Consider the following 72,089-nt stretch of genomic DNA (forward strand, 5'->3'; position numbering starts at 1 on the left):
AAGGCTAATCAACGCTGTAGCAAACCACCCAGAGCTGTATGACACCAGCTGCTTTCTGAGAGACAGGAATAAAAAGGACCTAGCTTGGAGGAACATATGTGAAGAGATCGGGCAACCTGGTAAGTTCATTCATTTCTCTTTTGAAATTTTTGACTGACCCGGGAAAGCCGCGCAAAAGCTAGCAAGCCCACCTACTGTCCCGCTATTTTCCCACTGATGTAGAAATACCTTTCCGCTAACAAGATAATGTGTTTATTCAGAGGACATCTGCAGGGGAAAGTGGAAGAGCCTCAGGGACACATACAACAAAGAGAAGAGGAGGAGAAGGAGAAGAGGAGTGGGTCTGCAGCAGGATCAGGGAGGAGATGGAAGTTCTTCGCGGTCATGGGGTTTCTGGACCCTTTCCTCACCCCACGGGAGACTAGCGGCAATATGGTGGGGACCGTGGAGAACATCCCCTCCGAGGACCAGGGACAGTCCGAAGAGGCAGCAGGGGAGTCCCAGTCAGAAGGTATGTTTACAATGAATTAATGTAGGCAGTTAATTTATGTATGTTGTCATACAGAAATATATGTTATTGTTTATTAATAAACCGCACACAGTGGTCCCGCTGTTCATCCGTCACTGACTCGCTTTGTCGCAGATTTTTTTATTGCACAGTACAACTTTCTAGTGATGTGTCGGTCGCGCTCTTAGAGCCGGGTCTTTGAAGTGAATGACACGAGCCGTGTTTTTTTTTTCTTCTTTCTCTCACCCTCTCTATCGCACTTTTTTCCCGCTTCACTGCGCACGCAAGCCTTGTGCTTTGTGCTGGGAAGAGGGGGGAGGGGCGGTAGTTACACTCGCACAGGAACAGAGCCGGAGGGAAAGAGGGAGAAAGAGAGCCAGGGACAACAACGTCACATTAGAAAGGTATAGTGATCATACACAACTATTTTCAGTTGCGGATGATAAAGGATTCAGAAAGTTTATTCATGCAGGCCCATATGACAGAGAATGTGCATCTTCCTTTTGTTTTCATATTTATATTTAATTGTGTTGTGGTTTGCAGTGCTTTGTGTTGTTTCACTTTAAAATTGTTTAAAAGGAAAAAGCAGAAAATTTAAATAGTTAAAAGCTGAAATGTGAATAGTTGGTTTTTGTATTATATAATTTATTTATTACATTTTATGTGGAGTGAATAAATAAAAGTATATTTACGGTGGCCCCAAGAGACAAAGCACGTACAAACTCCAAAACACATACAAACTCCAAAACACATACAAACTCCAATACACGTACAAACTCCAAAGACTGCCATTAGTGGCTAATGCTAATTTTAGGTGAATAGGAATTGGCAGCTAATATTAGTTAATACCATATTTTCTTGCTTTATAACAATGTGAACAGCTAATGCTAAGTAGGTTGCCGTTTTTAGCTAATACTACTTTGAGGTGAATTACCATTATCCGCTTATGCTAACAATGTTTTTTTCTTACTTTTTAACGATATGAGTAGCTAATGCTAACACTATTTTTCATTCAATATTAACTTTTCCCCTGCGATGTGAAGAGTTAATGCTAAGTAGAACGTCATTAGTGGCTAATTCTAATTTTAGATGAATAAGCATTAGCCGCTAATGCTCATACCGTTTTCCTTTGCTTTGTAAGAATGACAGCAGCTAATGATACGAAGTCTACCGTTATTAACTAATGCTAATTTGATGTGAATTCGCATTACTTACTTTTTGACAATGATAGTAGCTAATGCTAATACTCTCTTCCCTTTTTGTTAAGGCCTGATCCGTGTGAGAGAAAGCCCCAACCATCAGACAATCCACTGTGAGCAGAACTTGGTGATGGTGGGTAGTGATGGTGACCCAGATAGCAAAACGACATTGAATTGATGTTGATTTTTCATCCGATCCGTCGTTATGGTCAGGGTTGAAATGCCAATGTTGTAACAACATTGAAATACTGTGGTAAACCGACGGTCTTACTATGGGGACGTTGTAACTGTATAAATGTGTTCAATGACTTTGTTACTTTTAATGATTGGAGAGCACCCGCTTCAATTCGCACTCAATTCAAACTTTACGTTGCACGCTCACCTAACTTTACGTTGCACGCTCACCTAACTTTACGCTGCACGCTCTTGGGGAGGCACGCTCACCTAACTTTACGTTGCACGCTCACCTAACTTTACGTTGCACGCTCACCTAGCTTGCGTTTGCACCTTTTGTCCACACGTAAACTGCGTTTTCGTTAACTGAAAACTGAGATTTTTAAAGACGCCTGCCAGGGTGGATATTTTCGAAAACTCAGTTTTAGCATTTACATGTGGACGAGGAAAACGGAGAAAACGCAGCGTATAAGGTGTGCGCCTATTTTGACGTCACACTGTGCACCACGTTTTTGTCTCGGTGCCATGAATTCCTACAATGGCAGACTTAGACAAAATGCTGTTAATTTTATTATCTTCAGTGCTTAAATGCTTACATATACACACGCAGTTACTGTCCCTTCACACATAGGACTCGGTTAATCTTCTATGAGCCGTCTTTGTATCTAGTTTTCCCTCTTTATTGACATTGGGCACTATTTTTCCTCCTTTTTTCAGATCTGATTTGGTAACTACCATCCACTTAAAAAAATTAACTTTTTCTAAACAGCCCTCACCACTCCACAGTCTTCCCCCCAGCCCACTGACAGCGGGCATCATAATGCCCCGCCCAGCTTCCGGCACCTTTCGCCACTCCGGCAGAACACACAAAACGACACAGCTTTGCGATCTCCCCAGCATGCAGAGTCTGATGTCGAAAAAAACTAGCAAACACTTTTAGCAGTTAGAACAACTTACGGTGCATTCACACCGAATGCGATAGAGGCGGCCAGAGCGTCAGGTTCACATGTAAAGTCAATGGAAAGAGCGTGATGACACGCAATTGCGCGTCCGGCGAAAATGCGGAAGCATATTTGCGTCGCGAAAACGCCAAAACGTGTGAAACGCACGTCACAGCAGGGCATCTGGAGCGTTTGACTCGCGAAGAAAACCACGCGTGTCAGATTTTGTGTTGCATTTTGTGCACACGCGTGTATCGCGCCAAACGCTCGAGTTGGAAAATCTGAACTCCGGCTTCAAATTGTGCCGCAACAACCAATCAGGAGCCTGGTGACATGGCTATAACTAGGTCAAAGGGGCAGATCCAGCCAAAGCCCTTCATTCGTCATTCAGCATGGAGGAAAAGCTCATCAGTGCCGTGGCTAATCAGCCAGAGCTAAATGATGCTAGCTGCTACTTCTACCGAGACAGGAATAAAAAGGACCTAGCTTGGAGGCACATTAGTGAGGAGATTGGGCAACCTGGTAAGTTCATTCATTCTGCTTTTTAATTTTCAGACTGACCCGATGAAACCGTGCAAAAGCTAGCAAGCCTGCCTACTGTCCCGCTATTTTCCCACTGATGTACAAATACCTTTCCGCTAACAAGATAATGTGTTTATTCAGAGGACATCTGCAGCACAACACATCTGGCACAACTTCCTCCCACATTTCCGGTCCACGCGCGTGGAAAGATGCAATTTTGAGGCGCGATGGATTTTTCTTTGTCACGCGTTGAGGTGCGAATGTGCACGCGTCAAATTAGGGGCGTTTGGGGCGTTTTCGCCCGCGCCTATCGCGTTCGGTGTGAACGGACCCTTATACAAAATGTTACACCGTCACTTATGGATATATTAGTTTTTCGCCTCTCACTGCTTAAGCCATTAATCTTTCTAGAATTGTTCTTTGAAACAGATGCGACCTCACAAAAGATATTATCGATGCTGTCAGACCTGACCAGAGCAGTTAACGAACTCCGCCATCCCTGCTGCAATGAATCGGTAGATGCTGGGGTACTGCTTCTGGATTTGCCCTTGCACAAGATTGAGGAGCTAAACAATGCAGAGGCAGCTCTTCAATCACAAGAGGCAAATAAGGCAATGGTGAGTATATAAAGGTTATGTACATTTTGTAACTATAAAGTGTAATAGCTGTCAGATGTGATTTAAATACATAACGACGGCATGTTGATTGAACACACACGCACTTGCATACACATTTAAGACATGAGACACGCTAATTCCATCTCTTAAAATGTGTCTATAGGTGAGCCGCTTTGCCTTGATTGGAGGGACCACACTGGAGTCCGCCGTGTAATGGCTTATGCCATTACAAACGAGCTGGCCTCGGTACTCAACTGGGCAGGGAAAAAAACCAAGGACCAGACAAAGCAAAAGAGGGCATTTAAAGAGACAGCGCTGTGCAGATGCATATTTGGTAAGTTTTACCGTTTATTGTAGTTTTATGAGCCTAAAGTGAACAATAAAGGGATCAATTGATCTCCTGGGTGTGTTTCACATTTCCTATGTCCGGTTTTTGCTATATTACTTTGTCTTTCTTAATAACAAGACTTTCATGTCCGGTTAATCTGGAGATGGAGTATTTGGTCTTCAGCTTGTTTAGTCCTCGGGTTGTAGTTTGTACAGCCCGAGGACCCCATGTTTATTTTGTTTTAAAGGAGACACGGCACACTATGCTAAGACTTATCACTTTTTCCGCTCATAGCTCTTTGGGAATCAAATGCGGCAGTTTGCTGATTTCCGCCTGGTGACTTTCATGTTTATCAGCCTAGGAGTTTACATACTTTCTCCCCGCTGAAGACCGTTAACAAGAGCTTATTCATGTGCTCTAATTCACTTTTTTTGTTTGTGTGTGTGTATTTTTGTCCTAGATGGCCTGACACAGCAGTTAGGGGCAAACTCTATGTCCGAGTTTGTCTGTGCACAAGCAGTCCAGAAATGGCTCCGATGGCTCCAGATCGTATGGGTGGCGCAGGACGCACATCATCCATCCTCATCCCGGAGTAAAAATTACAAACTCATGTGAAACATATAAATGTAAATAGGAAACTGTCTTTTAATAAAGTATTTAGCAAACGAAACATGTCTATTGACCTTTTTTTGTTTAGTTTTTTTTCTCTGTTACATCACATGCAATGCTTTCTTATTTTAGGATATTAATATTGACATGATACATTGTGAGACATTTTTAATAAAAAGCAACTGTGCGAACGAGGTGGAAAATCAACACCATAGCTCAACAGTGTTTCAATGTCAGAATCTGACATTGTTTCAATGTCAACAGTATTAGAAAATACAACGTCGAATCAATGTCAGGTTTCAACATTGATTCAACATCAAAACCTAACGTTGTTTCAACATTAAAAAAGGGTGCAAGAGTGACGTTAGGTCAACGTCACACCTCAACGTTGATTCAATGACATCGCCTGATATTGAGTCAACATTGTTTCAATGTTTCCTTGCTATCTGGGGAGATGAAGCCTCATGATTAACTGAAGCTTTCCATCCAACTGGTCGACTCATGGTTCGAAGCATTGTGATGATTCATTTGCTCTTCTGCGCCATCAAGTGGACGATTCTAGTGAAACAGGCTCTGTGATTATAATGATGTGATGTGTAAACCTCTAAACTGAATAAATACATTGTTTTCATGGTTATTTATCCCAAATATTGTCTCACTATGTCTGATACAAAAGACAAAGTGGAAACTATCAGGACAGAGTTTTGGTATTATTGTGTAACTGTTAGGGCTGGGTTTTGCCACTGATTTCTAGAAACAATTCCGATTCATAAGGTCCCGAATCGATTCGATTCACGATTCGATTTGATACGGGGAAATTTTGCCTCAGACAGTCAGAAATATTATAATTCAGATCATGCATCAGTACATTTCCATATTTTTATATCTATAAAAAGGAAGCTGACACTTGCGAGACTTTATCAAAGGTGTAAGCATCACAGCAGATGCCTTTGTGTCAAAGTAGCTGAGGATAAAACACAAAAACGATGTTATATAAATATTCTTCAGTAGATCAAAAACGAAAGAAAACCATTAATCAACATATGAACATTACATGATGCTGCTGAAGTGAAGCATAGCAAAGTTACAGAGGTTTGATTAGAGACACAGCTGAGCGTTTTGCAATAATTTTAAAAAGTTTGAATTTGTTCAGTAGCCTATTGAACAGCAGAAATGAGGTTTTCTTTTCGAAAGTAAGTAAAAGGAAAAAAACAGGCCGACAGCGCTGTAAACAAAGGTAGACTTGTGCACAAGCGAATAATGAAGAAAACAGATTTTTAGACGGGAAACTGTTCTTGAAGTGTACTGAGAGAGAGAGAGAGAGAGAGAGAGAGAGCTGTGCATGAAGTGTGATTTTATCGTGGTGGAAGCAAAACAGCAAAAGTCAGAGGGAATTCATGACGATGTTTATGTGAAGCGTAGTTTGGATCTTCTTTTGCAGCTGGTTCAGTCAATATTGTTTGGAGAGAGATCAAACCTGCAGCTTCAGAATCAGCGCAAAAAGGACGTAAATACAAAGCGCAGACCTGCCGAAACATTAGAATCAGCGAGCTGTCGGCTTTCAGCCCCGGCCGTATCCGTGCAGTCGGGTGAGAAAGGCGACATCTACTTGATTCTGATCCGTCGGCGGCTCCGCGCTTTGTGTTTACGTCTTTTTGCAGAATCCGTGTACCTGCTCTCATTTACTGTTTTAGCTGTTTGGTGGTTGTTGAAATTTTGTGAGGTTTAACCTGAGATTCTGGCGTTTCGGGCAAAATAAATTTATATTAAAAAAGTCGATTCAGGATTTTAATGAATTGATATCACGTTATCCAAGCTAGAATCGATTTTAATCGATAATCAAAACCCACCCCTAGGGTGGGTAACTGTGTAATCATGCTTATGTACATCTGGATAGGGAAGGGCTATGATAGCTGTGTGGCGCTTCACTTTTTAATAAACTAAAAGACATAAATCATGTTATAGTATCTATAGTGTTGTTTATTTATATTATGGTACTTATCGTTTGTGATATTTATTACTGTATGTGTTGGGTCTGTGTTTCCACATGCCCCGCTAGTTTAGAGACTTATTCCTCATGAAGAGCGGAAAACAAGACAGAACATCTTCAACCGGCTTTTTAACTCACTAACGAGGGAAGTTTGGGTCAGAACCAGCTCTTGGAGCTCACGCTCCTCACCTGACTCCAAACCCAAATGAGTAGCTGTCCTCGTAGCCTTTTTATTGACATGACAGTTACAATACACAATACAACACAAATGGTAAATGGCCTGCATTTGTATAGCGCTTTACTCAGTCCCTAAGGACCCCAAAGCGCTTTACACTACATTCAGTCATTCACCCATTCACACACTGGCAATGGCAAGCTACATTGTAGCCACAGCTGCCCTGGGGCGCACTGACAGAGGCGAGGCTGCCGGACACTGGCGCCACCGGGCCCTCTGACCACTACCAGTAGGCAAACATGGGGTTAGTATCTTGCCCAAGGATATTTGGCATGCAGCCAGTATCTTCAGTCTGAGGGTTTGAAGTTTCCATGTCTGTGTGATGTGTGGTGTGAAGGCTGCTGGTTAAACTGGGACTCACTGTTTAAAGCACTGAGTGCTCATAGAGAGATGCTCCATGAGTCCCAGTACAGACTACAAACATGGTGGAAACTTAGCTTTGATATCCACACACTCTGCACGTCTGTGAGTAACTGTGATGAAGATGTGCAGAGATCTGTGTACAAACAGGAGAAAGACTGTAAAGACTCTGTGCTTCTAACAGCCTCTGTTAACATATGTGAGGCTGTTTGTTGTTGTTGCCATGGAGCTTTTCACTGTTTGGGTCAGCAGGTCATGTGATCAGGTTTGTTCTGTGAAAGCTTGACGATGGTTCAGTGTCAGGGGCGATTCTAGGATCAGAGCTTTGGGGGTGCTGAGCACCCAGAGAGCTGCCCATCCAGGCAAGGTAAACTTTACTCGTCACGATGAGACTTCTTCCCTGTCTCTGTTAGTCCCTGCATCCTTAAATGTCTCCAGTTGTCCCGAGTTCTCTCTGACTGTCTCCTTGGTGCATTTAAACCCCTGTTCCTCCCTGTCCTCATCGTCTGTTGTCTTCATCTCCGCTATCAGTCATCATAATTTTACCCTCTCTGTGCAAGTCTGCAAATTTCTTTATTAAATCATAAGATTCTTAAATTCATCAAGTCTCTCTGTGCCTGGGTCCTCGTCACAAAACATGACATCACTGTTTTGTACATTTTAACACAATTTAATCCCCACATTTGTGAAAGAAAAGCAAAACACTTTTTTGAAAAGTTTGTAACAAAACCATCAAATCTGATAAAGGTTATTTAAATGCTGCTAAATACTACTACTGCCAAAGAAGAATGGATTGGAATTAAAAATATACATATCCTAACCCTAATTACTGCGGGAGAATAATGAATGATGCACATAGTGAGTAAAAAGTAAACTGAGTGCATTTTTTGGACAGAGATTCACTTTTAATGTGTATGTATAATACAATACAGATACATAAACATACACTCCAAAAATAGAAGAGTCCTTGAAATGTACAAAATATTATTAAAAAATTAGAAAAATGGAGACACCTTGGCCTATGGTACAATGTATACAATGTATGAAAAGATCCTTACTGCAGATACTACTATGGCCCTGCAGATTTTTTCTTTTCTTTTAACCTATGTCGCCTCACCTTGAGGTTGGTAAATCTGTCCATCACATTTTGGTGGTCAAGTCTCTCAAGCATCTCTTTCTCAACTGACATCACAGCCAGGTGCTGGAGTCTGCTTTGACTCATGGTCCTTCTCAGCCAGCTGACTCCAAGCACTAAAAGACCTTTCACAGCTACAGCTGCTAACTGGGTTTGTTAGGGCAACCTGAATAACAGTTTTCAGTTTGGGGAAGATCTGATTATCCAGAAGATTGTACAATGTTAACATATCTGGAATGGCACCAGCCTCACTCTTGAGCTTCAAAAAGTTTTTGGCAACCGTGACTTCCTCTGACTGAAGCTCAATATGATAATGCAGTGCCAGGCTGACAACCCAGTTTGCTTTGCAGATTCTGTACAGCAGCTTTAATATAGGGAGAACACAACTTCCAGATTGTATGAGTAAAACTAGTTGTTTTTTTTCTTTGCCAGTTTAACAGTTTCTGTTTTGCCTGTTAGTACTCCCTGCCTGTTCTTACCTGGTTCTTCCTGATCTTGTACTTTCTCCTCACGTTCCCCTCTTTCCTCTCTCCCTCTTTGGACTGACAATCATACACAAATAGATTGTATTCAATTAGATTTAAAAAAAAATATTATTAAGATCACTAATAAAAAAAAGTCCTCTCTCAGTGTACTTTCAACCAAAAGGCAAATAACCAAACCACATGTACATCTAATAAAGGATATAAATATTGAAACACTGATCCATCATTATCCTTTATTGATGGATCATTTGTTCTTACACTTTTACCTGAATGTGGCTCCTTTTTTTGAAAAAACTTCCTCATATCCATTATGAACCTGGCTGTCTGTCTGTACACAAACACACACACACACACACACACACACACACACACACACACACACAACAGGAGTTGTAAGGTTAATGGGCATCAGTCAGTTAGCTAGTTAGTACCTTGGGTTCAATATGCACGTATGATAAAATAACCAGTTTCTCTCATTGCATTTCAAACAGGACAGTGGTAACAACAGCAGACTACGGATAATGTTAACTTTTAGATTTGAAATAGGCTGTATACATTTCAATGTGAGCAACAGGACGGCCAAATATCGCTGAATTTACTACAGAGCAGGACGGATTGTAGGGTAGCAAACATAGTCGGGAAACACGCTTTCAACACAGCAGGTTACCTGGGTGTAATGTTTTTCAGCTAAAAACAAACATGGTCTGACTCCTACCTAACTATATGCATCCACAATAGGTTTCACAGTTATTTGCCGTGGGGAAGCATGAATAATGTGGGCCAGTGGCTGAATGTGAGCCCACACACTCACACATATGTACACGCACACAACACTCAGCTCAGTATCTTCAACACTGTGTCCATTCTCATATGCTCCTGTGCCTGAGCCGCTCTTCAGATAACAAGGAATTCCATTACATACAACATTAGACAACAAAAATCACATCTGACATCCACAAATAATTCATCAGACTCTGGAATAAGTGCACTTAGCACATGAGAGTCTTGGACTCCGCGATTATTAATGACCACCTCTGTCCCTCTATCTACCTTGTCTTTGTTTAATCTGCTATGGGTTATCCATACATGACACTTTCTTAGCCACAAACACAAACAAAGGCACAATATATTTCCCCTATTGTGGTGCGTCCGCTTCACGTAAAATTGGAAAACTTAATTTTCAATATACAATGGAGGGAATTTCCTGTTTGTTCCCACTGTACTACTCTCAAATATACATCTATCCTAGAACAGCAGCCTAAGAATATATTGTGGCAACCAGCAGCTGAAGGTTAAATGCAGCTAATATGTCCTGTTTTAAGACAGGCACTTATGCCTCCGCTCAGCTGCGTCTCAGGTGTCAGCCACTATAGCCAGAGAAGGAGGGAGGCAAGCTGGAACAAACAATTTTGGGAGGGGGGTACGGTTATCTATACTTTTGTTGTTAAAATGTTCCATCTCAATTAAGTACTGTATGCTTTTTATATTTTTAGTAGTGTGTCACACAAGCAGCAAATATTGTCAAAAAAAAGTAAGAAATCTTTGGGGGTGCTTTGATTCATTTTGGGGGTGCTGAAGCACCCCCAAAATGAGCTAAAATCACCCCTGGTTCAGTGTCAGGGTTTGTTTGCATTCATCAATAAATATCTAAATAAATCAAAGACTCCATGTTTTTTCTTTCATCATGTGACCTCTGCTCATCCATCTCTGTGTGTATCAGGATACATTTAGTTCATAATACACAGAAAAATCAGAGTTATTACCTGTAATAAATGTGAAAGATTCCTGCAGTGATAACCAGGCAGGACTGAAACACATCACAGCTGTCACCACGGTAACAGCACCGTCCATCCACAGGTGAGGGGAGGAGCAAAAAGAGGGACTTTCACCATTTTATACTAAAAACACTCGATTAATGTTTCTAATATGAAACAAATAAGCCCACATTAATGTGAGCATTTATTAAATAATAATAATAATGATTTCCTCCTGATCTCATTTCCATAGCAGAGAAAACTGTGGTGTATATTGAGGTGGAGGGTGTGGTCTATGGCTCAGGTGTAGAGTGAGGGTGGGGTGCACCACAGCAGCATGCTGGGACTGCTGAGGGTGGAGGAGGGAGTGATGATGACATCAGAGCTGCAGCAAAGCAGTCAGCAGCACAGAGACCAGTGAACACACAGTCTGTTCATCTTTGCATAGATACAATATATAGCACAATATTGAATGACAGAGACGCTGTGTGAGCTTCCACAGATACACTGACGTCAGCATCCAGAGTCCTCCTGCTGCTCCCCCCTCAGAGCCCCGTGATCAGCACCAACACATTCAGTTAGATGACAGAGTCCAGCTGCAGCTAGAATCAGCTCTGTGAACAACAGCACAGCGTCAGTGTTTCACACTCAGTGAAAGGAGGAAACAGCAGAAGAACACCATGTGTGCTACGTTTCCCAGGACACACTACAAACTGCACAAATACAGCACGTGGAAGGACCTGGAGCTGCATTTAAAGAGAAAAGACAGCGTGATGTCCTGTATGGACAGGTGGAAGGAACCAAGTCCTCAGCTGAAACACTCGTGTTTGTCCACAGACAGGAAACACAGCAGGAAACAAAGAAGCTGATGGATAACACACTTCCTGTCAGTCAGAATGAGGCTGGAGCCAAACACAGAAAGGTGTTTTTGTCCAGATGAGCCCAGAGAAGAAACACGAGTGTTCACAGACATCAGAAGCTCAGAGAGGTGAAACATGAGGTTGGAGTCCTCGTCAGCATCCAGAAGAGCTGCTGTGAAACCCTGAGTACTCATGACAGACTCTGATGGCACAAACACATCATGATTCAAACAGAAAGACAAACATGGAGCTCCTGATCCTCCTGCATGAGAACAAGCTGACATGAGCGCTGTGTCTGAGAGTGTCTCCCTGTCACAGTGACAAGAACACAGCTGCTGCTCACAGTCATTAAACTGACCTGAGGTCAGCTGCTAGGACGTCTCTGTGCTCCTTACATATGAACCATGTGACCTCACATCAGTGCTGTGGATGACTGTAGTCATAGAAGAGTAGAGCTGTAGCAGGTGGTGTGAGGAGGAGGAGGAGGTGGTGTATTCTAGTTAACGCAGTACTGAAACACTCCAGCAGAGGGCGCTGTTAAGTCCTTATTGTAACACAGTTACTGTGTGCAGTTATACTTCATACATAATCTGCACTTATTTCAATCAGACATGCTGTCAGTCAATGATTGGTTTCTATTGATTCTACTTCCTGTTGACTAGTTTGATGACAGTGAAACAATCACAGCTGATTGTGTGATGATGTAAACTGTCACTGTTACATTCAGTGTGTGTGACATCATGTTAGTGCAGCTGATAACAGCCTGGTTATGATGCTGTTAGAAACACATGAACGTGTCCATAGATCAGTGTGTGTTTAACATGAGAGCTTCAGCCCTGCTGATGTGTTCAATAAAGACATGCAGGAAAACTGATGAGACTCTGAAATAACTCTTTATATTTATAATGTAACTCTGCATCAAAAGAACAACAAAGGATCCCAGACAGGTTTATGTCAACAAAGACGATTCTGATGTTTCTGTGTTTCTAACAGTTTGACATTATTAGTAAACAGACTGCAGTGAACAGGATTTATAAAGAGCTTATATATAAAGATATGACAGCTGTTTGTTGATCACTCTGTGTTTGGACCTGATCAGTCCAGCTGTTTACTTGAAATATGTTCATTTACCTGTTCTGTTATATTTATGTTCTTGTCTCTGTTGAAAAACACATTTTAATGTCCCTCAGATTTTTCTCCCAGATGAATAAATATAAATGTCAGTTTTGGCTGGCGGTCATAGGTTCTGTCCAATAATATGACGCGAGACTGGAGTAAAAGACATCCATGGATTGGCACTTTATTAAAGAAGGATGATAACAGCACAAAACACTAACCACAACTAAACAAAATGGCTTCCTTTTATACTCTAGGTGAGCATCCGGAATAGTCCAAGTATGTGGGTTAACTAATCAAAATGAAAACATAACCCTCCACACAAACAAACATACAATAACATTAAAGCACATCACAAACATATACATATTTCCAACACATACTATAAACAAACCAATAACATAAGCTACACTGATTACTATATAAATTAAAACCCTCTAACCATACTCCCTAACCTGGCACACTGGTCTGCTCCAAGAGCTCTTAAACAGGTGATTGAGCCACTTTCACTCTTTTGCTCCACATCCTGCAAGAAGCAACCCGGACAGGTGAGTACCTTTATAAGTTCTCATTTCACATAGATTTAGGTTATTGTCAAATGATTAACTGTAAGCAGCTCTAACTTTGGCTCTTCTCTGACACAGGTAGGATGGCCAGTCCCCCTGTCTCTTCACCTTCACAAGCTGTCAATTTAATCATATGTCAAATAAACCTAATAAAGACTCCATAAGAACTAAAGTGTTTTTTATTTATTACAGTATTTTAAATACCCAATCCAACAATTAATCACTAACCACACCAACCAGGTAATGAACCCCTGGTCTGCATTACACTCATCATTGATGATTTCAGAGGTTTGGAGTGTGGCAGCATGGTGATGGTCTCCAAATTAAGCAGGAGGTCAGATGATGGGTGTGTTATCTTCTCCACTAAAGACACATGGTAGTTCATAAAACGGCAGTCTCTTTGTGGCATGTAATTATCTGTGCAGTCCAGCACTGATGGATCAGGTTTGGATCAGCAGTTCATGAAGATGGTGTTAAGATGGTGTTTCAGCTGGAGATGGTGAAGTTTGAAGGTTTTCCCACAAAGGAGCGTGTGCCCTGTCTGAAGAAAATACATCTACAAAACATAAAGTGCTTTTAACACCGCCCACCCAGATAAGCCCCAAGTGTTTATGTAATGCTGGTATGGGGTGTCAGTTACTAAATCTAATTAGTTTATCAGAAAGTATGGGCTACACCTAAAGCCCACACTTTCTGATGTCTTTTGTTTATTAGCAGCTGTTTCAAGCTGCTCAGAGAATTCTAACTTGGCCTTTATCCACCCAAACCCACCCAGATAAAGGCCAAGTCAGAAAATGGATGCAGAAACTTTACATTTACACCTAAATCAGTTTTTATACACAATCTGTTAGCTGTAAAAATGTTTTTCTCCACTAAATGTATTACTATCGAAATCTGTGGTAGCTTAAATACTAGTAAAATTAGTAATAGTTAACATACTTTAAAACTTTTGACATTTTTTACCTGTAAACATGATCAACAAAGTCTAATTGACCCAAAAACGTTTGATTCTATAAAATCTACTATAATCAAGAAAACATGATTGTCTGTATTTATTCATATGACCCATAATAAATATCTGAATTTATCAGGGATTTATTTATTTACTATTAAATATTTGGAAAGCCCTTCGAGGAGAAGCTCTCACTTTTTACAGTGTCGAGATACATACACAGTAAAATCAAGTATCAACAAAAAGAGATGACAGTTAAAAATCATGACAAATGCATTTTAAAATAGTAGAATTAGTAATCTAAAACATGAGAATAAAAAATAAATGATGTCAGTTTAATACTTTGTTGCAGCATATTTCAGATCTGAGGTGCATAACAGACAGCAGATCTTCCCTGCTCTGCGTGAAGATTAGTCATAATTTGGCAAATTCCAAAAAGAAAGGTTTGATAAATATTAAGGTAGCTTATGTGTAATGGTCTTCTTAGAGACAGAGCAGGGAAGCCAATTTTTGGGAAGCCATTCATTATAAATGAAAAATCTTGAGAAATAAAAATGAGGTCAAGCAGGGTGTTCTTGTGTGTAGTGGCAGAAGTGATCAGCTGTGAATACCCTCTCGACTGAAACTGCTCCAGAATCTGTTTTCTTCCACTCTGTAACTGGTTCTCATTAAAATCTCCACACACAATTATTGGGTGACAGTCCATTATTTCAAGTGAATCTAAAAGACTTACCAGGTTTTGTAAAACTGTAGTCAGGAGGTCTGTACACAACTGCAATGAGCACAGGGAATGGAGCCTGAACCTGAACTGCCTGAACTGTGAGAAATAAGCTAGGCAAAGAGTGATTCACTGCCTGTGACTCACTCTTTGCCTCTCTTCTTCTCTCCATCTCCTCATTTCATCTATCACTCTCCACTTGCTGTCCATCTGAGAACAAGGCACAGTTTGCTGTTGTATTGATGTGTTATTTAATTATCCACACTTAAAAACTGCTAATGCGGCTAATCCATAATAAATTAATGATATAAAAATGTTATAGAAGCAAAACATTGTGTTTATTAGAGTTTTTATACTTGAATACCTCCGCAATACAACAACTGGTACAGGTGTGCTCTTTGTAATCCAGCTACTGAGGGATCCACTGCCTCACACAGCTCCTTATGTCACTGTTTCCTTCTCTCCTTACAAGGCATGTCTGGACAATGTTATGTAAGAGTAATCCTGTCTCCCCACTCCAACCACTCCCAAGAAAGGCCAGCAACAAAGCAATTAAAGAGGCTAATCAGGAGTTTATTCTCTTCGGATGTGACCAATCCCAAAACAAAATGCAAAAAGGTTTCTAATGTTCCCTATCAGGAAGTCAAAGCAAAAAAAAAGACAATTTTCTAACCTAAGCTCCTATCCAAAAAACAAAAAGGGCTTCTCACTCCTACTGAACTGTTGCAGTGCTCAATATATACAGTGAATAAGAAATTACAAGGAACACTTACAACAAATATTTACATAAGTGCTCTTAGCTCAAACAACAACAACATATCTTAATTACAAATGGCTCACACGTTACAAAAAAAGACTACAGCTCAGGATTTTCACACACATGCTCAGAAGTACAAACAGCTAAGTCTTTGTTGGATGTAGAGGAGACAAGGAGAGTTAAGTGGCTGTGAGCTGGATGTTAAGAGGCTCCTGTCCATTCAATCATACAATCTGGAACTTGGTGCTGCTTTACCCTCTCCACAGCAGCACTACTGATGGTTAGTGGGGCGTGAAGGGTGTGAGTTCTCCTGAAGTCTGTTATGAGCTCCTTACTCTTCTCCACATTCAGGGACAGGTTGTTGTTGCTGCACCACTTGGCTAGATGTTTTGTAATCTCCTCTCTGGGTGGTGAAAACATTGTCCAAAATGTTGTTTCCCTGTGTGGGAAATTTAATGCCTTTGTGCAGTTTGGAAAGCACAGTCTTTGTTGTTGTCCTGCATTATTGAAATCACCCGCTAGGACGAGAGAAGCATCTAGGTGGGCCGTCTGCTGCTCACTGACATGCTGAAACAGTTCATTTAGTGCCTCACTCCTGATGTTGTTATTGGAGCAGGAAGGGAAATAAACAGCTACAAACATATGGCTGATTAAGATGGCAATATTTAGGTTTTTAAGAGCAACAGGCATTTATATTAGTGTAAAGGCATAAAAGCTGTTCAGATCCACACTCCAGTCCAGAAGGTGGCGGTAATGCAAGTTGTTTGCCAACTGCCAAAAGAAGATAGATGAAGAAGGACAAGGGCCAGCCCGGCCTTCAAATTTGGCCTCTGAAGGATGTGGCCTGTGATTGCAAAATGTCAATCAAGGAGGAGGAAGCAGGCCAGCAGCAGGAGTCATCCCAGTGGGTCCGATACAAGGAGGAGCCGTCCGAGGGGGGCCCGTACAAGGAGGAGCCGTCCGAGGGGGCCCGTCCCAGGAGGAACAGCAGGTGTAAGTCCATTCATTAAGGTTCCATGATGAATGTGCATTTGCGGCCTGTCTATTTACTGAATGCAACCCTGTGTTATACATTACTGTGTGTATGTTAGGATTAGAAGTACATGTAGTATTGCTTTGTTGCAAGAGAAAGTGGACATATTTCACTTTCTGTTCAGTCATCGTTTGCCTTTTTGACATTACTTAAAGCAGTTTGATGAAGCACGGGCCCACTTCATCCAAGGAGAGGCCTAGCCATGCGGCTGCATTGCAGATAGCAGGCTGCTAGTGAAAACTTGTTAAGGCCCCATGGGCTTTCTGAGTTTGCTGCTCAAAAATGACATGACATGATATATAATCGTAACAAAGAAAAATGGAAGATGCAATGGACAGGGCAGTGCAATAAAGTTTTCAAAGTCTTCTAAAAGCTTGTTAAAGCATGCTTAGAAAGCTTTGTGAACTTTCCCCGCAGGAAGAAGAGGCTGCGGAAGAGACGTGGTGGTCGCCACGTGAAAAAAAGAGCTCGCATTTCTGTAAGTAACATTTTAATTCAATTCAATTTATAAACTTTATTGATCCCAAAGGTTGGCCCCGAAGGAAATTGGGTAACATCCGTATGATGTTAAATGGCAGGCCCTCAAAGCCCTGAGGAAAGGTCAGGTATCAGGCTTAGGGGTTGACTCCTGTCATATTTTTGACCTTATGAAATCAGGATGCAGGGTCATTTTGTTTGACCACTGCAGCTTTGAGGGGTTGTACAGTGTTGTTTGAGACCATGCTGGAACAAAAGTTGTGGACAAGGTTGGGCGATATGTAAATGTACAACTGACAATCAGTCCAATAAATGACAACAGGCCCAGGGGATTCGTGTGTGTGTGTGTTTTGTTTAGAGGGAATATTTTTCTTTGTTTGTTTTGGTATTAGTATAGCTACTTTGTGGGTGGGTTTGTTTGTTTATTTGCGATGTGCCAAATTGCACAAAAGACAAAATGATATCAGATTGTTGTAGTGGTTTCATTGTGTGGTGTGTGTGTTGTTTTTTCTGTTTTGTTTTTTTTTTAAATATTCCCTGGAAGATGGATTTTGATTTAACTTTTTAATTTTGCATTTGTTGTTTGGTTGAGTGTGTCAGACAGGAACACTGGAAAGGCCTGTAAACACTGGTATAGTGGAAAAAAGAATCCAGTTTTTGTTTCCACATTTTTTTTTTTTTTTTATTTAAATTAAATATTTTGGGGTTTTTTTCTGTACAGGGGCTACTGCCTTTCTTTCTGTTAGGAGTTTGTGTAAATGAGTCACTGCATTTGGGCACACTCTGAGGAGGGTGCAGTTGTTCCGGATGCTTCGGATCGACCCCCTGATATGGTGCTTTTCAATGAGTTTTATTCTGGTTTTTGTTATATCCATGTCTCCTTGGTTATGCGTTTCATGTCTGTGTTGTGTTCATGTTGTCAGGCTTGTGTTATGTTTTCTCTGTTATCTCCTGTTTTTATTTTGAAAGTCTAGTTTCCATGTTCAGTCTGTTTTGTTTTACTTGGACTGACTTGGACAACTTGGACCTTCTGTGTGTTTTAGTCCTCTATTTTCGACTCTTCAGTCTTAGTCTTGTTTCACCTTTCTCCAGGTTTACTTCTTGTTTTCTGTTCAGATTCATGCTCATAGGTTTATGTTATTGTTTTTTGTCACTTTTCATACTTAACCTTAGTTTAGTAAAGCAAGTCCACCAACTTGACAATCCAATGGCTTGTGATCATGAATGGAATAATGTTGTGGGTCCTCAAACTTAAAAGGCTGTTGGCCAGTTCAACTGTTGTTGTCCTGAATCTACTGCGTTTGGTGTTTCAGGAGAATTCTAACAAGGACAGGCTAAGAAATTTCTAGTCATGATATATTTAAATACAAACAAAAATAAAGCCCAAGCTTGCTTTTTGTAGACCTGTACCAGATTGCGCTGAATGAGGGCTCAGGACTGGCTGTCACTGGACACCCTCTTGTTTCTGCTCTAAACCCCCGATGTTCTCTCGGCTTCTCTCTCCTTGGTGTGTCATTGTCTCTGGAATCTGATTTGTAGTGGGTGAGGTGACCTCTTGATGGTCACCTGAGGCAAATCCAGGGTACATGCAAGTACACACAAATTAACCATGGGAATAAGCTGAGCTTTGGTTTCCTTATTTACTATGCTGGGAATTGTTCAGATACAGAAACCTGGTGGAGTGTGTGATGTGCTCCTTATGATGTAGTCTGTGAAAGGTTGTAACAAAGCTGCTAGATGGTTGATAAATAAAGCTCCTTCCATAGAACTGCTGGAAAACTAATATCTTAGTAGTTGGGAATCCTCTGTCATTGGGGATTATCTGCGTTTGGCGGGGGGGGGAGAGAGACTGCCCCATTACTTTCGAAGTACAGAGATGTGACCAATGCTCTACTGCCAACTGACAGTGATGAACTTTGACCTGCATAAGATTGTTTATTTTGATATGTCACTCAGTGATAAATGATCACATGTCAAGTCAGTGGTCAACCCCTAAAAGTAAAGGATGGAGGTCACAGAGGGGAGAAACTGTCAAACATGCTATTACAGTGACTTGGTTTCAAGATATCTGTGCATGTGTTCTCCTTAATGATTTTAAAGCAATGTTCTATAGACAGCTGAACAGTGCAGGTCAAACTGATATGATGCTTAGCCTTTACTGTACATTAGCGCTGCATGATATGATGATGAGTATGGTTAGAATGACTTTTATTTTTACAGGATGAGGAATCTCGCTCTAGTGTGCCTCCACCAGGTAGGGCAGCTGCTCTTCCCCGTGAGTATACACTCTAGCTTTGTTCTAGAACAAAGTGAACATTGAAGGTTTGGAGAGTTTAAAATGATGTTTTTTCTTTTTTCTTGTACTGGAGGTACCTAACTGCAGATTCTTAAAACTAAACAAATTGATGCATTTCATTAGTCTTTCACAAAAAAAAAAAAACTGATTCCTTCCAAGTTCACGAAACATGATTGTTAATACTTTTCAACAACAATGTGAAACTGTAGCAGCAGTTTTGTGCTCCATCACAAAGATTATTCAAAGAGAAACACTATTTAATGGGATTTATTTTAAAAGTTTGGTAATCAAAGGATATAAGTTTTGTTTTTTTTCTATATGTTTAAAGATTTCACATTGTGCCCTCTGTGTTAATGTCTTCAAGGATGGGCAGAATGAATGGTAAGGGCATTTTGAGAACCTACTCAGCACTCCAGAACAGTTTTACATTTAGCTGGATGTCTGGTTTCATCTCTTGCATTGTCAGAGATGGACTGTGGGATTGGAGGTGATTTTGACAGGGAATGTGGGCCAAATGTAATGGGAATGTCTCACAGTAAGTTTTGAGACTCCTTTGAAAGAGGAAGGGGTCAGTATTTATAGGGTTTTGTTTGAAAGTGACTGATGCTTACTTCCACTCGTGCAATGCTGTTTTTTTTTTTGTTTTTTTTTTTGTTTTTTCCTCCCCCCCCGCCCCTCTTCTGTTTGCTCACTTTTATAGTAAGCTCCCATGGAGCCCACGAAATGGTGGTCATTTTGGAGGGAATAACGGCAATTCTTCGCAGCATGACGGCCCATCTAAAACGGATCTGCTCCTGCCGGGACTGCCTCCGCCCCCTCCCCCGAATAAATAAAAAAAAATAAAAAAAATTAAACATTAAACTCTGCTGGTTTGTGAGTCTGATTATTCTGAATTTCCTTCCCAAATTGCCACAATGAGTATTTAAATGAAGCCAGCTAAAAAGTTAAGAATGAGAAAGCATTCGGGTTGAAAACTGAGTTTGATAGAAAATTGAATGTATATTAGTTATTTGAATCAAGTGTTGTAGGTTGCATCTTAATTTGAAAAACTGTCTCACTGTCATAAGTGCACTGAGAGGAACAGAATCCCCCCATCCCTCATGTTTTAGAGTAAAAGGGAAATCCCTCGCTCTAGTAAAGTCATCCAATAAACCCAAGAGACTATTATTGCAACTTGAATATTTAGAAAAGAATATCAAGGCTTTACTCATAATCATCAAGCTAAGTGGGCTTGTGATAACTTGAATGCAGGGATTTCATTTGACCTGATTTTGGGCATGTGTTTTTTTTGTTTTTTTTTTAAATCTAGAAATCAAGGGTCCTTTTTTCTTCTTCTTTCTTTAATGTTAGAAATGAGGGGGTACAGTGTTGAATATAATCAACACTGTAGTAAGATGTGAACTGAACCTCGATTACTGTCTGAGACTTCAACATCAGGAAACACAGTCCTGGAATTCGCTGCAATCGGCACACTAGAGCAACAGTCTGCCTTGGCTGTATGAGCTTGCTGTATTAAAAAACAGTCTAAGGCAGGGCTCTAGACTAACGTTTTGCCATGGTTGCACCAAATTTTTCAACCGCATCGCTTAACACAGCAGCTTTATGTGTTCACTTTTAAAAAAAAAATCGCTTTCCATAAAGACAATACTGATTTATAAATGATTAACTAACAATCTTGCCAACACAAAGTTCCTTTTTTAGAGCACATTTCTTCAAGAAAGATAAGCTACCCTATTTTTTCGACTATAAGGCGCACCATATTATAAGGCGCATAAAGCAAAACCAAACAGTCAGATACGTCTAACTTTTCTCAACTCATTCTTCTTGCTTCCTCCGCTTCCGTACCATTTTGGGGTCCTTATTACACACACACAATACAGTAATATTATGTTGAAGTTCATTACTATTACTCTGCAAGGCTCCTGACTGTCGTACTAAAACATTTTTGACAGATTTCTGAGCACCGTGTACCACATAAAATCTGTTAATGGTCAATAAGCACAACCAGAATTCATACATAAGGTGCAGTTTTGAGAAAATAATAATAATAATAATAATAATGGATTGGATTTATATAGTGCTTTTCAAGGCACCCAAAGCGCTTTACAATGCCATTATTCATTCACGCTCACATTCATACACTGTTGCAGGCAAGCTACGGTTGTAGCCACAGCCCTGGGGCAGACTGACAGAGGCGAGGCTGCCATATCGCGCCATCGGCCCCTCTGGCCAACACCAGTAGGCGGTAGGGTAAAGTGTCTTGCCCAAGGACACAACGGCCAGGACAGAAAGGCCGGGGATCGAACCGGACCTGGCATCCACATATGTGGACATCACATTTTGGGTTATTTAGACCAAAATACTCAATTTTGCTCTACAAGAGCCTGATATCCACTTACGAGGACATTATACTGGTACTGTTCTATTGAAATTTTAAACAAATATCCTCATATGTGGCTCTCATTTTTCTTAGAAACAAAAATCAAGTAAAACAAAAAAAAAAATCTGGTCATTCTTTGCTTTTACATTCATTGAGTCCAAATATGCCCAAATATCAAAGAGAAATCAAAAATGCATGCCGTGGAAGAGTTTGGGTCTTAGGAGGTTTACAAATACGGTACTGAATAAGTTCTTGTGCTTAGCTGATATATTATTTAAGGTTAATAAAGTCAACATCTGGCCTCCGTCTTATTATATAGTCCTTCCATTTCTTCCAATGTGCTACACATTGGTCCCTCTTGTAGTTCACATACGCTGTCATTTTCTTCATCCTGTGTTCTGCTTCTTCTCAAAGAAGATGAAATGATTTATGATAAAAGCTCTCAATAGTGTCATGTCTGAAAACAAACTTGTCCTTTGATCACAAGTATATTCACCTAAAACATTTTGTATTTGGGTGCCTTTACCCCTTCTTGGTGAAGTGTTGCTAATGTCTTTGTTGTCCAGGGTGACTGAGGCAGAGGTGCCCTCCATGTTGTCCTGGGCAGCTGATTAAAGCGTGTGGCTTGGATCATAAGATAAGATAAGATAACCTTTATTAGTTCCACATGTGGGAAATATTTTTTGTCACAGCAGGAAGTGGACAGTGCAAAAGTTATGAAGCAAAAAATAGAATACAATAAGAATAAATACAGCACACAACTGTACAGAATAGAATAAAATAAAATACTATATACAGTAGAATAAAATATACAACTGAGTAAAAATACAATGATGCCAGAAAAGATTATTGCACATGTGTGGGTTTGTGTGTTTGATCAGTTAAAGTCTTTGTTGTAGAGTTTGACAGCAGTGGGGAGGAAAGACCTGTGAAATCTCTCCGTCCCACACCGTGGGTGCCGCAGTCTCCCACTGAAGGAGCTGCTCAGTGCTGTCACAGTCTCATGCATGGGGTGGGAGATGTTGTCCAACAGGGATGACAGCTTAGCCACCATTCTCCTGTCACTCACCACCTCCACTGGGTCCAGAGGGCATCCTAGAACAGAGCTGGCCCTTCGGATCAGCCTGTTCAGTCTCTTCCTGTCCCCAGCAGAGATGTTGCCGCCCCAGCAGACCACTCCATAAAAAATGGCTGAGGCCACCACAGAGTCATAGAAGGTCTTCAGGAGTGGGCCCTCCACTCCAAACGACCTGAGTCTCCGCAGCAGGTACAGCCTGCTCTGCCCTTTCCTGTAGAGGGCGTCTGAGTTATGAGTCCAGTCCAGTTTGTTGTTCAGATGAACACCAAGGTACCTGTAGCTGTCCACAGCCTCAATGTCCATACCTTGGATGTTCAGTGGTTGCAGTGGAGGATGTTTGTTCCTGTGGAAGTCTACTCTTTGGTTTTATTAGTGTTGATCTGGAGGTAGTTCAGCTGGCACCAGTCCACAAAGTCCTGAGTCAGTCCTCTGTACTCCCTGTCGTCCACATCAGTGATGAGGCCGACTATTGCAGAGTCATCAGAGAACTTCTGCAGGAAGCACTGGGTGGAGTTGTGGGAGAAGTCTGCAGTGTAGATGGTGAAGAGGAACGGAGCCAGAACCTTTCCCTGTGGAAACGACCCTGTCCGACACACAGCCCTGAGTTCTCACATACTGTGGTCGGTCAGTGAGGTAGTCCAAAATCCAGGTAGTGAGGTGATGGTCCACTCCAGAGTTCTCCAGCTTGTCCTTCAGAACCGAGGGAAGAATAGTGTTGAAGGCACTGGAGAAATCAAAGAACATGATTCTCACAGTGCTTCCAGCGGTCTCCAGGTGAGCGAGGGAACGATGTAGGAGGTGAATGACGGCATCATCCGCTCCAATGCCAGGCTGGTAGGCAAACTGAAGTGGGTCCAGTGATGAGCTCACCAGGTGCTGAAGCTGAGCCAGGACCAGCCGCTCCAGGGTCTTTATCAGGTGGGATGTCAGAGCCACCGGCCTGTAGCTGTTGAGGTGTGAAGTCTTTGGCATTGGTACAACACAGGAGGTTTTCCAGAGCTGTGGGACTCTTCCCAGCCTCAGGCTCAGGTTGAAGAGGTGCTCCATCACCCCACACAGTTGGTCCGCGCAGGACCTGACGACGTCAAAGGAGTTTGCGAAGAAAAGCGTCTGGACTTCTTAGGTCCCACACCCGCTTTCACACCTTGGCTCATGTGATTAGAGGATCACCAGGGGGTCCTTTGTCCCTCTTTGAGGGGGATACTCCCACTGGGTTTAAATCTGGGACTCTCGGCCATTTGACCTTAGAACTGAAGAAGCTTCTCAGATGAGAGGTGAAACGTCTTCAAGCAACTTAAAGAAGTCCAGACGCTTTTCTTTGCAAACTCCTTTGACTACGATGAACTGGATGACTGAGAACCTTCACAGACAGGACCTGACGACCCTTGAGCTGATGCCATCTGGGCCCGCTGCCTTCTTGCCATTAATCCTCGTCAGTTCCCTCCTAACCTGGGTGGTTGAGAGAGACAGGCTGGAGCCTTGTGTTGAGTGTGTATTGGATGCTGTTGTTGGGGGTGGGGAGGAGTGAGCAGGGTGAATAGAGGAGGTGTGAAGTGTCTGAGGTGTCAGAGGTGGAACAGCAGCAGTGGGGGTGAGTGAGTCTGCAGCCGATGTTGGAGACTGCCTCATGGCTGAATCAAATCTGTTGAAGAAATGATTCAGTTCATTTGCCCACCTCACATCCCTCCCAGGCAGAGCGTTCTGATGTTTGTGGCCTGAGATGGTTCTGAGGCCTCTCCAGACTTCACCAGGTGCAAGCTCTACTGAGAGCAGTGCCTTCAAATCAGGAGACCAACAAACCTACAAAGAGGCGTCTAATCTAAAGGCATCAAAGAATCCAAACGCAGATTCAAACAGCGCATCGAGGAACACTTTAACACAAACCACTCCAGAAACATGTGGCAGGGATCAAGACACTCACTGGCTACAAGGACAATCGCACACAAACAAACACATCACCTCACCTGACACCATAAAGCAGTTCTTCGCCCGCTTTGAACAACAAAACAGTGACACCAACACCTATCCTGCGTTACAGAGAGGGACGACGCCCCCATCCAGCTGGAGCAGCATCAGGTCAGAGCCACACTGCGCAGAGTCTATGCGAGGAAAGCAGCTGGTGCTGACGGTGCAGCCGGTGGAGTGCTTAAAGCATGTGCAGACCAACTAGCAGAGGGTTTCACCACCATCTTCAACCTCACTGCTACAGTCTGTAGAAGGGAAACAGGTGGACAGAGGACGCCATCATTACAGCTCTTCACACAACCCTCACACATCTGGACAGTAGGAAACACGTACGTGAGAATGCTGCTTGTGGACTTTACCTTCAACACAGTTCAAGCCCACAAACTGGTTCATAAACTCAGCAACTTAGGACCCAGCAGCTCACTGTGCAGCTGGATACTGGACCTCCTGAGCAACACACCCCAGAACGTCAGAATGGGAGCCACACCTCCTCCACCCTCACTCTGAACGTGTGTCCTCAGTCCCCTCTTATGCTCACTTTTCTCCCATGACTGTTCTCCAGTCCACACCAGTAACACCATTATAAATGTGCTGATGACACCAGCATCATAGGACTGATGGAAAACAACGATGATTCAGCTACAGAGAGGAGGTTCAGCATCTGAAGCAATGGTGTGACGACAACAACCTGCATCTGAACACAGCCAAGACCAAGGACATGATAATCGACTTCAGCAGAACAAAGCCATCTGAGCGCTCCACCCTCTACATTGATGGAGGGGGTAGAAAGGGTGGAGAGCTCCAAGTTCCTCGGAGTCCACATCTCGGCCGACCTTACCTGGTCCACAAACATCTCCCACCAGGTAGGGAAAGCACAACAAAGGCTGCACTTCCTCAGGAAGCAATGTCAAGCCCCAAAGCCTGCTAATTAATTTCTACTGCTCCACCATCGAGAGCCTTCTGACCTCCTGCTGCACCCTCTGCTTCAACTGCTGCACTGTGGAGGACAAGAGGAAACTGCAGCGCGTGGTGAGGGCAGCAGAGCGGCCAATCGGCACTTCACTAACCCCCCTCAGAGACATCTATACTGGCAGCCTTCAGCAGGAAGCATCATCATCAAGGACCCCTCCACCCTGGACACTCACTTTCCCACCTTCCCTCTGGTAAACTCTACAGGTCCAACAAAGACAAACAGACTCAGTAGAAGTTTCTACCTCCACCCTGATTGAAGGTTAACTGTGCTGTTAACACTCATGGACACTTGCACTAGATTTATTTCTAACCAGTATTCATTACAGTAGAATTCCTGCCTCTATTTATAGAACTGTATTCTTTTACAGCAGCAACCAGCATTCCTACTGCTTACTCAATGTGCAATCCCACCAATCACAGAGCACCTTATACTGACCTGATCCTCCTCTTTACACTGTACCTGCAGATATATCTATAGATTTGTTTCTGTATAGAACTTGTGCAGATCCTTTTGTTTAGATACTTCATTTATTGTGCATTACACACATTCCCTGTGTAGGTACCTCTGAAACTTGTTCTTATCTTTATTTATCTTCTTCTATTATCCTGAGAATCTGAATGTAAACAGATACAAGCTGCCAATGGAGAGATGCCAAACTACTCATTGTTCTGGTAACAGTGACAATAAAGATCTTCTATCTTATCCTGATAGAATTTCTATGAATTTCTGTCAAACTGTGGACTCACGGGACGAGTCTTCAGATGACGTCTCTGCTCATCGCAAGAACTCGAGCAACTAACCATAAATGTTCATCCTCTCTGTGTCTGACTTTTAGCCTCAAAATCACTTCATTTCATTTTCTTCTTCTTTTCTTCTTAACATAGAAAATTCCATTATGAACATTTGGGTGCATATGAATATACTTCACTTTATGAAGCATCAACCCATGCAGTTCATCTTCAATTAGATTCACCATCAGCTCATTTTCACATCAACATCCACATAATGTCTTTTTGATTGAAACACACAGGAAAACTTTCTTCCCAGAAACAAATATATTCAGTATAATTGATTTGATTTCCATGTTAATGTTAGATTAGTGGCTCCTCCATCCTTTCCACACACACTCTCAGTGTGGGGCCTACAGAGTTATTATCAGATTTTCTTATTGGTTGCTTTGGTTAAACTTATACCTGATTGTATTCTAAACAGTTTCAGTCAGTTAAGCAGGATTAACTATCAGCACAATCACATATGAATTATGACTCTATTGTTAACTCTTAATGTCTTTTATCAGGATGGAGTTCTGGCACATTTCTTATCTTCCAACATTCTTGCAGCCACACACACACTAATCTCTCAAAGCTGAGTCTACACACACAACATCTACACATTTAAATCAGGTCAAATATTCAACATATTCATTAAACTTCTGATTCAGAATGAAGATGATTTACTAATAGCACTTCATATCATTGTAAACACAACAGCCTAAATGTTAAAACCTTTTTATTTCTCTCAGAGCCAATAAGAGGTGAGGGGGGGACTTCTGTCTCTCTCTGTCCCACCTCTCTCAACAAGGGCTTATTAAATTCATCCCACTTTCATCATTCATTAAAAACATATTTATGCTGACTATGTGATGTAATGCAAGAACAGTAGAGGTGAATGGATGGATAATACAATAATAAAATGTCATATAATAACTGCAGCTGTCAGCAGGCGCAGAGCAGCTGAACTAGAACAGCAGTCGTACATTTATTTACAAACCCCACGTGTACAGGGCAGGATGTGCAATGGTCCAGGGGAAAAGGGACAAAGTCCAACACTCGCTCCGCTCACTCGCTCCTCTCGTATTTGTTTTCAGCGCACTCACTCTCACTCCACTCCACGCCACCAGGGAAACAGATCGGGGTCACGGACGAGTGCGAGAACCTGAGCACAAGAGAACTGCAGTGAGCATAAACAGAGTAATCACACGACAAACTGGGTTTATCGGGGCTGTACTGACGAGAGTAAGTCCACCACCCAGCGAAGAAGCCTTCTGAGCCTCAGCTTAAACAGCCCAGGAGTCCAGGTCATCAGGTAGATTCACGGCAGGTGTGTGGGCCAAGGGCGGAGCCCAGCTGAGCTCCGCCCAGGCAGACAGGTGAGAGACGGGAGAGAGAGACATATAACCATAGTATGCTAATAGCAAATTCTTTTGTCAGGTTTAAAGTGAGATCCTGCTTTAAGGGCAGCTTCATCTGCTGGTAATGACAGATGTTTCTAGTATATCAGGCTTGGCCAACATTACAGGGACTTACTTGCAGAGACCCACGAGCTCCAAACTTGGTGCTTTATGATTGGTGCAGATGCTCTAAGCTCCTATTAACCAATAAGAACCACGGGGTCAGGGGTCACTACAAGAACTTATCAGCCACCAACTTGTATATATAACTTTACTCACACTTGTAAAACTCTGTAAGTAGAATTCAATGGGGCAGAGTGAGCTGAGCACAGGCCCACTCTGTGACACTCAGAGCTTTGTGGATATCATCTGCAGGTGCACGTACTGGGAGTACTGGACACAGTGCATGTACAGCCAGCTAGCAGACACTTTGCCACCACTTTAGGACAATGTTTACAGTAGACTGAGCCACACTGACTTTGAGCAGTCATTGTGCTGCTGCATGGCTGATGGCACTGTCCCTGCAGCTGTCAGGGACAACAAGAACCACTCAGCTACCTCAGCCAAGCCAAGACTGTGCTGATGTTGTGACCTGAGACCAAGACACTAACCCAGGATGGTGATATGATGGTGTGAGAGTGGCTGGATGAGCCCATCCACCTTAAATATGGATCATAGAAATATCTGTAATGCAACACATGTTTTATGCAACATGAACATATTTCCAGCTGTTCCATGTTGTGTTTCCAAGATTTCAGTTTACTGTAACTTTCATTTGTATTTCCTTCAGTCTGTTAATCTTGGAGCTGTGTGGAGCTTCTTATTACCAGGTGAGAATATGTAACAGTCTGTAGATGTGATGACACTATGGAGCGGATCTCCTGTCTAGTACTGCACAGAAAGCTGATGTCACTGCAGCTGCTAATATGTTCTGCAGCCAAGCCTACATGAGAGGGCTGTGCTGTGGAACAGGGTGGTGCAGGTGGTGTTATCTACATTTGAACATTAGACAACAGTCACATGAGGACACTTGATGTTGTTAGCTAAAGACCTACAATAAGAGAAAGAGAGCAGCAGCACTAGTGCAGCAACAGCAGCTCATGTTATAAAAACACTGATCAATGATTTGACTGTAACTGCTCCAACTGTCTGTGTCAGTGATGCTGTTGGAGATGAATGTTTCAGTAACACTGACTGAGACTGAAATGGTTTTAACACTGGTTTCATGTTCAGAGAGATTTGACCTGCTGTTAAATGTCACATATTTCTGATATATGTATAAAACATAATCATACTCTGTTACACACATTCATATGTGACTGTTACTGTATCATATTCAGTCCTCGTCTCACACTCAGGTGTTCATCACAGTCACAGACGTGTCTGTAGTTGTTGTTGTCAGTGTGTGTGTGTGTGTGTGTGTGTGTGTGTGGCTTTTACTGCTACCTTTCATTACATAATTACCAACAAGAATAAACTGTTAATTACCACCAAAGAACAGCTCACTTCCAGATGTTTGCTGCCAAAAGATTTTGTCAAATGTTTATTATCAACTTATTTTTTATTTTCCAACCTAAACATCACCTGCTTTAAAGCAGCCTGGTTGTCTAGCAGTACTAGTTTCTGTCACTAGATGGCAGTGTAGGCTTTGGTGTGTGTTTGATCACTTTGTGTTTGTCTGTTTCTGGTGTGATCACAGCTGAGACGTGTTTGGTTCTGTGGGCCTTTCAGTTTCATCTAAAACCTCCTGAAAGTCTGAATAATCGTCACCTTCGTTGAGATCAGACAAAAGCACTAACTAACAATAACGACTAGTAAGTGCCTCAGTTACCAGAAATTACAGTCAGAGATAAGTATTTATGAAACCTCAGAGAAATCAAACTTCATAACATTTATAGAAGCAGAATTATCCTGTATGTTAATCATCTGAAACATTATTATTATCTAAATACTTCATTAATCATTTTCTAAGTAATAAACCTATAATTTACAACCATAACAGCTCCTAAATAACTGCTCTGTCTGTGATGTCATACTTTAGACATATAAACTGCTGTCACTGATGATGTTCTGAACTTATTGATCCAGATCTTTTAAATCTGTCTTCATGTAACCGGCGTGTTCCTACGTTGTGTCTGACAATGAAAGGTCAAAGAAACAAAGAGCTCCAAGTCATTAACTTGCTCGCTCCAGCTCCTACAACCAAATGCAAACAGTAGGGAAGAGGGTTAGCTCCACCCACCACAACTTCCAAGCTAGCAAGAATGATCTCTTCATGCTAGCACAGACTGTGCCTGTAACACATCTGTGGCACACACGTACTACACATTTACAGCATCTAGCAAAGACACAATGATGACAATAACTGAACTAAAAACACAATCAGAAACATCAGGGTGGATAAATATACATTATATGTGTGTTGTACAGTGTTGGGAAAGAAATGACACCGACCTCTCCCACAGGGGAATTGTAGAAAAGGGGAGGGGCCAAAGGGGTACCCCAAAATTTACAGGGTTGCACCAAAGAAGAAGAATGAGGAGGGGCTCCAACTGATAATAAACATAAGTGCAGACTTGGAGGTCCTGAAAGTATAAAAGGACCAGTTTGGGTCTGGTTCCATTAATAAACTACATACTAATGCTCACTATTGTGTAGTTATTATAAAGTGCGACTAAATCCTCCCTCTGGATGGGAAGAGTCCATGTGTCAGTATTCAGACACCTGGCTTGGGTTTCTGCAGCTAATGTGTCACCTGTGAGGACTCTGAGACAAACCCACAGCATGCAGGTCATTTCTACATCTGTTGGTGTGTCCTCAGTTTCCCAGCATGCCTTGGCTGTGCTCATGGAAGTGAATGAGGGGGAAAGATCTGTCCTGCTGCCCTGTCAGTACTCGCATTTCATACCTGGTGATCTCAGAGGACAAAAGCAGCGTTACAGCGGCGCACATCGATGAGAGCTGATGCTCTCAACACTTCAGACCTCCGCCTGTCTCTGAGAAAACCAACAATGGCTGTCAGCAGCAACTACACCTGCTCCACCAGTGCTGGGAGAGAAGAGCTGAGACTGACAGCTCTTTGTACAGGTCAGTACTGCAGAGGTCAGAGGTCAGTTTGCTGACAAACCATTTAAAAAACATTTTTGAGCTAAAATCCATGGAAGTCACAGAGGAAAGAAGAGACACTGCAGAGAGGATCCAGAATATTTGATGTTTTCTGATGACAGTTAAAGTTTCCAGCTATCAAAAAGTGTAACAGCGCAGCCTTCATGTACTTTCAGTTCTCCATCATTAATGATGACTGTCCGTTATAAATCATGTTGGCTAGTTTTCTAACTCAGTCCATGTCTCCAAAGCAAACTTCTGTCCCACACTTTCTGTGCTGAGTCTTCAGGGATACTTTTCACTTGGTGCTGAACTAACTTTAATGAATTGGGGCTCCAAAGAAACCCCAGCCCTCCCTAAACAAGGCTAACAAGCAATGCAACAACTCTGTGGGCTCTCTGTAGTGTAGCTATTAATCACAATCAGCTTTACTGACCACAGATATGCACACATGACACCTTCATGACAGACACTTACTATATGCACAGCATTTGCATGAGGACTGACTATAAATATCTACAGAGCCACTTCCTCTACCTGCTGGTGGTTCATACCTGTCCTTCCATCGTGGCTGCTCTCCTTGCTCCTCCTCTTTCTCTGCTTTCTGCTGTCTGAGGTGTTCACTAAGTACACGGTCAGTTGTGGCTGATGTCTGTGGTCTCGTCCTGAACAGCGGTTCTGCTGACACTCACTGGTCCTCTGACTCGTCCCTTCCTCGTGTCAGTGCTTTCAGTCTTCTCCTTTGGCGAGCTCATTATCCCAGCTGGGTATCTGATCAGGGCGGCAAGGCGCAGGTGTTGATTGACCATAGTCAGATCCCACCTACAAGCATCTTTGAGGGAAACATGTCATGGTCCGGGTGAGTGCTGGGCCTTCCCACAGGGCCGGCATTTCCACCCCTGGGCGGAGCCGCCACATCATGCTGACAGGCTGCACCTGAGCGTAATTGGAATTGGCGGCTTCTTAAGACCAGCGCTCAGACTCACACTTCGCCAGATCGTCTGCAAACCTTTGTCAGTCAGGGCTTCCACAGTTTTGTCAGTTCATAGTAGTTTCATGTGTTTTCTGATGTTTGTGCTTTCTCCACTGTCAGAGGACCTACGAACGTTGTCAAGCCACTGCCGTCACCTGTTAGGATTTCAGTGCTGGTCTGTTCAGTTTCTCCATGCCTGCCTGCCTCCCTGCCCAGCGCTCAGGATAATCATCTCCCCTCACCCGGACCACCTCCCCTCTAAGCTTTGCCTCCGCATGTGCATGAGTAAGACTGTTTACTGCCACTGTGAGTGTTTTTGGACCAGCTTGTCGTACCCTGCGTCTAACACCTGTTCTTCCCACTTTTCAGTGACTAAACCCTTACCTCTGCCCCCCCCCCCTCAGGAGTTCCTGCACTGACAGATTTCCAGTGTCAGGTTCTCCATTCAATCCACGACAGCCCCACGGCTTCCCCACAGACACTTCTAGTGCACCTTCTAGTTTTGTTTCATAGAAATGCCAAGTCGGCCATGTGTGTTTCAAAGTAAAGGATTGTGAATTTCTGAGTTAAAACTGTGTGTCTCCAAGCGGAGTATTATGAATCATAGTGTGCCTCTAAGTTAACGTTATATTTAAATTCATGTCCCAGAGTGGAGTTTCTAGCGTGTGTTAAGTTTGGTTAGGTTGCCGCTAGCCCTCGGTTCCTTATGAGTGTTTTTGAGTTATTCCTTGTTTACATTGAGCAATTCTGAGTTATGGTAAGCACTTTGAGCACCTCTCACTGTCGTTCGCTGTTTATGTAACCCTGGTTAACATAGCTGTCAATAAATAAAAGCCTGTTAGTAAAAACAGTAATAAGAAATATATTACAGGTGACAAATAGTCAATAAATAGATCATAATGGTTAGAAAATTCATTAAAAACATCAGCAATGATATAATTCATGGTATAGGATTTCATTTGTGTTTAAAAACATGTTAAAAGGTTTAAAAACTTGCTAATTCATGGTGTTTTTATGTTAATTCAGGTAAAATGGCTAAAATATGTGTTCAGACTCTTATTGTGAAAGGGCATGCTGCAGCGTGACTCCTGTGATCAGCCACACCCAATCGGGTTGTTCCTTCTTTTTGATGCTGGAGAGGGAGAAATGCAAACAGTCCTTGCGGAGCTGCTGCCTAAACAAGTGGAAAAAAATATTAAAAAACCAAGCCAGAAATCTATATAAAGCCATTTTTGTACTCTGGAGAATATATTTTTGTTTTTCCGACCTGTCCTTGCCTTGGTGAAGTTGTGAACGTAACCGAACGGGACTTGGTGAGTTCAGAAATTGTATTTTATTTCATACAAGAAATGTTTTGTTGTATTATATTGCTCATTTCATGCAAATGGAAAGTCAAGGTAGCAGATTTATGCTGTTTTATGTTAAAAAACGGTGGATTGGTGCTTAACCGACACACAGGCTGCAGTTCAAAGGCCTTTGATGGTGTTTCAGCGCGCCATGTTGGCGTCACCTCATTTACGGCTAAATAAGCTGGAAAAAACAGACTTTTACTGTTATTTAAGGGCTACCTGTGTGTTATTTTCAAATGTTTATGCATATTGCTTTGTTGTTATGGTAGGCCATTAAGGTTTGGATCGGGAAATGCCGAGCTAGAATCGGAGTTTGATCCGCTGAGCGAGGAAAACAAGATGGCGAGCCACCCACGGACCCATTGAACTGTTCACATCACTCCCATCTTATATTCTTTACACTGGCTCCCAATAGAGTTTAGAATTCGCTTTAAAATTCTTGTTTTAACATATAGAGCACTAAATGTCCAGGCCCCAGATTATTTATCCAAGCTTCTTATAAAATACACTGCTGCTCGTCATCTCCGCTCACAGACTCAGAGTCTAGTTGTTCCCCGTACACGACTGAAGACAAAAGGGGACAGAGCCTTTCAGTCTGTTGCACCAAGGCTGTGGAACAATTTACCACTACAGTTACGTTTGCTTGACTCTGTGGATTGTTTTAAAAAACAGTTAAAAACTTTTCTGTTTAAACAAGCCTTTTGTTGACCTCTTCATATTTTATATTTTTTACATTATTTACATTTGATCTTTTATATTGTGTACATTGTCTATTGATTTTATTGTTTATTTTAATATTTATGTACAGCGCTTTGTGATTGTCTATCTGCGAAAAGCGCTTAATAAATAAAGTTTACTTACTTACCGAGCAGGAAAAGGAAAAATGCCCCTGCTGGACGTTGAACTCTTTCGCTGAAAAAACTGGTAGGATTAATCCATACACCTCTGCAAAAGAACAGTGGACTTTTAAAGCACTGGATAATCATTCAGAGCAATTCCAGGATTTATAGTTAAAGGACACAGAGACAATTTTCTTTTGTTTATTTGTTTGTTTAAGGGATTTGTTTTCAGTTTTTACATGTTTTTTGTAATTTATTTTGGTCAACCTTACATTTTAATGCTGTAATGGTGTTAATGGAAATGTAAATAATTTTGTTGGGTCAAAACAAAATAAGAACTGGTTGAAATGTAAAGGTGAACCTAGACCAAGATTAAATTAAATCTTGGGCCTAAAGAACTAAAACTTGATTTAAAATAACACAGTGTTAACTCAAATAGATTAAAAGATAAACTTGAACTTAGAACTTGGAATAAATAAAACAATAACCTAGGTTGAAAATAACATCCTTTTAAAGCCAAATAAAAGGTTTTGAGATAAATAGGATAAATTAACAGAAATTACTGAACTAAAAAAGGGAAAGAAAATATCTTGTTTTCCTTAAATGTGTGATGTTTAATGTTTTATGTAATGTGTGTTAACTGTCTATTCTCTGTCTTCACAAAATAATAAGCCGGCAATTTAAACTTATTTTCTGGTCTGTGGTCTTTATCACACGCTACACTCATTACTACTCTAGTAGTCGAACCTAACTGGTCCTAGTATACTGTAACGACTCCAGAAGTGTTACATTTACATTAATTGCATCACTGTAAATAAAGCTTTGCCACCCTCAGTCCCTGCGCCTCTGAGTGTTGTCTGCCTTAGAGTCCATTTCCTACTGGCCTCGGGCTGTGACAAAACATCCTGGTGGCAAAAGAAGTTGAGCTGAAAGTCAGGTCACTATAGAGTGTAGCTAGCATACAGCTAAAGCTAAGTCACATAGTTCTATTCAATTCTAGTTATCAGTCACATCTGAGCAACAACAGGAAGGTGTTGTGGACTCTTGGAGGAAACAGAAAGTTAATGTTGATGAGCTCATTGCTCGCCCAGATCTTTGCACATCTGTAGAACTTTGCTGCAGAATGCAAAGCACACGTGGCTACAGGAAGAGTTTTAGCTCAAACTTTGTTGGTTGGGAGCTGAACATGAGAAATCCTCAACACCAAGACTGATCACAAACACACAAAGCCCCGGGTCCACTTCACAAACTGTAGGTGTCTCATTAAAACACAACGTGACCAAACAACTATGTTAATAAGGTGAAAGCTGCTCTGAAGTCATTAGTGACCATCACCTACTCTGTCTCCACCCGGCCTGCAGGCCTTCACCTCCTCATTCATCCACAGTCTGCCTCCCTCTGCTCCATCAGCTGACGTCCTCTGTACAACTACCTGCTGTGTGCACATCTTTGATTTCTTCTTCTTTTTATCCTGCAAAGCTGAAAAATCACTATAATACAAACACATTTCACATTTACATTGAACACTTCCAGTCATGAAAATTGTCTGTTGGGAGGATCTGTGTGACGTTGCTTTCTTGTGTTGCTTTCTTGGTTAGAGTTCCTCAAAAATGTCCAGATTATTCTTCTAATGAGGCGTCGACCATGTTTTCAGTTCTTTGGAAGAAAACATCGCCCTTTGCCATCCTCACTTTTCTTTGACTTCTTCAAATGCAGCTGAACTCCAGCTGGTATTTTATTGGACTTTGCAGCTGTTTCTGGTCATCAGTTCATTCCTGCAAACCTCTGAACCTGAACAACAATGATGCTGCATTGCTGGCTGATCCCAAAAGGTTGATTCTGTTCATCTGGACGTTTTCAGAAACGTTTGCTCACTGATCAGGTGACTTCTTCAGTCTCAGCTGACTGCAGCTTTACAACCTTACAAACAGCACATTAGCACAATGACTGAAACTAGCAGCAGCAGCACCTGATATATATGATACTAATATAATACATATATAATCCATACTAATGATGAAGGAACTGAGCTCACAGTCCATTGTTCATTCAGTGAACTACTCAGTTTATTTTGGCCTCAGAAATGCTCACTCTGTTTGTACATCACTGTCAGCAATAGACTCATTCTGCTGTGTGGACAGGAACACATGTGACATCACTTCCTGTTTGTTTGTGACTGAAGAGGAAGAAGTTTACAAGGAATCATTGAGAAGAGTTTCAAACATCAACTGATTGAATCCATGAATCTGAAAACGTGTTTGTGAGTGAAAGAGACAGACATGTACAGACTGAACTATCTGTTCAACAGTCAGAGTGTTTCTCTAACAGGAGACACTCTTTACACTCAGCACAGGGACACTGAGGAACCAGGAGACCAGACTGCAAACCCAGGATAAAGAGTTTGAGTGAATGTGGTGTTGAAGGTGTGGATGTGGATCAGAGTGTCAGAGGAGACTCTGTAGAAGGACAGAGTACCAGCAGGACAGTCCACATACACTGCTGCTCTGTTAGAGACAGAGGAGGAGGAGGAGGAGGAGATGGATGTGTAGCTGTTATTGTGCCTGACATAACGAGGACCATCATCAGAGCACCACAGACTCCAGGACTGATCATTCCCTCCAAACACACAGTCATAACTGCCTCCTTTCCTTCTGATTCTTCTGTAACTCACTGATATATAAACGTCTCCTCTCCACTCGACCTCCCAGTAACAGCGACCAGTCAGACCATTTCTACACAGCAGCTGTTCCCAACCATCAAATCTGTCTGGATGATCAGGATATGACTGAACCTCCTCCACTTGTGTCACCTTCCTGTTGTTGTCAGACAGTTGGAGGTTTGTGTGTACTGTGTTTGTGTCGATTGTGAGTTGACAGGAATCTGATGGAGAGAATAAACACAATCCAGCTGCAGTTATTGATCCATCATCTGTTCATTGATTGACACTTTGATGATGACTCCTGACATCAGAATGATGAAGATGGTTGAATGTGTGCTGCTTTGTTTTCATGAATCCCATTAAAAACACACTTACACTTCCTCAGACCTGGTCTCAACCATCGGACTCCAGCAGGCTCCACCCTGAAAGGAGGAGGGGGGTCAGAGCAGCACAGTCAGAACAGAATTTATTTGTTTCTCAAATAAGAAAGAGCTATCAAGAAACACTCCTAAATCTTTAGCAAACAGAGTCCTGAACTTTTCCAGTGGGCCAAGGTCAACATTATCTGATAATGCTAACACTATTTCCCCTTGCGTTATTACATTGTGAGCAGCTAATGCTAACACTATTTTCCCCTGCATTATAACAATGTGAGCAGCTAATGCTAAGTAGGCCGCAATTAGCACCTACATCTAATTTAAGGCAAATACGCATTAGAACCTAATGCTCATATTGTTTTCCTTTGCTTTATAACAATGTGAACAGCTAATGCTAAGTAGGCTACCGTTATTAGCTAATGCCAATTTGAGGTGAATAAGCATTAGTAGCTAATGCTAATACTATATTTTCTTGCTTTATAACAATGTGAGAAGTTAATACTAAATAGGCTGACATTATCAGCTAATGCTAATTTGAGGTGAATTAGCATTATTTAATACTGCTAACAATATTTTTTCTTACTTTTTAACAATATAGGTATGAAATGACACACTTAAATCAGAAAGTACTAAAAGTAGCTAATGCTAACACAATTTATCCTTCAATTTTAACAATGTGAGCCGAATGAAATATTGATTTTAACACAGCCCATTAGCAGCATTAGCTTATCAGAGTTTCCAGTATTTAAGCTTCCAGTTCCAAATGTTAGCTGCTCCTGTCTGCCTATTTGTCACACACACAGACTGAAATGATTCACAGCCTTGTTTCATCCTTCTGTCAGTGTCACTGACTGTCACTGTGACTGTGGACATACAGCATGGGAAACATACACATGACTGAAACTTTATTAGGTACACAGTGCCCACTATCTCAGGTATACCTGTGACCTAATAAAGTGTATCTAAATTTACAAAATGTTGTCTCTGTCCAAATATTTATAGACCAAACTGTAGGTCTACTTTTAATGAAACTCTCAACATGACTTATCAGTTATCATTAATGTTCCTGCAAAAAGACTCCTTGGAGACCCCCTACATAAATATCCATGTACTATCCAGCTGGACTAGTGTGTCTGTCCCTGAAAATATTCCTGCATGTGTGATTGTTCATGTCTCATCTGCAGGAAACAAACAGGAAGTGAGTGAAGGACACAGGAAATGTTTCCAACTCTTCCTACTCTATCAGACATTCTCTCCATACCTGAGAGTGTCCAGTCTCCAGCCTGGATCCTTCAGTCGAGCCGACAGCAGCTTCATTCCTGAGTAGCCTGGATGATTGTAGCTCAGGTCCAGCTCTCTCAGATGGGAGGGGTTGGAGCTCAGAGCTGAGGCCAGAGAAATACAGCCTTCCTCTGTGATCAGACAGCCTGACAGACTGCAGACACACAAAACAACAATCCATCTGTCAACAATCATTTTCTCTTTGTCACAATAACATCTATCCATTTACATCCATTCAATGTAACTTTATTTATAAGTGACAATTCCCAACAGACAACAACAGTCATCTCAAGCTGTTTAACAGTGTAAGGTAACAGCCTACAATATTAGAGAGAAACCCCCACCCATCAGACAATCGACTGTGAGCAGCACTTGGTGATGGTGGGAAGGAAGAACTCCCTTTGACACAAAGATCCTCCCAGTGAAAACAGGCTCCAGGAGGAGCATCTACCATGACTGGTTGCAGGGTGAGGGTAAAGAGAAGAGATGAGCTCAGAGAGACAAGAACAAAACACAAACTAAGGAGAGAGAAGACAAAAGTTAAGGACATGCAGTAGTGACATATAAAAGCATCGGGAGTGAAAAAGAGGAGAAGAAAGCAGAGCATCATCGGAAGTCCACCAATAGCCTGAGCCTATAGCAGCATAACTAAGGGATGGTTCAGGGTCACCTGATCCAGCTTTAACTATAAGCTTCATCAAAAAGTAAAGTTTGAAGCTCATCTTCAAAGTAGGCCAGGCTGAGTCGTTAGATTAGCCCAAAGTAAAGTCAGAAAGTCATTATTTGTGTCACATTTTAGTGCAAATGTAGACAAACTATCCAAAAGTTATTTCTAAATCTGATATTAAACAGTTTAAATGGTAGAAAAAGCGGTAAAGAAAACAGAAAGAGTCAATAAAAGCCTCTTTAGAGGGTCACCAGTTTAAAACTCAGATATTTAAACTGGTGATTGTCCTTCTCTGCTCCATTTCCTCTCTAGACTTCCTGTTCCTAGGAGGGATTTGATTGGCTGAACGTCCTTTTAGCCTTTCTTTAGTTCTTTGGGTGCTAATCAAAGAGGAAAACACACGAGTCATGTGACGTGACATAAGGAGCGCTCTGATTGGTTGGGATTCACAAACTATGGTGCTGTTTGCAAGCTTAGCTTTGCAGTGCCAAGAAGATCTCTTAAATAGGGATGAGACGCTCCACAGTGACGTTTCCACACTTTGGAGCTTCTGAAGTGCAGATGTTTGGAAACGCTGCTCCAATGTGTGGTTCAAACACTCAGATCATGTGACCTCAGCTGCCACAGGTGGCATACCTGCTGCTTCCAGGCATTGCCAGGCTCAGGAATTCCCATTTTTGATTGGCTGGTCTTTTGGAGTGGGCCTTGTAATGCAATTAAGTAAGTAAAGTTTATTTATTAAGCGCTTTTCACAGACAGGCAGTCACAAAGCGCTGTAAACAAATATTAAAATAAACAATACAATCAATAGACATTATACACAATGTAAAAGATCAAATGTAAATAATGTAAAGAATATAAAATACGTCGATCAACAAAAGGCTTGTTTGAACAGAAAAGTTTTTAACTGCTTTTTAAAAGAATCCACAGAGTCAAGCAAACATAACTGTAGTGGTAAATTGTTCCACAGCCTTGGTGCAACAGACTGAAAGGCTCTGTCCCCTTTTGTCTTCAGTCGTGTACGGGGAACAACTAAGAGACTCTGAGTCTGTGAGCGGAGATGACGAGCAGCAGTGTGTTTTATAAGAAGCTTGGATAAATAATCCTGCCTGGCCATTTAGTGCTCTGTATGTTAAAACAAGAATTTTAAAGCGAATTCTAAACTCTATTGGGAGCCAATGTAAAGAATATAAGATGGGAGTAATGTGAACATACTTGGCAGAACGAGTTAGTAGTCTGGCTGTGGCGTTTTGTATTGCCTGGAAGTGAGAGAGAGGTAATTTATCCAAGCTAGTAAACAGGGAATTACAGTAATCTAAGCGTGATGACACAAATGCATGAATGAGTTTTTCCAGTTCAGCTGAAAAGACCATATGTCGCAGTTTAGAGATGTTTCTTAAATGATAGAAACAGGAACGAGACAAAGATTTTACATGAGAGTCAAGGCCCAGAGAAGAGTCAAATATTACTCCAAGATTTCAAATATTTGACTTGACAGAAGGACAGAAAGAGGCAAGAACCTTACTGATTTTAGAATGTAGCTCAGGAGGAGCTATGATCATGGTCTCGGTCTTGTTAGTGTTTAGAACGAGGTAGTTGCTTTAAAGCCAATCAGAAACCTGGGTTAAGCACTGGACTAGGGTGGACAGCCTATCCAGCTGATGAGGCTTAAAAGACATATGGAGCTGAATGTCATCAGCATAAAAATGATAAGACAGGTCGCTAAAAGATTGAATGATACCAGCTAAAGGAAGCATATAAAAAGAAAATAATAATGGACCTAAAACTGAACCCTGTGGAACCCCACAGGTCAGGGCAGCAGTGTCAGAGGTGAACCTGTCAGTCCTAACAGAAAAGGTCCTGTCTGATAAGTAGGAAGAAAACCAGTCTAGGGCAGAGCCAGATATACCAAAATCCAAAAAAACACAAAACACAAAAACCTTAAGCCTGTTAAGTAGGATGATGAATAATGCTTTTATAGCACTGCTTCAGTTTATTCCACATACATTCAGTCCTATCAGCAGAGAGAGAGCCACACACTGTATGCAACATCATTAGAAGATCTCAGTAAAAATCTTGTATTGGTCTCATGTCATGAATGGGAGTGTTTCAGGAGGCACGAGGAACAAACTAAAAAGAATCTGAAAGAGGCCGGCAGCACATGAGGAGAAACTGACACTGACATAAAGACTGAGGGAAGGACAGAGCCATTTATACACCTGAGGTCATCACAGGAGGGTCATGTGACACAGCTGAAACTCATCTAGACAACGTCTGACACCAGAGACCATACCAAAACATGTGTCCATCACAATTATGGACAGTCGTGTATAATAAGTAGACTTGTTCAGATTTGTCCAACACTTTTCTCTGTCAGTGTTTCACAGAATATCATCAAAGAGTCATGATAGTGAGCATTAGTGTCACTGTGGAGATGCTTATTCCAGCATCACTGATTTCATGGTTCCAGTTTCCATCACTAAGGACTACATGTAGTGATGCTGCTGTTAGCCATGTTAGCATGTTAGCTCCAACAGGTGGTCAGTGTGAGAGCAGAAGATGATACCAGTGACATCCAAACAAGGAAGGAAGAGACTGTTGAAGGCAGCGGGCTGTGACTGCTGTGAACAGTGTTCTCACACTATTTTCTTCCTGTGCCAACATACATGACGTTGTTTCAGCTGCAACACACCACAAACATATACTATATTCAGCACATATACTACAACATAACAGAAATTCTATGACTTAGTACTAATACTATAACATAACAGAAATATTATGATTTGGCACAAGTACTATGATTTAGTATAAATACTACGAATTGGCAGAAATACTATGTTTCTGCAAAAATACTATGATTTGGCAGAAATAATATGCCTTAGTAGTAATACTATAACATAACAGAAATATTATGATTTGGCACAAGTACTATGATTTAGTACAAATACTACGAATTGGCAGAAATACTGTGACTTACTTGTAATACTACAACATAACAGATATACTGTGATTTTGCAGACATGGTATGTTTTTGCACATATACTACAATTTCGCTCAAATACTATGAAATTGCAGTAATACTATGATTTTTAAGGAATACTATGATTTGGCAGAAGTACTATGCATTAGTAGTAATAGTATAACATAACAGATATACTATGATTTCGCAGAAATTCTATGTACTTGCACAAACACCACAATATGGCAGAAATACTATGTTTTGGCACAAATACTATGATTTGGTAAAAATACTATGATTTGGCACAAATACGATGATATGGTAGAAATACTATGATTGGGTACAAATACTATGATTCAGCAGAAATACTGCATTTTAGTACAACTACTGAGATTTGATTGAAATACTATGATTCAGAAGGAATACTATGACTCTATACAAATACAATGCTTTGGCACAAATACTATGATTTGGTTTGAATACTATGATTTAGTCCAAAAACTATGATTGGGCAGAAATACTATGTTTTAACATAAATACTATCTTTTGGCAGAAATTTCTGCTAAAGGGCACTATTTCTGCTTTTTAGCAGAAATACTGTAATTTGGCATAAATACTATGATTTGGGATAAATACTATGATTTGGCAGATATACTATATTCAGCAAATATACTATAACATAACAGAAATTCCTCCACTTAGTAGTAATACTGTAACATATCAGAAATATTATGATTTGGACCAAAAAACATGATTTGGCACAAATATTATGATTTGGCAAAAATACTATGATTTAGCAGAAATACTATGATTGAGCAGAAGTACTAAGATGTAGTAGAAGTACTTTGATTTAGCAGAAAAACTATTATGGAGGAGTAATATTTTAACATGGGAGAAATATTGATACACACACACATACACAGAGTGTAAAGTGAACAGGAGCTGTTAAGAGTCTGGTCTTGGTATATCTAGGTCAGTTAAATTAGCTGCATTTGCTGTAATCAGCCCTTACACACACAGACACAGAGAGAGGTATGAGTTTTCTTCAGTGTATTTCTGACATTCAGGATTCCCCTCAAACAAATGGCCATAATTTCCTAATTATGGCCATTTGAACGGTCATTCTGACACCGTTTTGTTCAGAAGAGATGGGGGAATCTTCAGGTCTTCATAATTCAGAGATAAAATATAAATTATTAAAGTTATATGACTTGTAACACACTGTAACTGAGTAGAGGCGAAGCAAAAACTGCCTTGACTTGCCCTCAAACAATGTTTTGTAACTCTAAATCTATATAGAGCATCAAAATCATTCTTTCACCATAAGAAACAGCAGGATTTGGTGAACAGTCATGGAAATATTCAGGGCTCTGGTGAAATCCATCAAAAAGATATGATGAGAGAAAAAAGTGCCTCATTTCCAGAGTTTGAAATCTGAAGAAATCTAAGCGAGGGACGAATTTCCTACCCTCAAACAAAAGTAATTCATGGCCAAACGGTAACAGGTGAGAAAAGAATCCTTGAATTGTGAGCATCAGAAGAGTCTGAAGATATATTGGCACAAGCCTCATGTCTCAACTTTGGTTCGTTAAGGAGATATGACGATTCGAAGATGCATCTCATTAGAGAATTCCAGCGGTGATTTTGAACAAACTCTCCATTGACTTTCTATGGAGAGTTTTCAGACTTTGTGTTGCTCTGAGGAGATTTGCAAAACATCTGTAACTCACACAACAATGATAGTGACATTTTCTGAAAGCCAGCAAAAATGTTTTGATGTATAATTTGTGGGGGTTGAGCGGAAATTGAGCGAGTAGCAAGACGTTGTTCGGACATGAAGAGAAAATTCAGAAATTTCCACTTTCCACTCTCAGTTAATTGCATAGCATGTATTTTCTGAAAAATCACAATTTTGCAACTGAAAACTTAAAGAGGGATAGGATTAAAACGGTAGAAGATACGAAAAAGCTTAATCATACAGGAATAGCCCAATAATTTGAGAACATTTTAAAGTTTGAATAGAGTTTCTACGTGAAAGTATGAGGAAGTGGTTAAGTTTCAAAAACAAGCAAGTTTTTAGCAGAATTGTGGAAGTTTTCCATTCATTTCAATGGGACAAATTAAAGGAAAAAAGCTTAATTTTTTAATAAGTATAATAGTAAAAAATACCAAAAGTCATAGCCATCATTAGCAAAAATAGCTAAATAGTTTAAAATTGGAACGGTGAAAATCGGACAAAAATTGCGGAAGTAGTTAAGCGGCGAAAAACGGAGCAACTAGAAGAACTAGAAAATTCGCATTTCCTGCGTAAATGCTGTGTGAATGCCTCGTAGTGGAATCTGAAAACAGCAGAAGGAGAACAATCTGCTGACAAGAGCTGAAGAAGCTGAAGTTTGTTCTGAAAACAGCTGAAGAATCTGAAATTTGTGTAGAAAAGAGGTAAAAAACTGAAAATCCTGCTGAGAAGAGGTGAAGAAGCTAAAACTTGTATTGAAAAAAGTTAGAGTTCACTAATTTTTTCTTTGCCTTAAGCAAAGAAATTTTTTTTTACTGAAAACAGTTGAATAAGTTGAACTATATGCAGAACAGAGGTGAAAATTTGAAAATTATGCTGAAAACAGGTGAAAAATCTGAAAAATCCACAGAAAACAGGTGAAAAAGCTGAAAATTCTGCTGAAAACAGGTGAAAAAAATGAAAATTCTGCTGAAAACTGGCAAAGAAGCTGAAAATTCTGCTGAAAATAGTTGAATCAGCAGAATTTCTGCTGAAAACAGGTTTCTGCTTAAAACAGCTACAAAGCTGAGATTTGTGCTAAAAAGGAGTGAAGAACATAACATTTATGTTGAAAAGAGTAAAACAAAGTTTAACTGTTAACTGAAAAAATTGTTGCCATAAGCGAGATTTGAATCCGGGCCTCCCAGTCTGAGAACGGCTGCTCATCTCACTGAGCTAAACCACAGCTCAGCCTGGCGAGCAGAAATAAGTGACCACATTGATAATGTGTCCCATTCATTTCAATGGGCAAAAATATTGCAAACAAATTCAATATCTCAAAAAGTATAGAAGTTAAGAGCACCAAAAGTCATAGTCGGCATTAGCAGAATTAGCAGAATTTTTTTGGACTTGAACGGCGTAAAACTGAGGGAGTAGTTCCACGGCAAAAAACGTACGGAAGCAACTAGAATAATAAGAACAAAGAATAAAGAGAAACAGGATCTCAACAGTGTGAATGCCCTTTGAGGCATCCACACAATTAAGAATAAAAAGAAACAGGAACTCAATAGTGTGAATGCCTTTCAAGCATTCACACAATAAAGAGAAACAGGAACTCAATAGTGTGAATGCCTACAGCACAATACTCTGAATGTTTTTCAAGCATTCACACTAATTAGATATGTGGTATCTACAGAAATATCAGAATCTCAGCTAAAAGGTCACAAAACCATATCAACAACCACCAACCAGCTAAAACAGCAAGTGAACAGACAGGACAAATGAACAGACCCCACAAAAAAGATGTAAACACAAAGTGTGGATCCCCCTGATCATCTCTTTTTTTAAACATGAAGAGTAGTTTTGGACTTTCCTTTACTGCTGCTTCAGTGAATTTTCTTTGGGCAGTGATGAAACCTGCAGTCTCAGAATCTGTGAGATGTCTGCTTTCAGCACACAACAACATTGTTGTGTTGTGTGCTGTGGATTCACCTCTGCAAACTCATCCCTATTTTCACTATTTTACGTTTCTACTTTTCAACATAAGAGTAGGTTGCACTTCAGAAGACCTCCACATCTCCTCTTATTAGAGGGCTGCCTTATTATTAATTTGCTAATTCTGTCAGTTGATGAAAAATCAATGCTTGATCTCACCTGAGAGTTTCCAGTGTACAGTGTGGACTCTTCAGTACTTCAGACAGAAGCTTCACGCCTGAATCCTTCAGGTTAATGTTACTCAGGTCCAGCTCTCTCAGATTAGAAGTCTGAGAGCTGAGACCTGAGGACAGAGCTTCACAGCTTCTCTCTGACAGGTCACAGTGACTCAGTCTGAAAAATAACAGATAAACCATTAAAAAAAAGACACTTATGGTGAAGTGTAATGAGATACTATTATTTTTAGCAATATTTAATCTTGTTTTTGTCAGAAAACTGAGCACTGATGCAGAGCAACATGTGGAGAGAATCAGAGGAGAAGAAGTGAAGAGAGAACTGCAGTAAAAGCACACTGAATTGTTCAGTGTGCTTTTGGTATCAACAAAATGTGTCAAATTCTTTATTTTATATTCTCACATGCATGCACACGCGCGCATGCGTGCTTACACATACACACACATAGTGCCTAGTCTTTTAGAACCATTGGGGGGTTTTACGGTGGGAGGTGCTTGTGTTGTGTATTGTAACAGTTGTCAATAAATAGCTACGAGGAGAGCTGCTCTCTGAAGGAGTTGGTTTGGAGACAGGTGAGGAGCGTGAGCTCCAAGAGCTGATTCCGACCAGCCTTCCCTTGCTAGCAAGTAAAAGATGTTCGTCTTGTTTTTGTCGTTAACGAGAATAAGTCTCTAAACTAGCGGAGCCTGTGGAAGCGCAGACCCAACAAGGACAAAGATGAATGTGATGCTGAATCAGCAGAAGAGTTGGACTCATTTGATTCCAACTTTGATATCATTGATTTCAATGAAGAGCTTTGTGATTTTAGCAAACGGCTGGTAGCTCTGAGAGTCACACTGATGAGGTGTCTGTGAAGGTTCTCAGTCATCTAAAGAACTTAGAAAAAAGGCATCTGGACTTCTTTAAGTTTCTTGAAGATGTTTCACCTCTCATCCAAGAAGCTTCTTTATTTCTAGGGTCAAATGGTGGAGAGTCCCAGATTTAAGCCCTGTGGTAGAGTCTGCCAAGGGGGTCATAAACCCCCTGTTGATCACACTTTCAATTCAATTCAATTTTATTTATATAGCGCCAAATCACAACAAAAGTCGCCTCAAGGCGCTTGATATTGTACAGTAGATCGCACAATAATAGATACAGAGAAAAACCCAACAATCATATGACCCCCTATGAGCAAGCACTTTGGCAACAGTGGGAAGGAAAAACTCCCTTTTAACAGGAAGAAACCTCCAGCAGAACCAGGCTCAGGGAGGGGCGGGGCCATCTGCTGCGACTGGTTGGGGTGAGAGAAGGAAAACAGGATAAAGACATGCTGTGGAAGAGAGACAGAGGTTAATAACAGATATGATTCAATGCAGAGAGGTCTATTAACACGTAGTGAGTGAGAAAGGTGACTGGAAAGGAAAAACTCAATGCATCATGGGAATCCCCGGCAGCCTACGTCTATTGCAGCATAACTAAGGGAGGATTCAGGGTCACCTGGTCCAGCCCTAACTATATGCTTTAGCAAAGAGGAAAGTTTGAAGCCTAATCTTAAAAGTAGAGATAGTGTCTGTCTCCCGAATCCAAACTGGAAGCTGGTTCCACAGAAGAGAGGCCTGAAAACTGAAGGCTCTCCCTCCCATTCTACTTTTAAATTCTCTAGGAACAACAAGTAGGCCTGCAGAGCGAAGTGCTCTAATAGGGTGATATGGTACTACAAGGTCATTAAGATAAGATGGAGCCTGATTATTTAAGACCTTGTATGTGAGGAGCAGGATTTTGAATTCAATTCTGGATTTAACAGGAAGCCAATGAAGGGAAGCCAAAACAGGAGAAATATGCTCTCAAGGTTCAAGGTTCTTTATTTGTCACATGCATAGTTATACAAGTATAACACACAGTGAAATGTAGCCTGACACGCTCCTCGACAAAAAATGGGGGGGGAGGGGTAGGGGAAGAACATCATATATATATAGTATATACATTAGGTGAATGTGCAGTAGTAGCAGCAAGCAGGTGAATTCTGAACATTATAGTGAATTAAATAAGAATAGACAATCTGACTATTTTACAGAATAGACAATATAAACATATTTAAAATTAAAGTAATTTGAAATGTACATTGTGGCTGAGTTTAGAGTGTCTGGGGGGGGGGGGGGGGGGGGGGGGTTTGGGCCCGGATGGCTTGAGGATAGAAGCTCCTCTTGAGTCTCTCTGTCCTTGCCCGGATGATGCGGAACCTTCTACCGGATTGTAGAAGTTGGAAAGGTTTGTTGCCAGGACGGGACCTTCAGTATCTGCGCTGCTTTAGTCTGGCATCTCCTGGTGTAGGTGTCCTGAAGCGGGGGGAGAGCAATCCTGCAGCAGCATTCTGCTGTACGGATCACTCTCTGGAGAGCATTTTGGTCCTTAACACAGCTGTTCCCAAACCACGATGTGATATTCTGTGTGAGGATGCTCTCCACAGCGCCTGTATAGAAAATCCTGAGGATCTTTGTCTTCTCAGAACTTCTCTCATTTGTAACCTTCACTAAAGCTGTTTCTGTGCTGTGCTGAGCTCTGAAACCTGACTAAAAATCTTCAAATAAGCCATTCCTATGCAGATGATCAGTTAGCTGTTTGACAACTACTCTTTCAAGGATTTTTGATATGAAAGGAAGGTTGGAGATTGGCCTATAATTAGCTAAGACAAGTGGGTCTAGAGATGCTTTTTAAGTAAAGGTTTAACTACAGCCAGGTTGAAGGCCTGTGGTACATAGCTGATTATTAGAGATAGGTTGATCATATTTAAGATCGAAGAATTAATTAATGGCAGGACTTCCTTGAGCAGTTTTGTAGGAATGGGGTCTAAAAGACACGTTGATGGTTTGGAGGAAGTCATTATTGAAGTTAACGCAGAAAGATCAATTGGAGAAAAAGAGTCTAACTTAACATCAATGGTACTAAGAGTAGCTGTAGATAATATTACATCTGTGGGATGATTATTGGTAATTTTTTCTCTAATGATTAAAATTTTATTTGTGATGAAGTTCATGAAGTCATTACTAGTTAACGTTAAAGGGATGGTTGGCTCAGTAGAGCTCTGACTTTTTGTCAGCCTGGCTACAGTGCTGAAGAGAAACCTGGGGTTGTTCTTATTTTCTTCAATCAGTGACGAATAGTAAGATGTTCTGGCTTTGCGGAGGGCTTTCTTATAAAGCAGCAAACTATTTCTCCAGGCTAAATGATGATCCTCTAAATTTGTGACACGCCATTTCCTCTCCAGCTTATGAGTCATCTGCTTTAGGCTACGTGTTTGAGAATTATACCACGGAGTCAGGTACTTCTGATTTGAGACCTTAGTTTTCACAGGAGCTACAGTATCCAGAGTTGTACGTAGTGAGGAGGTAAAATTACTAACAAGATAATCGACCTCTGTTGGAGTAGCGTTCAGATAGCTGCTCTGCTCTATGTTGGTACAGGGCATTGAAGATGATAACAGTGGGTGGATTATATTCTTAAACTTAGTTACAGCACTTTCAGAAAGACATCTACTTTGATACAGTCTACTCTCCACTGCTGTGTAATCAATTATTGTAAATGTAAATGTTATCAGGAAATGATCAGACAGCAGAGGGTTTTCAGGAAACACTGTTAAATGTTCAGTTTCTATGCCATATGTTAAAACAAGATCTAGAGTGTGATTAAAGTGGTGGGTGGGTTCTTTTACATTTTGAGAGAAGCCAATTGAGTCTAATAACAGATTAAATGCGATGTTGAGGCTGTCATTTTTAGCATCTACATGGATGTTAAAATCACCCACAATAATTATTTTATCTGAGCTGAGCACTAAATCAGATAAAAAGTCTGAGAAATCAGAGAGAAACTCTGTGTAAGGCCCAGGTGGACGATAGATGATAACAAGTAAGACTGGTTTCTGAGTTTTACAGCTGGGGTGGACGAGGCTAAGCATCAGGCTTTCAAATGAAATAAAAGTCTGTCTTGGTCTTTCGTTAATTAATAGGCTGGTGTGAAAAATTGCTGCCACACCGCCCCCTCGGCCTGTGCTTCGAGGGTTCTGGTAGTTAGAATGACTCGGGGGTGTTGATTCATTTAAACTAACATAATCATCCGGCTGCAACCAGGTTTCTGTAAGGCAGAGTAAATCGATTTGTTGATCAATTATTAAGTCATGTACTAACAGAGACTTGGAGGAGAGAGACCTAATATTTAATAATCCACATTTCATTGTTTTACTCTTTGGTTCAGATGTGGATACTGTATTGTTCTTTCTTTGTGATTGTTTATGTTTAAGTTGTTTTTTGCTGGTTTTTAGTTTGTTTTTTGTCTGTTTGGAAGCTGACACAGTCTCTATGGAGATGGGTTTTTGGGGGGGTAGCAGGAGGAGAGAAGCTGCAGAGAGGCGTGTAAGACTGCAACTCTGCTTCCTGGTCCCAACTCTGGATAGTCATATTTTGGGGGGAAATGAGAGCTGCTCCATCCAAAGTGGGATGGATACCGTCTCTCCTAACAAGACCAGGTTTCCTCCAGAAGGTTTGCCAATTATCTATGAAGCCCACATCGTTTCTGGGACACCACTCAGACAGCCAGCAATTTAAGGAGAACATGCAGACTCCTGGTCTGATTGGGGAGGGGACCAGAGAAAACTACAGAGTCCCACATTGCTTTGGCAAAGTTGCACACCGATTCAATATTGATTTTAGTGACCTCCGATTGGCGTAACCGGGTGTCATTACTGCCGACGTGAATTATGATTTTACTGTATTGACGTTTACCCTTAGCCAGCAGTTTTAAATTTCCTTCAATTCAATTCAATTCAATTCAATTTTATTTATATAGCGCCAAATCACAACAAAAGTCGCCTCAAGGCGCTTTATATTGTACAGTAGATCGCACAATAATAAATACAGAGAAAAACCCAACAATCATATGACCCCCTATGAGCAAGCACTTTGGCGACAGTGGGAAGGAAAAACTCCCTTTTAACAGGAAGAAACCTCCGGCAGAACCAGGCTCAGGGAGGGGCGGCCATCTGCTGCGACCGGTTGGGGTGAAAGAAGGAAAACAGGATGAAAGACATGCTGTGGAAGAGAGACAGAGATTAATAACAGATATGATTCGATGCAGAGAGGTCTATTAGCACATAGTGAGTGAGAAAGGTGACTGGAAGGGAAAAACTCAATGCATCATGGGAATCCCCGGCAGCCTACGTCTATTGCAGCATAACTAAGGGAGGATTCAGGGTCACCTGGTCCAGCCCTAACTATATGCTTTAGCAAAAAGGAAAGTTTTAAGCCTAATCTTGAAAGTAGAGATAGTGTCTGTCTCCCGAATCCAAACTGGAAGTTGGTTCCACAGAAGAGGGGCCTGAAAACTGAAGGCTCTGCCTCCCATTCTACTTTTAAATACTCTAGGAACAACAAGTAGGCCTGCAGTGCAAGAGCGAAGTGCTCTAATAGGGTGATATGGTACTACAAGGTCATTAAGATAAGATGGGGCCTGATTATTTAAGACCTTGTATGTGAGGAGCAGGATTTTGAATTCAATTCTGGATTTAACAGGAAGCCAATGAAGGGAAGCCAAAACAGGAGAAATATGCTCTCTCTTTCTAGTCCCTGTCAGTACTCTTGCTGCAGCATTTTGGATTAGCTGAAGGCTTTTCAGCGAGTTTTTAGGACATCCTGATAATAAAGAATTACAGTAGTCCAGCCTGGAAGTAATAAATGCATGAACTAGTTTTTCAGCATCACTCTGAGACAGGATATTTCTAATTTTAGAGATGTTGCGCAAATGGAAGAAAGCAGTCTTACATATTTGTTTAATATGTGCGTTGAAGGACATGTCCTGGTCAAAAATGTCAATGTCAATGTCAATGTCGCCTGCTCTGGCCCCTGGAAGACAATTGACTGTGGTTGCCGGTGTCTCTAGCTTCACATGTCTGAGAACAGAATCACCAATTACCAGAGTTTGACTCCCGGCGGGTGTGTCGCCGAGTGGGGAAAAACGGTTAGACACATGAACAGGTTGGTGGTGTACCTGGGGCTTCTGTTTAGGACTATGCTTCCTCCTCACCGTCACCCAGCCGCCCTCTTTCCCCAGCTGCTTGGGGTCTGCCGGGGAACAGCTAGCGGGGCCTACGCTATCTTCGGCTGCACCAGCTACAGTTGCCTGGCTAGCTACGGGTGAATGAAGGGTGCGAAGCCGAGTCTCCAATTCACTAATCCTGGCCTCCAGAGCTGCAAATATGCTACATTTATTACAGATATCATTACTGCTAAAAGAGGCCGAGGAGTAACTAAACATCTGACACAATGAGCAAGAAAGTGCAGGAGGGACAGGTGAAGTAGCCATGGTGCTAACAAGTCGGCTACGAGCTAAGCTAAGATAGCGAAACAGTAAAGAGACAGTGAGTGAATACTTTGGCTATAAATTAGGTAGTGAGCACACAGAAAGTGTGCTTCGGATGAAGCACGTGAAGATTATACTATGAAAAAAGAACGTATTTAAAAGTTTTTAATTAAATTGCTAAGCAGATAAGCTACTGAGAAACACCACTGTGTTTGAGCAGGAACAGGAAGTGATACTCTACCACAGAGCGAGCGAACACCAAGTGACAGCGCCACAAAGAGTCAGGATGCCCCCGAGCCAAGGTGTAAAAACAGGTGTGGGTCACATTCAGCCAAAGTTTCGGGTGAGCTCATTGTGAAACCCTAGCGCCACCCTATCATGTGATTTCTTGAGGGTAGCCTCTGTACAAACAGACTTCAGCCATATAAGAGTGAGTGTGAGTGAATGAGAGCACACACAGGACACTGATCTCTGAATGTATGTGACTTGGTGAAAAAAAGGCTGCCCGAGTCCCCTCACCCACATCAGCTCAGATCTCTGCATTATCTACTGAGTCAGACTCAGAGGATCAGGGATCAAACGTTGTACAAAAGAGCAGAACAAGACTTCCTGTATAGAGGTGTGTGGGCCTACCGATCCACAATGTCAGCACAAATTTCACATCACATTCATCTCAGCACAACTAAAACATGGTGACTGACCTCAGAGTTTCAAATCGAAATCGTGGATTCTCCAGAAAAACACACAGCTGCTTCACTCCTGAATCCTGCAGGTTGTTGTAGGTTCCACTCAGGTCCAGCACTCTGGGATACGAGGGGTTGGACTTGAGCGCTGCTGCCAGATAATCACAGCTGATCTCTGACAAACCACAGCCCACCAATCTGTATAAAGAATGAAAGATGTAAGTTTATTAGACAAAGTGTGTGCTTGAAATCATTCAGTGTTTCATCATCTCTTCAGAGCTGAAGAAGGTTCAGAATGTAGAAGTTTAGAAAATGGAAACTCCAAACAGCTGAAGCCAACAGGAAGCAGCTTCAAACAAACACAACAAGAGAAAAAAAACTCTGAATGTTTCATATTAAAGTCATACATTTATCATAAAAACATGAAAAATGGTCAAGTTTTATTGTGTGAAAAAAAACAGACCAAGAAACATCAGAGTCCAAAATAAAACAAACTCCCAGTTCAGGAGGCCGACAGTGGGACTGTGTTTAAGGCTCTACACTAAAGCAACACAAGAAAGCTGAAGTTTGAAGCTGAAACTGTGAAGCTGTGAGTGAAAGAGCTCCAGCGTCTGTCACGTTACAGGAAACTTTCTTATTTCCACACTGATGAAAGCATCATGCTTTTATTTCCTGCGGCTTTTATTGAGTCACAGTGTGAAACTGTGCTGAGCCACAGCTGAACCAGCATCCCTATACAGCAGACACTTAAAGCACTTGGCTGCTTCCATTGAACCCACTGCACAGAGCTGTCAAAGATTCTAGAAAGGATTGTATTTGAGCAGTTACAAACTTTTCTAAATAGTCATAATATTTTTGAAAAGTTCCAGTCGGACTTCAAAACCCACATAGCAAAGAAACTGCCCTCCTAAAAATACATGATTTATTATTACTCACTGACTCAGGAGACCCAGCTGTGCTCCTACTCCTAGATTTAACTGCAGCCTTTGATACTGTTGAGTGGAAGCAAAAGATCTGCTTCCACTCATATGCCGACGACACCCAGATTTATCTTCGGTTTAATAGAAACACCTCCACGCCCATCGCTAGTCAAATGTCTTGACGAAGTTAAATCCTGGATGGCCTCAAATTTTCTTACCTTCAATGAGGACAAAACTCAGGTAATTATTTTTGGACCAAGCTGTAATTTCAATGCCCCAGATTTGGACTTATGTAACCTAACATGTGCTGTTAAAACGCATGTAAAAAACCTGGGAGGTTTCTTGGATAGCAAACTTACATTCGAGAAACAAATTAATTCAGTTGTCCAGCGGTCCATTTTTTGTTTTATCTCAGTTGGATTACTGCAATTCACTATATGTGGGTGTCAGTCAGTCCAGCGTGGCCCGGCTCCAACTTGTACAGAATGCTGCAGCTTGCCTTTTGACTCGTGTGAAGAAACACCAACATATTACTCCGGTGCTTGCTTCCCTTCATTGGCTTCCAGTGCGTTTTAGAATTAAATTTAAAATCTTACTTTTGACTTATAAAGTGCTAAATGGCCAGGCACCGGACTATTTGTCGGACATTTTGCAGCTTTATATGCCCTCTAGAGCCCTTCGATCAAGTGATCATTTACTCCTTACCGTACATAAGTCTAGGATGGTTCATAGAGGAGATCAGGCGTTTGCGGTTGTGGCACCGAAAATGTGGAATGACCTACCTCTCCATATTAGAAAGGCCCCAGCTGTTACTCTTTTTAAATCGCATCTTAAAACACATTTTTTTTTACCTTGGCTTTCGAAACTGTATGAGAGTTAACAATTCTTTTATCCTAATCTTCTTTTAATTTTCTTACCTGTTGTTGTTGTTAATGTCATTGCTTAATTGTTATTTTGTACAGCACTTTGGCCAACTTCCTGTTGTTATTAAATGTGCTTTATAAATAAATGAAATGAAATGATTATGTCGATTAAGGATCATGAGGTGGGGGATGGTTCCCTAATATTTTTGCTGGGAGTTGGCAACCCTATTAGTTAGGTTGTTTAATATTTCTGCTAAGTGCTCTTTAAGATACCAGAATAGGGAGGATGGTGTAGGTTTAAGCTTATTAGATTGATCAGTTTTGCTGAACTATAAAATATTTTGGGTGCAATGTATATTTTGCACACAAGTATAACAGAATAGCTTTAGTGTTTTGTTTTTTAAAACTTGAGTATGAACTTATACAAAATGCAGCAAGATATTTATAAAAAAGCAGTTTTATTGATTACAAAATACACTATGGGATTCATATCGGTATTGGCAGATATTCAAATAAAAAAGTGGTATCGTGCCATCTCTAGTAATAACTACTGAAGCAAATCCAGTATCAAAGCTCAGGAATCAGCAGCTCACACCTCGTTTTCTTTGAACAACTATTTTTAGCTGCTGTGTTTTTGTGTTTCTGCAGACCTCAGACATCCTGCTGCTCTGGAGAACTGAAGCTCTAAAGGGCTCAGCCTTTATCTCCAAGAAACAAAGCTGATCATGGAGACCCAGCAGGTCAGCTGATCTGTGGACAGCAACAGCATCTTTAACTAAGTGTGAGAGGTGAGCAGTTTTTGGAAGCCTTTACTGTCTGATAGTGATGTTTAAACGATGGCTCACAGTAGGGGTGGGCGATATGAACGATATACAATAGAAACGATATAAATTTGGCCAACGATAGAGATTTTAACTATATCGCTCTATCGCGATAGCGCATGTTGATGATGTCATCAAGCTGCGCCTGTTTTGGTCAAAAGCATCGCAGCGGCTACAACCATTATCATCTGCAAATTATGCCGGGCGACAGTAATCGCAAAGAGATGAAGCACTTTTGAAATATGGGGAAAGCCAAACACTGCGCTTCCTCCACTTCCATAACATTGATTCATTAATGTTGAATTCTCACGCAGCTGCTCTATTCCCATATTGTTGCAATATATTAATAACTGACCTTGTATTGTGGATGAATAAACTCAGTTGTTCTCCTGACTGAAGTTTGGCCCGTGTATAGCATCCTGCTATGCGACTGCATTTGTCCCTAACCACCAGAATACCTCACGTTAACTTTTATTGAGTGGAAAAAAAAGTTGCCGTTCATCCCCCAGCTTCACTGTGCTAATGTTATGCTAACATAGCTGTGTCGCTAGCAATCATATAGCACAACATTACATACCAGATAGTCCAACTTCAGTAACCCTGCAAACGCCACTGCTGTTTAGTTTCCTGTCTTCATTTATGTTGGAAGTGGTAGCAGAGCTGTACGTTTTATTTAGTTTCAAAAATCTCTCAGTCAGAACATGGTATGTCATGTTTAGGTGGAAACTAGCGAGCTAACTTCCTGTTAACTTCTAACTCCGTTAAATTTAATAAATTCTGTTTTCATGGATGCCTGGATGTTAAACGTAATTGTTACACCTGGTAAAGCAGCAACGCTGATGATTTTATTAAAGATGAAAGAATTTAGACTGTTTTTAACTCTGTGTTCGTTTCACTTTGGGACCTGAAGCGGACGGAGTTCTGGACCCAGATTACTCCGCTAAGTTCCTCACTGCGGCAGCCATAATGCTCTGACATCAAAACATTTTTTAACAAATTTCTGCACGCCAAAATCAGTTCGAGGTCAATAAGCACAACCAGAATTCATACAAAAGGCACACTCGATTTTTGAGAAAATTAAAGGATTTTAAGCCTTATAGTGTGGAAAATACGTTATACAGAAGAAAAGAATATATCGCGATATATATCGTTACCGCACGTGCTTCAAATTATATCGCGATATGGATTTTAGGCCATATCGCCCAGGCTTAGAGCACAGCAGGATCATTGGATCATTATTTTGCTTTTCTTTTATTATTATGCTTAGCTTCAACTTCACAGATATTCTCTGAAATGTTTCCCACTGTTGGACAAACTTTCACAGTTTCTTCATAAAGGAGATCTCCTGTGTTCAGCTGTGATAATATGTTAAACACTGAATTATGATTCATATGTGAATGTACTGACTGTTAATCAATGATGAGAATATAATCAGTAAATCTAAAGATGTTTGAGTTTGTCTAAAATGATCAATCAGAGTAAAGTAAGAAAATAATAATTTTAGAGACAGGCCTAACTCAGGCCAGCTGACAGCCTGTGTACAAACAGACTTCAGCCATATGAGAGTGAGTGTGAGTGAATGATTGTACTGAATATATTGTGACTGACAAACAGACTTTAAAGAGAAAAGTGTTCGGATTAAAATGGATTACGCTAAAGTGAACGTGCTAATGAAATCTGAACTGACTGAAATGTGAAGTGAAGATTATTCAGATGTTAAAGAGAGAGAGACTGATAATAAGGTGGGGCTGAAGATCAGTGAATGTCATGTAAACCACAGATTGGCTGACCAGATATCAGAGTGACAGTTTCAAGGTTTTCCCTGTGGATTATAACTTTAAGAAGATGTGACATTTATCAAGGAATCCTGCTCTCCGGATTATTTCCATCAACACTGAGCTGGAACATGTCTACAGTGCTGAAAGTGCCCATCTCACCACCAACCTCTCTGTGTACATTCACTTTTTAACCCTTTGTGAAAAAATAAAGGTGTAAATCTGAGTATTAATCTATGTTAGTACAAACACCTCTAATAGGTTGCTTTAGCTTTTCCAAGTAATATCTTCCCTTGGAGTCTGTGGTCCAGGCTTCTAAAACCATCCTAGTTTAACAAGCACTACACTCAAGAGGAGAGCTGCACTAACATGACTGATAACATTTGACCTGCAAAGGCTACTCATGTTTATTTGTATTAGGACAAGCAGGGAAGACCTAGACATCAAGTCTGTCAGGCTGCCTGAGTCCAGAGGATCAGGGATCAGAAGTTCTACAAAGAAGTTCTACAAAGAGTAGAACCAGACTTCCTGTATAGAGGTCTGTGGGCCTACCGATCCACAGTGTCAGCACAACTTTCACATCACATTCATCTCAGCACAACTAAAACATAGTGACTGACCTCAGAGTTTCAAATCGAAATCGTGGATTCTGCAGAAGAACACACAGCTGCTTCACTCCTGAATCCTGCAGCTTGTTCAGACTCAGGTCCAGTACTCTAGGATATGAGGGGTTGGACTTGAGCGCTGCTGCCAGATAATCACACACTTATTTTCTTCCAGCACTTTCACACAAACATCTACTGTCATTACTTTCACCAAAATCTGTGGAGTCCTTTATTGGAAATTCAAATGTGATTCAAACGGTCAGAGAATAGAGGGTTATGAGGAAATATGATGAAATGTGTATTAGCATGAAGTTATTGAATCATTCTCCTCATAAACCAAACAAAATGATTGACAAACATTGCTAGGTTTGTATTGTTGGATTGTCATTTATGCTTAGAAATTTATAATCATATATGCTTAGAAGTACATAATTGTTTGTAGATTGATAGAGGGTTGATCCTTAGCAGTTTGTAAAGACTCTGTGTGCCTTGCAAAGTGTTCTGGCATGCACGCATACACCCTAAGGTCACGAGAGAGGTCATACCTTCTCTTTCTGATTTATAGTATAGGAGGACACCTACTCTGTATCTGTTTTAGCATAAGAGCCCTTTGTTTAAATGAACTGCTGGACTCCCTGGCGCCAGCAGGTTTGGGGAGTCTTAACAGGGTCACATATCAAACACACACACTCAACCCCATTCAACTATCTTAGTGAGGACCTTCATTGACATAATGCTTCCCTATCCCCTTACCCTAACCATTAAAAATGAATGCCTAACTCTAACCCTAAACCTAAACCTAACCATAACCTAATTGTAACCCTGACACTAAAACCACATTTTGAGCCTGTAAAAGGCCTTTAAACTTGTGAGGACCGGTGAATGTATCCTCACAAGTGACTGTTGGTTCTCACAAGTATAGTAGAATCTAGATTTCGGTCCTCACAATGATAGCTAGACAGGAACACACACACACACACACGTAATGATAAGCAGCTCTTGCTGTAAGTTAATGTAGTTTCATGCCATACCACAAGGTGGCACTATCTGTAAAGAACATGGGCATGAGAGCTAAGAGGTGAAGGGGTTGTCCTTCCGGCTTACCAAGCATGGTTAATAAAAGTATGTCGCAGATCACAAAAAGGACTCGTTCTTCATAAATAAGGAGACAAACAAAACAACACACACACACTGGTACTCTTTGTTCACATGCAAGCCTGTGTAAGATGTCATATGTTAATGAACTTATGGATATTCATGTAACCACAATAAAAAGCAGTGCTACGGGGGAGCTAACTGAGAGCGACTGGGGTTCAAGCGGAAGGAACGGCACTCGTCACAGTTCTCTCCCTCGTGCACAAGCAACACAAAGAGCTCTGGTGACTTGTGTCTTGTTTTTGGCTAGTGCCTAGTGCAGGGGTGGCCAACTCCAGGCCTCGAGAGCCGCTGTCCTGCAGGTTTGAGTGTCTTCATAGTTTTGTTTTTGAAATACACCAATTTTTATATACTGCAGGAAGAACGAAAATAAATATTATAATGCAAATTTGCAAAAAAAACAGCATATGCATCAAAATAAACTATTTCCAGCAGTGCAATATGAGTTCTAAGCATCCCAGAAACGACATCAAAAGTTATAAAGTCAAACATAACTTTTAAAAACACCAGTATAGGCTTATAAGGCCCTAAAGGTAAAAAAAACTACATTTCTGAGAAAATGACGTCACTTCCGGTTTCGGGCAGGAAATAGCGGACATGCGATAGTTTGCGCTGACGTCTATTCCAATCTAGGAAGTGTTACGAACAGCTGATCAGATCGGCAAAGCTTGTTTCTGGAATATTAGGTTTTTGTTGCTGCAAGTGGTTTATATGCCGTTTTTGTAAAGCTATATGTGGAAGGAAACCGTGACCTAGGACAAGCTAATGACATAACATGTAAGTACAACTCCTCCGGTTTCATATGCAAAAAACATTATTGCGCTAGCTTACGTGGTTGCAGTTCTACCGGGATGTTAAAATAGTGACGCAAAATGGCTTTAAACGGTTAAAGAAGTCTTTGGCACCATTGACCCTCACGTTTTACTTGAACATGAAGTTGTCCACCCACTTCTCAAAAAAAAAAACTAACGTCGACGCAACCATTCTTTCAAATTTTAGACCAACTAGCTATCAAGCTGGTGGATAACAGACATCTCCGAAAACGTCTGAGCACTTGTGCGAATATGTGATATCTTGATAAACCAAGCAGATATTTGAAGTTTACACAGCTACATTCTCGCCTGAAAATATGTTAAAAGTTTATTTTGTGACCCAGAAAGAGTAATAAGAGTAATATTACAAACTTAGTAGCGATGGCCATTACTGAAAACTGGAATTGGCTGGGCCGCGCTATGAATTCTGGGATATGGTGGGCCACAAAGGATACACTCGACCCATCCTTCAAATTTGGGGAAAAGGAGAACACATTTGTCGGCTCCATTCGGAGGAGTCTACGAATTTGGACATCCTTTGTCGCATCGCTGTGACATAATCGGCCTACAAATGCGGCCTCAGGAGGATGCAGCCCATGAATTTGGACACCCCCATAATCGTGCTTCAAATATTTTGCATATAAATGATCAAAAAACAATCACACTAATCGCCCCCTCGGACCCCTGTTCTTCCATTAATGTTGACCTTGGCTAACTGGAAAAGTTCAGAACTCCGTTTGCAAAAGATTTAGGAGTGTTTCTCGATAGCTCTTTCTCATTTGAGAAACAAAAAAAAATTCTATTATTAAAACCAGCTTTTTCCAGCTAAAGGCCATTGCAAAAACCAAGACCATGTTGTCATCCACCGACTTTGAGAGAATGATACATGCATTTATCTCTTCTAGGCTTGACTACTGCAATAGTCTTTATTTTGGTATAACCAGGCCCTACTCTAACATCTGCAGAATGCGGCAGCCCGACTTCTGACATGCAATGGCAAATTTGATCATATCTCCCCAATCCTGGCTCGTTTAAACTGGTTACCAGTACATCGTAGAATTGATTTCAAGATTTTGCTGTTTGTCTTTAAATCTCTGAATGGATTAGCTCCATCTTATCTCTCGGACCTTTTAACAAAAATAATCCAAGTACAGCCCTCAGGTCTGCAGATAAGTTGCTTCTGACTTTGCCCAGAACTAGATGGAAAAACAGAGGTGACGGAGCTTATGCGATCACTGCAGCCAAACTCTGGAACAGCCCTTTCACATAAGGTCTTCACCAACACTCAACATTTTTAAAACCCAGTTGAAAACACATTTGTACTCTCTAGCTTTCAATTATGACTAGTCTTTTATATTAATTACTATGTATGTCTACTATTTTATCTGTACTATGTGCAGCACTCAGTGAATCATTGCAACCATTGCAACCTGTGTTGTTTTTAAATATGCTTAGTGCGTTTTAAATGTGCTGCAGACATTAAGACATATTCTCACAGGATCTAATGTAATTTTAAGAATTAGATTTTAAAAATATGTGCTCTAAAATTACAGATAATTTAATACAAATACAAAAAAACTATCAACCAAAATCTCTCTGCACAGGTAAGCATTATGACTGAAAGAAATTTAAATCATAAGTTTCCTGAACTATGGATATGGAAATTATTAAATACTATTGAATATGCATTGTAATTAATGGCCAGTAGAAACCATACTAGGGCTGGGCGATATGGCCTAAAACCCATATCGCGATATAATTTGAAGCACGTGCGGTAACGATATATATCGCGATATATTCTTTTCTTCTGTATAACATATTTTCCACACTATAAGGCACACTTAAAATCCTTTAATTTTCTCAAAAATCGAGAGTGTGCCTTATGTATGAATTCTGGTTGTGCTTACTGACCTCGAACCGATTTTGGCGTGCAGAAATCTGTTAAAATGTTTTAGTACAACTTTGGTAAGCCGCACTGCTTGATGGATTGTCAGAGCATTACGGCTGCCGTAGTGATGAGCTTCCTGGAGTAATCCGGGTCCAAAACTCCGTCCCTTTCAGGTCCCAAAGTCAAATGAATACTGAGAGTTAAAAACGGTCTAAATTCTTCCATCTTTAATAAAATCATCAGCGTTGCTGCTTTACCAGGTGTAACAATTAAGTTTAACATACAGGCATCCATGAAAACAGAATTTATTAAATTTAACGGAGTTACAAGTTAACAGGAAGTTAGCTTGCTAGTTTCCACCTAAACATGACATACCATGTTCTGAAAGAGATTTTTGAAACTAATTCAAACGTACAGCTCTGCTACCACTTCCAACATAAATGAAGACAGTAAACTAAACAGCAGTGGCATTTGCAGGGTTACTGAAGTTGGACTAGCTGGTATATAATGTTGTGCTACGTGATTGCTAGTGACACAGCTATGTTAGCATAACATTAGCACAGTGAAGCTGGGGGATGAACGCTACCTTTTTTTCCACTCAATAAAAGTTAACGTGAGGTATTCTGTATGGACAAATGCAATCGCATAACAGGATGTTATACACAGGCCAAACTTCAGTCAGGAGAACAACTGAGATTATTCATCCACAATACGAGGTTAGTCATTAATATACTGCAACAATATGGGAATAGAACAGCTGCGAGAGAATTCAACATTAATGAATCAATGGTAGAGAAGTGGAGGAAGCGCAGTGTTTGGCTTTCCCCATATTTCAAAAGTGCTTCATCTCTTTGCGTTGACTGTCGCCCGGCATAATTTGCAGATGATAATTGTTGTAGCCGCTGCGATGCTCTCGACCAAAACAGGCGCAGCTTGATGACATCAGCAACATGCGCTATCGCGATAGAGCGGTATAGTCAAAATCTCTATCGTTGGCCAAATTTATATCGTTTCTATCATATATCGTTTATATCGCCCACCCCTACACCATACCATGTAATTTGGGCACGGTTTTCTTCTCGTACATGAAACGAGGAAAGTGGCCACCCCACTGAAGTAAACAGAACCAGGAAACTGGGGAAACTTGGCAAGAAACCATATGGATATTACATCAAGGTCATCTGATCAATCTACCACATCTGGAGGAGCTAAGTGTCAGCACTGGGAACCCCACAGTGTTGGTAAGAGAATTAATGGCCATAGACTGAAACTTTACACCAAAAATGCAGATAAAAGTGGCCACAATAAATATCCGAACGAGTCAATGTGGAAAAAGAGCTCAACGTGATCAGTCCACAAACTCCTCAAATTCAATATTTGGATTGTAGCAAAATCTGAATGATGTATTTGTGTGCCTGGCACTATGATTCTGAACAAACCTACCATTAATGGGAGACTGACTCTTTTCTACTCTGGGAGTGAGAAATGAGAGGTTGAGAAGTAAGAAATGAGAAGCTGGTTTTATGGTTGAGACTCGGGCTTTGAATATCGTTCTGGCCTTCCAACCCATCTCTGACCGCCTGGCTGTCCTCATTATCAACACCAATTAAACAAAATATGTGACGTGTCTGTGAAGGTTCTCAGTCATCCAGGTCATCGTAGTCAAACGAATTTTGCAAAGAAAAGCGTCTGGACTCCTTTAAGTTGCTTGAAGACGTTTCACCTCTCATCCGAGAAGCTTCTTCAGTTCTATGTGACTGTGACTGTAAAAAAATCTTCAGAGCGTAATGAAGAATCTCCTAAGCCAGTGGTTCCCAAACTTTTTTTGCTGGGCCCCCTTTTGTTTTACAAGAAAAATGTTCATCCACACGTAAACGGCGTTTCGAATCACCGAAAACTGAGATTTTTTTAAAACTCCTGTTTTGCGTTTACGTGTGGGCGAGGAATACAGAGTTCGTCACGCCAAGTCAAAGGTATGTGCCTTTTTTCACGTCACACTGTTCGCCACATTATTGTTTACATGAGATGAAGTGCAGAATGGCAGATAGCGACAAAATACTGTTAATCTGACTATCTTCAGGTTTTACACACGCAGTTACTGTCCCTCCATTTAGAAAGGCAGAGGCGTCATGCTGTAATTATTTTACGTGTAGTTGTTTTTTTTTCCTGTGTAATAATATTCAACATTGCTATCAATACATTTTTCAAAAGATGGATCCTGACCTGAGAGTTTCCAGTGTACAATGTGGACTCTGCAGTGCAGCAGACAGATACTTCACTCCTGAATCCTGAAGGTCATTGTTACTTAGGTCCAGCTCTTTCAGACAAGAGGACTGGGAGTTGAGAACTGAGGAAAGAGCATCACAGCTTTTCTCTGAGAGGTTACAGCCACTCAGTCTGAAAAAAAAAATATTAAAATCAGTTAAATGAAATGTTTTTTTTAAGCCAGCATGCAATAGAATTAGTGGTTAACAAAATAGCTTAATTAAAACAAAACTGTCCTCAGAAAACCTGAAAACAAACTGTAAAACTATGTAGAAACATAATAAAGATATGAGTACAAATGTACTTACAGAGCTTTGTTGGAAGCTTTGACCACTGGCAGCAGCCTCAGAAGAGCCTCCTCTGAAGCAGAGTATTTCTTCAGGTCAAACACATCCAGATCTTTTTCTGATGACAGTAAGATGAAGACCAGAGCTGACCACTGAGCAGGAGACAGATAATCTGTGGAGAGACTTCCTGATCTCAGGGACTGTTGGATCTCCTCCACTAGAGAACGATCATTCAGTTCATTCAGACAGTGGAACAGATTGATGCTTTTCTCTGCAGATAGATTCTCACTGAGCTTCTTCTTGATGTACTGGGCTGTTTCCTGATTGGTCTGTGAGCTACTTCCTGTCTGTGTCAGCAGGCCTAGTATGAGAGTCTGATTGGTCTGCAGTGAAAGACCCAGGAGGAAGCGGAGGAACAAGTCCAGGTGTCCATTTGGACTCTGCAAGGCCTTGTTCACAGCACTCTGGTGGAGAGATTGTAGGTTTGGTTTGTTAAATAGTTTAGACCATGTAGAGGTTGTTAGTTGTTCTTCGAGCAGATTGAGTCCAGAGTTGATGAAGGTCAGATGGACATGAAGAGCAGCCAGAAACTCCTGAACACTCAGATGGATGAAGCAGAACACCTTGTCCTGGTACAGTCCTCTCTCCTCTTTAAAGATCTGTGTGAACACTCCTGAGTACACTGAGGCTGCTCTGATATCGATGCCACACTCTGTCAGGTCTGATTCATAGAAGATCAGGTTTCCTTTCTGCAGCTGATCAAAAGCCAGTTTTCCCAGAGACTCCATCATCTTCCTGCTCTCTGGACTCCAGTGTGGATCTGTCTCAGCTCCTCCATCATACTTGACCTTCTTCACTTTGGCCTGAACCACCAGGAAGTGGATGTACATCTCAGTCAGGGTCTTGGGCAGCTGTCCTCCCTCTCTGGTTTCCAGCACATCCTCCAGAACTGTAGCAGTGATCCAGCAGAAGACTGGGATGTGGCACATGATGTGGAGGCTTCGTGATGTCTTGATGTGGGAGATGATCCTGCTGGCCTGCTCCTCATCTCTGAATCTCTTCCTGAAGTACTCCTCCTTCTGTGGGTCAGTGAACCCTCTGACCTCTGTCACCATGCCAACACAGTCAGGAGGGATCTGATTGGCTGCTGCAGGTCGTGTGGTTATCCAGAGGTGAGCAGAAGGAAGCAGTTTCCCCCTGATGAGGTTTATCAGCAGCACATCCACTGAGGTGGACTTTCTAGGGTCAGTTAGGATTGTAGTTTTGTGGAAGTCCAGAGGAAGTCGACACTCATCCAGACCATCAAAGATGAACACAACCTGGAAGTCTTCAAAGCTGCAGATTCCTGCTTCTTTGGTTTCAGTAAAGAAGTGATGAACAAGTCCCACCAAGCTGAACTTTTCCTCTTTCAGCACATTCAGCTCTCTGAAAGTGAATGGAAATATGAACTGGATGTCCTGGTTGGCTTTGTCTTCAGCCCAGTCCAGGCTGTATTTCTGTGTTAAGACTGTTTTCCCAATGCCAGCCACTCCCTTTGTCAGCATTGTTCTGATTGGTTCGTCTCTTCCAGGTGAGGCTTTAAAGATGTCTTCTTGTCTGATGGTTGTTTCTGGTCTGTCTGGTTTCCTGGATGCTGTTTCAATCTGTCTGACCTCATGTTCATCATTGACCTCTGCAGTCCCTCCCTCTGTGATGTAGAGCTCTGTGTAGATCTGATTCAGAAGGGTTGGGTTTCCTGCTTTAGCGATCCCCTCAAACACACACTGGAACTTCTTCTTCAGGGTGGATTTAAGGTTACGATGACAAACTGCAGCTGGAAGTTCTGAATGAGAAGAAATATGTAGAATATCATTTGAAAGTGGAAACAAACACTTAAATCGAAAAAGAATGAATCTTTAAAACATGTTGCTCCATCTCCTAAGACATCAGTAAATGTCTCATTTATCCAGCAGCTTAAATCTTTAGATAAATCCTCTTACTGCTCTGCAGACGGTCAGCCAGCTCCTCCTGCTTCATTCTCCTCAGGAAGTCCACTGTGATCTTCACAAATGCCTCTCTGCTGCTGCTCCTCTGACTCTCTAAGCATTCTGGGTAATCTGGACTCAGAACCTTCTGGATCTTCTTCAGCTCGTTCTTCACAAAAGTGATGATGTTGTCCTCCAGCAGCTAGAACAGAATACTTTATGAATGATCCAATCAGACTGAAATCATGGAGCCAAACATCAGATCCATGTTGGACACACTGACAATCCACTGGTCTACAAAGAGCAGCATGGAGATGACTGTGAAAAGAGTAGATGTAACAGTAGTTGTTGTACATGTACAGACCATAAATATGGAGTCCAGCTGTGTTTGATGCTGCTGGGCAGACTGATCACTGGAAACCTCTGAGCTCTGCTAGTCCACTCTGTGGAGGAAACATGAAGGATTAGATCAGCATCAGATCCAAAAGTTTCTGCTCAAATAACTTCATCTGAATCAAGTTTGTCAAGTTTTAAACTCTCAGATTGTGAAAATATCAGTAATTTTCAATCTTTTTTTATGGACTCCCTTTCAGTGTTGATGGAAGATGTTACAGAAGGTCAGAACAAAGTTTAAGATTTCATTAATCTGAAAATTAAAAAGTATATTGTAGAAGCCTCGTGGTGTTATATGAGTCAGTGAACACTCTGGATGTTATTTCACTGAAGAGTAAATCCATCCAATCACAGGTGTGTATACTGAATTACACAACACAGGTATGGTGGCTCATGACAGACACAATGGTGCACAATGATCAGTTTGCCAACTGATCTACATATATGAAGAATTGTTGAACTCTGAGCTGTGTCCTGTTCCTGCTCTTCACGCTTTCCAGCAGCTTCTGTCCTGTAAAGGTTTGTCAGCTGCAGTGAATCTACAACAACAGCAGGAGATGTTTCTGGAGTTTAAACGCTCACAAATCGACTTTGGGACTGACCTCAAACAACATGTTGTCATGGTGATAGTCTACACATTCACTGGCTCACAGTCAGTGTAGATATTAAGGCTGGGTTTTGACGATCAATTTTCCAATTAAAATAGATTCTACCTAAAATAACGTGATATCAATTCATTAAAATCCTTAATCGATTTTTTTAAATATAGATCTATATTGCCCGAAAAGCCAGAATCTCAGGTTAACCCTCACAAAATTTCAACAACCACCAAACAGCTAAAACAGTAAATGAGAGCAGGTTCACGGATTCAGCACAAAGACGTAAACACAAAGCCGACACTGTCTCACCCGATGGCGCGTACACGTACACGCCATCGGGGGTGAAAGCCAACAGCTTACTCATTTTGATGCATCGGCCTGTCCGCACTCTGTGTTTACGTCTTTTTTGCCCTAAATTCTGAAGCTGCAGGTTTCATCTTTCTCCAACCAAAATTGACTGAAAAAGCAGCAAAAGAAGATCAAAACTACGCTTCACATAAACATTGTCATGAATTCCCTCTGACTTTTGCTGTTTTGCCTCCACCACGATAAAATCACACTTCATCCACAGCTCTCTCTCTCTGTACTTCAAGAACAGTTTAACATTCGCCTGCTTTTACCTACCACCTACCTGGACTGCTGTGTTTTTTCTTTTTTTCTTAAATGACTTCCGAGAAGAAGCCGCATTAAACTTTATGAAATTATGAAAAATTAAAATAGGCTTTGCTGTGTTTGTGTTTGTAGCTTTGCTCTGCTTCACTTCAGCAGCATCAGGTAATAAGATAAGATAAGATGACCTTTATTAGTCCCACAGGTGGGAAATTTGTTTTGTTACAGCAAAAGTGCAAAGTTATGTAGCAGAAATTAGAAAACACTGGAATGCAATAAAATAAAATAAAATACTATATACAATAGAATAAAATAGAATACAAATACTATATACAACTGAGTAAGAAAATACAAAAGTACAACTTCGTCAGAAAAAGAATTGCACATATAGCAGTTTTATTGCACATGTGAGGGTTTGATCAGCTGCAAAAGTCTTTATTGTGGAGTCTGACAGCAGTGGGGAGGAAAGACCTGCGAAATCTCTCCGTCCCACACCGTGGGTGCCGCAGTCTCCCACTGAAGGAGCTGCTCAGTGCTGTCAGAGTCTCTTGCATGGGGTGGGAGATGTTGTCCAACAGTGATGACAGCTTAGCCTGTCACTCACCACCTCCACTGGGTCCAGAGGGCATCCTAGAACAGAGCCAGCTCTTCGGATCAGCCTGTTCAGTCTCTTCCTGTCCCCAGCAGAGATGCTGCCGCCCCAGCAGACCACACCATAGAAGATGGCTGAGGCCACCACAGAGTCATAGAAGGTCTTCAGGAGTGGGCCCTCCACTCCAAACGACCTGAGTCTCCGCAGCAGGTACAGCCTGCTCTGCCCTTTCCTGTAGAGGGCGTCTGAGTTATGAGTCCAGTCCAGTTTGTTGTTCAGATGAACACCAAGGTACCTGTAGCTGTCCACAGCCTCAATGTCCATACTTTGGATGTTCAGTGGTTGCAGTGGAGGATGCTTGTGCCTGCGGAAGTCTACCACCAGCTCCTTGGTTTTACTGGCGTTGATCTGGAGGTAGTTCAGCTGGCACCAGTCCACAAAGTCCTGAGTCAGTCCTCTGTACTCCTTGTCGTCCCCATCAGTGATGAGGCCGACTATTGCAGAGTCATCAGAGAACTTCTGCAGGAAGCACTCGGTGGAGTTGTGGGAGAAGTCTGCAGTGTAGATGGTGAAGAGGAACGGAGCCAGAACCGTTCCCTGTGGGGCCCCCGTACTGCAGACGACCCTGTCCGACACACAGCCCTGAGTCCTCACATACTGTGGTCGGTCAGTGAGGTAGTCCAAAATCCAGGTAGTGAGGTGATGGTCCACTCCAGAGTTCTCCAGCTTGTCCTTCAGAACCGAGGGAAGAATAGTGTTGAAGGCACTGGAGAAATCAAAGAACATGATTCTCACAGTGCTCCCAGCGGTCTCCAGGTGAGCGAGGGAGCGATGTAGGAGGTGAATGACGGCATCATCCGCTCCAATGCCAGGCTGGTAGGCAAACTGAAGTGGGTCCAGTGATGAGCTCACAAGGCGCCGAAGCTGAGCCAGGACCAAGCGCTCCAGGGTCTTCATCAGGTGGGATGTCAGAGCCACCGGCCTGCAGCTGTTGAGGTCCTTGGGGCGTGAAGTCTTTGACACTGGTACAACACAGGAGGTTTTCCAGAGATGTGGGACTCGTCCCAGCCTCAGGCTCAGGTTGAAGAGGTGCTCCATCACCCCACACAGTTGGTCCGCGCAGGACCTGACGACCCTCGAGCTGATGCCATCTGGGCCGGCTGCCTTCTTACCATTAATCCTCCTCAGTTCCCTCCTAACCTGGGTGGTTGAGAGAGACAGGCTGGAGCCTTGTGTTGAATGTGTATTGGATGCTGTTGTTGGGGGTGGGGAGGAGTGAGCAGGGTGAGTAGAGGAGGTGTGAAGTGTCTGAGGTATCAGAGGTGGAACAGCAGCAGTGGGGGTGGGTGAGTCTGCAGCTGATGTTGGAGACTGCCTCATGGCTGAATCAAATCTGTTGAAGAAATGATTCAGTTCATTTGCCCACCTCACATCCCTCCCAGGCAGAGAGTTCTGATGATTGTGGCCTGAAATGGTTCTGAGGCCTCTCCAGACTTCACCAACGTTGTTTTGCTGAAGCTGGTTCTCCATGTTCATATGTTGACTCATGGTTTTCTTCAGTTTTTGTTTAAAGTTATCTTCAATAAAAAAAATCTCCTTCACGTTTTTCCTCTGTTTTATGACACAACCCTGAACATGAACATCCACACCACTGTGGTTCAGTGTTGTCCTGATGGAGTAACAGCAGCCAGTATGATCCAGGCTTTAGCTGCTGGGTCTCTGTGTGACCTCTCAGACTGTTTAACAGATCAGACACAAAGAGAATCAGAGCAGCTCTTTAAAGACAAACATGAACCCACTCAGGTCACACTTTCCCCACAGATATGAGCATCACTGTCCTCAAACAGCAAATGACCAAGTCTAACATTTGGATCTTTTCTCTTTCATTGTTTTCTTTTTAATGAATCTTTGTAACAATCTGAGGATGTTTCAGGTCAGATTTATCCAGGAAACACAAACATGTAAAGGAGTCATCACAGCTCTCTGACCTCGTTGGTCCAGGTTCACCACTGAAGTCTGGAGGTTCATGTTTGGACCGGTCACTCCTCACAGACGGACAGCTGGACCCTGCAGACTGTGACCTCTGACCTCTGCAGACACAAACATGATTGAAGTAGCTGTGATCACACAGACTGCAGATAATGCAGCTGTTTCCTGTCAGTAACATCCTCTTAGATTAGAGTTCAGCTTTTTACAGGAAAACAAACGTCAAACTACCCACTGCTAGCAGCTGTTTGTATCATAGTTTAGGATCCAGATGTGTGAGGTCTAAATTTATAAATTATGATTAAAATAAATAGTTAAAAACAGCCAATTCTGTCCAGATAAAATAACAGTTACAGCTGAGCCTGTGTGTCCTTTGAGACACAGCTCACTTACAGAGATGCATTTTAGAAACCAGGAAACATCAAAATCATTTAAATCAGAGAGTTCATGTTACTGACAGCTCACCTCTCTGCAGCAGAGACTTTAAAATCAATGAGGAAACCTTTAGACCGGTCACTCTGTAAGGACACAGAGCTGAGTGGAGGTCCAGGTGGGTTCCTGTGAATAATGATGGAGCAGTGATGCGAGTGCTGAGCTGTGACATGGAGAAGAGTCATGGACAGTTAGAGATGGTCATCTCACCTCTGAGCTTTGGTCTGGCTCTCATGTTCCCCACACAGAGTGCTTTTAGAGGGAGGGACTCCCTCCTCTCTGTCCTCACACTGATCCATGCTGCTCAATTCAGCTCACACACACTTTCTACCTTCACCTGCAGAGGAAACACAAATCATTCATGTGCACATCAACTGAAATCCTCCTTTCCATCATGTGTGCTGTCCAAATATCAGCTGCTACTTTCCTGCTTCATCTCAGTCAGACAGCAGTGTGAGGCAGAGGAAGCTGCCATCAGCTGCTCTACTATCTGTCCACTAGATGGAGCCATGAAGCACACACGATGCATTCATTGACATACACTGATTCACTGTGACTGGAAGCTTCAGTCAGTTCAACACGTGTGAACAACATTTTAAACATTCCAGCTGATCCATGACTCAAAGAGGATCAGCAGAGTTAAAGCTTCACACTAGTGATGGCCATATGAAGCTTTCTGAAGCTTGTATTGAAAAACGGTTCATTACTCGAAGCTTTTCAACACAGTCCTCTCTGGTGACATCTGGTGGCCAAAAATATGAAGAGCAGCTTGGATCCACAAAATAAAACCAACTGCTTCTCAAATCAAATCAAATCAAAT

At 41.5% G+C, this 72,089-nt stretch overlaps 5 long non-coding RNA genes across 5 annotated transcripts; 3 read left to right on the forward strand and 2 right to left on the reverse strand.

The window, feature by feature from the left end:
- Positions 1 to 16,674: 16,674 nt before the first annotated feature.
- LOC112845024 (uncharacterized) lies at positions 16,675 to 20,493 on the forward strand. The gene is made up of 4 exons (XR_003217800.1): positions 16,675 to 16,819; positions 17,277 to 17,337; positions 19,557 to 19,611; positions 20,333 to 20,493. It is a non-coding gene; the product is annotated as an uncharacterized LOC112845024 (long non-coding RNA).
- A 10,598-nt stretch (positions 20,494 to 31,091) lies between these two features.
- Positions 31,092 to 35,977, forward strand: LOC112845027 (uncharacterized). The gene is made up of 2 exons (XR_003217806.1): positions 31,092 to 31,285; positions 35,826 to 35,977. It is a non-coding gene; the product is annotated as an uncharacterized LOC112845027 (long non-coding RNA).
- Positions 31,859 to 33,982, forward strand: LOC109200325 (uncharacterized). Its single transcript, XR_002060502.2, has 3 exons — positions 31,859 to 32,561; positions 32,646 to 33,589; positions 33,895 to 33,982. It is a non-coding gene; the product is annotated as an uncharacterized LOC109200325 (long non-coding RNA).
- A 30,375-nt stretch (positions 35,978 to 66,352) lies between the features above and the next one.
- On the reverse strand, positions 66,353 to 66,732 carry LOC112845028 (uncharacterized). The gene is made up of 2 exons (XR_003217807.1): positions 66,674 to 66,732; positions 66,353 to 66,516 (listed from the first exon to the last, which is right to left on the reverse strand). It is a non-coding gene; the product is annotated as an uncharacterized LOC112845028 (long non-coding RNA).
- A 4,000-nt stretch (positions 66,733 to 70,732) lies between these two features.
- Positions 70,733 to 71,523, reverse strand: LOC109200326 (uncharacterized). Its single transcript, XR_002060504.2, has 3 exons — positions 71,480 to 71,523; positions 71,303 to 71,395; positions 70,733 to 70,941 (listed from the first exon to the last, which is right to left on the reverse strand). It is a non-coding gene; the product is annotated as an uncharacterized LOC109200326 (long non-coding RNA).
- Positions 71,524 to 72,089: the final 566 nt, after the last annotated feature.

Source organism: Oreochromis niloticus, unplaced genomic scaffold, assembly GCF_001858045.2.
Source record: "Oreochromis niloticus isolate F11D_XX unplaced genomic scaffold, O_niloticus_UMD_NMBU tig00002461_pilon, whole genome shotgun sequence".
Taxonomy (NCBI): domain Eukaryota; kingdom Metazoa; phylum Chordata; class Actinopteri; order Cichliformes; family Cichlidae; genus Oreochromis; species Oreochromis niloticus.